The 72,089-nt window shown below is 42.5% G+C and overlaps 3 protein-coding genes and 3 long non-coding RNA genes across 10 annotated transcripts in view; 3 read left to right on the top strand and 3 right to left on the bottom strand.

Annotated features, from left to right (window-relative positions):
- The window catches only part of zic4 (zic family member 4), a 155,159-nt gene extending 153,764 nt beyond the window's left edge, over positions 1-1,395 (bottom strand). For all 5 annotated transcript variants that reach the window (XM_042067662.1, XM_042067664.1, XM_042067665.1 and 2 more), the window contains exon 1: positions 1,151-1,395. The gene's annotated coding sequence lies outside the window, so the exon portion shown is untranslated. The remainder of the gene's footprint in view (positions 1-1,150) is intronic.
- Positions 1,396-17,775: 16,380 nt separating this feature from the next.
- Positions 17,776-23,663, top strand: agtr1b (angiotensin II receptor, type 1b). Its single transcript, XM_042068397.1, has 2 exons — positions 17,776-17,964; positions 22,139-23,663. Exon 2 carries the CDS (start codon positions 22,289-22,291, stop codon positions 23,354-23,356), a length of 1,068 nt encoding a protein of 355 aa, XP_041924331.1. The 5' UTR covers positions 17,776-17,964; positions 22,139-22,288; the 3' UTR covers positions 23,357-23,663.
- Positions 23,664-24,945: 1,282 nt separating this feature from the next.
- On the top strand, positions 24,946-30,238 carry LOC121688663 (carboxypeptidase B-like). The gene is made up of 11 exons (XM_042068396.1): positions 24,946-25,081; positions 25,210-25,285; positions 26,872-26,996; positions 27,740-27,842; positions 28,001-28,102; positions 28,359-28,463; positions 28,557-28,667; positions 28,762-28,849; positions 29,026-29,228; positions 29,439-29,523; positions 29,916-30,238. Exons 1-11 carry the CDS (start codon positions 25,017-25,019, stop codon positions 30,101-30,103), a joined length of 1,251 nt encoding a protein of 416 aa, XP_041924330.1. The 5' UTR covers positions 24,946-25,016; the 3' UTR covers positions 30,104-30,238.
- An 8,039-nt stretch (positions 30,239-38,277) lies between these two features.
- On the bottom strand, positions 38,278-39,789 carry LOC121688666. Its single transcript, XR_006024651.1, has 2 exons — positions 39,573-39,789; positions 38,278-38,389 (listed from the first exon to the last, which is right to left on the bottom strand). It is a non-coding gene; the product is annotated as an uncharacterized LOC121688666 (long non-coding RNA).
- A 2,929-nt stretch (positions 39,790-42,718) lies between these two features.
- Positions 42,719-43,439, top strand: LOC121688665. The gene is made up of 3 exons (XR_006024650.1): positions 42,719-42,793; positions 42,905-43,058; positions 43,334-43,439. It is a non-coding gene; the product is annotated as an uncharacterized LOC121688665 (long non-coding RNA).
- Positions 43,440-50,936: 7,497 nt separating this feature from the next.
- LOC121688545 lies at positions 50,937-51,806 on the bottom strand. The gene is made up of 2 exons (XR_006024623.1): positions 51,746-51,806; positions 50,937-51,063 (listed from the first exon to the last, which is right to left on the bottom strand). It is a non-coding gene; the product is annotated as an uncharacterized LOC121688545 (long non-coding RNA).
- Between the last annotated feature and the right edge of the window lie 20,283 nt (positions 51,807-72,089).

Genomic DNA, 72,089 nt, shown 5'->3' with positions numbered 1-72,089 from the left:
TATGATACAGGCCACATTGTTCGAAAATACAGTTAAATCTTACTTGTGAAAAGTAAATCCCCCGAGTATGGTCCGCCGATTTGAGCAGGAACATGCTGCACAGTGCTGTCATCTTGTGTTTTCTGTTGCAACGCAATGAGGAGTATGACCGGTCCAAGATGGCGGCCGCATTTCTTGTTTCCAGCAGCCAATGCGGCGTCTATGTATATTATGTCTATGCTCAGGCTGCGCAGTCGGCACCCGCTTCCCTATTTGGGTTTTGGGTTGCCAGGTTTTAGCCTGACAAAACGGTTGAAACTGAAACTAAGTGATCGTGTATGTGTAGGGTATATTTCATACACAATCTGGCAACCTGAATGGATCAATGATTTTAAAATGAAATTTGATGGCCATGCAAATTACGGGAGTTTTCCGGAGAAATAACAAAACGGGAGGGTGCTGGGAGATGACCTTGAAATAGCCTACGGGAGAAACCCGGGAAAAACGGGAGTGTTGACAGGTATGCTCTGAAACCATCAATAGCTCACCAATTTGTGCGTTATTTACGTTTGATTGCATTTCAGATGGTGGGACTTGATGGTTTCCTGTAGTAGCCTATAGCGTTTTTTTTCTTTATTTATTTTTCTATGTCCGAATATTGGGGGGGACATTTTGGTCACATCTGAATATTGGGTTGGTGACTACGGCCCTGGGTGTCACCAAAGTTTTTGAGGGATCATTAAGTAGGCTAACCGAGGTTGGCATATAAGTTGTAGTTTACACGAAGTTGCAGGTGTTTGGGGATGGAGAGAAGGTAAGAGGAATTATTTATTTTCTTCGAATAGCCATGCAGTAGGCCTAATGTACGGCGGTAATAGACCTGTGTAGCCTACTGCTATAGTTAATAGCCCGTAGGCCTACAGTAGCCTAGGCCTACCTACAGTAAGCTCGTCGGATAGGCTACGTCTTAGCAATGCTAAATTGAATGCCACTGCCCAGTGTATCCACTGACTGCTGTGGATCCATGGGGAGACATGCTGTTGCGAAATTCGCGAATATCTGCATATTTGGCCGATTAACAATGCTTTGTTGACATTGCAGGTGTGAATTATAAAGGCAGCACTTTGATTGTAGCCTACTTTACTGCAAGCCATAACGTTAAACTTCTTACCTCATAGGCCTGTAGCGCATACGTGCTGTGAGATATCTTCCTCTTTTCCGAGTTCTACTTCTCCACTTTCTGTACTGAGCTTATCCTTAGCCATAAATCAGGCTGGACTGACTGACGCGAGGACTATCTTGTTGACCGCTCCCCAAACCGAAGGTTATAGAGAGCAAAAGCAATGCTGAGAAAGCCCCCTCCTGAGGCGCAGTAAAAGTTGTGTATTTGAACCTGTTGCAGTTCCAGCCCAGCCCTAACTGCACTCAGCGGAGCATCCCGCCGAGAAGCGCCATATTTATTTTGGCATAGTATGCGAGAGAATTAAGATCATAAAACTACTCGGCCACACAAAGCTGCCATTAACTTCCAGGGGACTATGTTCAGTACGCGCAGGTTTATTTACGCTCTGCGGATTTGTGGTGTAGCCCTCCTTAGTTCCATACTCTTGTCAATATTTTCTCTGTGTCTTGTTGCTTTGATAGGCGAAATATCACTCAATTGATAGGCGAAATTTATCGCATTAATCCATATACCATGTATATTTTCATTGTGACGGAGTAATACCTTCTCAATTCGTAAGAAGAAAAATATTTGATTATTACTTTCCTCAGACACCAGTGAGAAGATATAGTCTTGTCAGTTGTCTGGAAGATCTTTGACATCAGAACCTCTTTTTTTTGATGACTCATGTAGTAGTCCATGCCCAGATGGGAACCTGCTCTGTTTTCCTTCCATTAATTTCAACTCTTAATGTTTTCTGCTGTTGTTGTTGGGTTCACAATGTCACGACCTCATTCCTCAGAATGCTTTAGAAGAGTGATGGCTAATTGAGTTCATGTTTCAGAGGCATTTTAATGTCCCTTCTTTGACATAAATGACCATTATGGGATGAGAAAGTGAGGGAAGGATTCATATGAGGCAGCATCACATGTAGGCCCTACAGATGATTGGGGGGTATGATCGCTGTGGCAACAATAACCCACGACCTCTGAGACTGAGCTGCCATTAGTTTAAGATGAAGAGTTTGAAAAGGCAAAGGTCAACTCTAACAATGCCATTCATCATTTTTACTCTTATTTCACTGCAACAGAATTATGGTTTTCACTGTGTAAACATGTCTTTTCCCCGTGCGTGTTTGTGAGAGAGTTTCTGCCCAATATTGGATTTGTGTCCATTTGTGTCCGAGTATACTGTAGATGTCGGTGTGTGTAAAGTTTACTTATTCAGAATAACTTATTTGATTTTGGCATTAACTGGTGATGCCTTTCATCCAATATTTAATGGAAATTGAGTGCGATTTTGTCTGCACTTACTGTCGCTGGTGGTATTTTGGGTTTTGGCAGGTTTTAGAAGTGAAGAACTGTGTTGGAACGTAACATGTTTGCAATTACTCTCTTTCCCTTGGAAGCTCTCTCATTAATGGGGATGATTATGAATAAACTTGTCCAAATGCCATGAAACCACAGCAAGCCTACAGTTAAAATAAGACCTCATCCCAAATATTCTGTTGTTCTGCTCTGGAACGAAAGCAGCTGGGTTTCTCCATTTGTTTTGCATTTGTCTTGCTCAGAGTAGGTGCATTGTGTTCTCATCTCAGGGGAGAGGTATGCTGAAACTGTTCACGTCTGTTTTGAGAATGAGTATTAATAATGCACCAATGAAAAAATCCCATGCAAAGATGTGTTATCTAGATTAAGCCTAGTTGGTTTGAATGGTGCCAGCAATTTTACATGCAATCTCTATTATTTCATATTGATCTGATTGTGTCCATATGTCTCTGCATTCTTTGTCTAAAGCCTCTCTGTCAAGAAAAAGGGCAGACCAAATACAAAAGGGAACACTGAGAACTAGACATGACCACCAACTTCACTTGTCGCCAGGCTCCACCCCACTGAGCATGTGACTCTGACATATGAGCCTAAGGGCTGCCCTGTCCCGCCCCCTCACCGTCTGTGCCTGAAGGGTCACATGATCAAGACCAATAGCTCACAAAAAAATCGGCACTCAGAAGCATAGCCCCTGTTAAGAAGACATGGTAGATTCAGTATACACACACACACATGCACACAGGCCAACATAATTAATATACACCACAAAATCTTAGTTCATGAGTTGCAAAAAGCAAACTTATGACATGTTTGGCTTTCCTGATGTGCACATGGACTGCATACACAGATATTAGAAGACAGCTCCTCACTTCAGCAGGCGGTCTGAACATTCCTTGTAAAGCAAATAGAGAAACCTTCATGACTACTTTACCTGTCTGCTTCTCGAGATGAACACAGAGAGTTTTCAAGTGCACAGAGGGTTTGGGAAAGCAATTCTCCCCATTTCCCCGGCTCCTCTAAGACATGACATAAAACAGTTTATTTTATTGCAGAATGAGACAAAATCAAATCTTAAATATAAACAATGTACACACTCCAGACGCCCAGTTTAGCGGCCCATTTCTGGAGCCCATGTTGTCATCTGCCTCTGAACAGATCACCATATGACCCCGCAGCCTTGCCTCCACGTTTTGACATTTTAACCCTTGCTGCAGTCACTATGGGGGAGAGCAGTTGTTCGCCAGCACACATTCTGTCAAGAAGCTGATTACACCCCCTCCCTTCCTCTCTCTCTCTCTCTCCAAACACGCCAATATTAAAAGAGAAATGTATTTTAATTAGCCCGATCTCTTCTTTATTTAATCGACAAAAGGGATGGGTTCCAGCTGTGACATTCTTGACAGGCGAAAATGTTTGTAGTTTCAGCAATTTGCTCCCCCCCTTTCACACAACACTCCGCCCCCACCCCCTTAAAAATGCAATACATTTTCAATTTCGTATTGAAAACACAGTTTACTGAAATAGATGGGTTTCAAATTAGACCCAAACAGACTGTCGATTTCCAGCACCGCATGACAGCAAGCAGATTGCTCCCAGTGATTTCTGATGTGTTCTCATCAGGGCAGGCTGTTTAATATTTCCAGAGCTGTTAACCATCGGAATGACGCTCAAATGCCTTGCTGACATAAATGCAAATCGGCCGTGAAACAAAATATGAGTGACTGACGTGTATATAGAATAGACTGTGCTGATGGTTACATCTGCTCACAGCGTTCAGCCATCGCAATATATCCGTGTTCCCTCGGGCAAATGATTGCTGTAAAATATAAAGTAAGGTAGGGGAAGGTTGTTTAAAAGTAATAGCTTTTTGTCTTGGTAACAAAGCGGTGGTTTTGTTGCGACTGCGGGTATCTGGGGCTGCTGAAGAAAAAACATTGAACGTCACAGCTTCTGAGGGTAAGACGAGTCTCCAGGTTGTCCAGGGAGAGAGAAGCACATGTCTGATGCATGTGACTCAGCAGTCAGGGGGAATCTCTGAGTTTTATTTTCCTCTATATACTGTATGTTATAGCTGCTGTCTCTCTGATGAGAAAGAAGAAACTTTCCTTAAGTTTTTACAGTTTGGAAGACTAAAGAAGAGCCCACGCTCTGTTTACACTTTAGGCCTGAAAATGTGGATGCCCTATTGACAGCCAAGCACACTGACAAACATTCCATAGCATCATTTGTGTCATTGCTGCCTAACCATGGGGACCATGAGGGTCCCCAGTGGGCCCTCCGAGGTGCGATCCACAGGGAGCAGAGCTGTCACTCAAGTTCGGCGCCGACTCTTCTGGGCATGCGTCTCTCTGCTCCGAGGGCCCCAGAGCAGGCTCTGAGAGGCACCCTCGCCGCAGTCTCTGCAGACAGGTCTAATTAGGCTAATTACTCGCGGAAGCAGGGGCAAACTCGTGGGGGCGGGGCCGAAGCACTTAAGAGGGCCTCACGGGGCACTTAGTGCCACCAGAGAGAGGTGTCAGTCGAGGTCTGCCGGGACACTCAGAGGAGCCTCCGCTGTCATTAAGAGGGCAATGTCTATGTCATAAACATCTCTGACATTCGACTGGATGTCTTGGTATCTCTCCATTCAGTGCCATGTGTTTTATTGTTTTTAATGTCATCCAAAAGTTCAAAGGAGCAGTAGGAAACCGTAACTAAGGATGGATTCTCTGAGCGGAGCTAGATATCATACAGTGCCCAGTTAGGACATCTGCCTCACACTGTTCCCAGATACTTCAGTGCGGCAGTAATCAATGGACCACTGTAGAGGGCCTTCAATCTCAAATGAGCCAAACTAGGATTGGTCGTAGTGTGCGTTCCGAAAGCCCATATCTGAGTTTCACACCGGGAGAAAGAATTAATTCATTGCTACAATTATACTCTGCTAATAAATTAACACTGCAGATTTTATTATGTCTCACACAGAGGGAGTGGTATCACTTGCACTTTGGCATGGCTGTTTGTTAAAATGCTTTATTTTTATTACAGGCTTCCTAATTTGCTGGCTTCAAGCCTTCCAGCCACCCAGCTTCGCTTCTCTTTTCTCCTCTCTGTGTGTGTGTTTGTGTGTGTGTGTGTTTGTGTTCCATATCTATGTGTGTGTGTGTGTGTGTGTGTGTGTGTGTGTGTGTGTGTGTTCCATATCTATGTGTGTGCGTGTGCAGGAGAGTGTGCATGTGTGAGGGCCCAAACTAGCACCGGGTGTCGCTGGAACTTTTCCATGCATCATAATCGTTTGCTAATTCACTATGCTAATTAAGTAATTAATTTGGGAACAGGAGATTAGATGGAAGGGGGGGGGGGGGGGGGGCAAAGAAACGAAGAAGGGGAAAATAAATAAATAACTGGGTAAAGCATTGAGCGTCACCGCCGGGCGACTGTTGGGCGCTCTGACATTAGAAATGCAAACTGAATCGCACACATCGCCGCTTGCTTCCTGTGCCCAAGGCGAGCTGTGCTGATGAGCCGAGCGCGCTCACTCAGTGTGTGCGGAGCAGCGTTCACACTCACCATTAAAAGCCTCCCCTCACGACATCCAAGCCTCCCCCATGTTATTTTAGATTCCACAGAGATATAGGTTCTGGGATTGTACACAGCCAAAAGGAAACTGTGTGTTCAATTTTCCCCCTTTTCGGACCTCTGGGTAATTTCCGTGTGGGATAGCAGCCTCTGTCAAATCAGTGACTATGCTGCATTTGGAAATAAAATGTGTACTTCCCATGAAAACCTATGATCCAGTGAGGATACAAAACAGTGCATCACAGTGCCCTGTACTCTGAGTCTTCAATGTAATCGCAAAGTTTTCCCAGAAGAGGGCAGCAGTCATCCCACTTTAACATTTTGGTCTATTCTTAATTTTACAGGAAGAACTTCATCTAAGGAGGTTTGTCCTTTGAGATGTGATGTCAAGGAGGTGATCATAAATCATTTTAAGTGATCTGTGTTTGCTCCAGGGCGCATGTTTGTTTATTTCTATCTGTATTTTTGGTGGAGGAATGGCTAGAGGGCAGACCCACTGGCTACCATAGGCCTCTCGTGTAAACATCCTGTGCCTGATAACTACATAAGAATTTCATTGCAAGATGGGTATCTTCATACTAGTATCAAATGAGAGCATACTAAGATGCGGGCTAGCCGTATCAGTGTCTAAAGAACCAAAGAGTATAGACCCTTCTGGGTCTATACATCTGTTCCTAGAGGGTTTCCAGTTGAAATACTAAAAACCAATGCAGAAACTTTGAAATGAAAATAAAGTAAAGTTATAGGCATGCAACCTGGACCTGGCATATAGTCGTCCAGCTTTCTCTGTGTACAGCCTCTGTACATATCCTTTCCTTCCCCTTGGCTCCCACTTCAGGAATCGAGCCATTCTGTAAAGCAACCACAGAGGGGCAGCGCTGAGTCACCTCACAACCCAGCTCCACTCACTCCACATGGATCTGCAGGAAAGCCTCTCTGAAGTGCCCACTGTTGACATGAGGTTTAGAATAGCACCAGCCCTGGTCTCTCTTCTCACCAGGGTGAGATTTTTTTCAACAATGACCGTAAGCCGATATATACGCCCGATTACTCTGGATGCTTTGTTTAGAAAGGTCAGGGTGGTTATACCTTTATTTCCCGGACTGGCTCTTGTGCCTAAGCCCAGCCCTTCAAGCTGTGGAGGAGACAGAGGAGTGTGGCTACATAGGGCTAGTGCAAGATAACACAGGATATGGCTTACGAAATATGTCCGTGTGCACTCATGGCCAGCCCAAATGGAATGGTCTCTATCTCTCTCTCTGTCTCTTGTTCTCTCTCTTTCTCTCACTCTCTCTCTCATTCTCTCTCTCTCTTTGTTCTGGGCAGAAACACTATGTTGTGGGCCAAAACAACACCACTGGTTAGTAGGAGGGAAAACATGTTTAGAGTTTATCTTGCCTGTGTAGGGAAGAACATGATGTTCCCCTGTGGTCTGTATCGTATCTCATTTGGAAAGCAGGGCAAGTCGACATTAGAGACATACTTCGCTCATAGATGTGTAAAGCGTTTCAGTTTTATAAAATAGAACCGAATAATGGTTTTCATTTAAGCTGAGCAAGATTGTTTGAGTGTGTGTGTGCGTGTGGAGGGGGTGCGTACATACAGTACATGCATTATGAGTGTGTGTTGTTGTACAATTACTTCAAGAGTTACTGTCGCTGTCCATAATCAGACTGAACAAAACTAGAACAAATACAAGATGTCCTCCGGTCATGAGACACCGGCAGTAGCGAAACTCATGGCTGTGATTTCCCGTTATTTACAAGGAAGTGTTTCTCCCCTTGATCGTCAGCTGTAGGGAAAAAAATGTCTGTCTGTGACAGTCACACCTGTCTGTATGTTCCCTTGATGTTCCTTCCCAGAAAGAAGTGAAGCATGCTCTGCGTTTTTCCCGTTTGGCCGCCTGGTCACATGAAAACGGGGACAAGATGAGTGCTCTACCTGTTGCTGGCGTCATCCCGTTTTTGTTTGGTATCTGCTAAAAGGGCAGCGAGGGCTCTAAGGCCAGTAAGGTGTGAACAGAGAAATGGGACGCACACTTTTATGTGTGAAAGCCATAAGGGCCCTTTTAGCGCAAGCACAGTGGTTTATTGTTGCGTTCTTAAGGAGCCAAATGACCCAGTGATGATGGTGCAGATGGGCACAGAAAGGCTTAATGAGGGATAATATACCTCCACGATATAATGTGCGGCTTTAAAATGGAGGGGTGAAAAGGGAACAAGGTGAGCGCCTCTTCGGCTGCATTACTGTGATGTGCGAGGAGGGGAGCCTCTGGCATCAGCGTAACTGGCATGGAACGAAACTACGCAAACTGCTACTCCGGGGTTACTCGCCAAGGCCAAACACTGCGCTCCAGGTCGCATAAACAAACAGCCGTGGGATTCAGGAATGAATGCAACTGTTTGTGGAGGATGTAGGGGGAAAGAAGAGGGGCTGTTTAATATACCGTTAATCTGCCGAGCCATCTGCTCCTCTGGACGGTGCTGGGTGCGTTAGATTGAGAAGCAGCTATTTTCCAGTGCTGCACTCCAATCCTGAGCACAAGCTGCCTCAGTGGGGTGCTAGCTAAATCACTTTAACTCCGCTGTCTAGACACACCTGATTAAAATAAACTCCAGCAAGATGATGCTTGGATGGACTTCTGTCCGTTCCAGGTGAAAAATGTTGACAGTGTCTTCCGAAACTACTTGACTGGAATGCGACCCGAGCGCCAAAGAATATCTACAGACTCTTAATAGTGCTATCAGGGGGAAATATCTGGCATAGACAAGCACACACTTTGTTGTAAATTATGAAGTCCAAGGACGTGGCCTTTGAAAGACATTTATTCTTTGTCATGCGAGGTTCTCATAACAACTTGGGTTTTGCTCCTCATGGAGCGAAGATGCCAAATCCTGAGACGTGTGCACTTTCCTGTTCACCTAGCAATGGCTGCTGAAAGGCTGTACAACATAGAAGTGCATAGGTTGTGTAGATTTTGTTTATGTGTTTTCAGGGACATACTGTATACTTACGCTCAGCCCACAGGGGAGGGTGGCTTAGTCCATCAGAAAGCCAAGCGACCCTCTTTGATCCGTCATGCTACATTGGCCATTAAAATGGAGAAGTACAGACTACAGGAGCCCCTTGAGCCTCAAATGGAGAATCTGACAAATGGAGATTTCACTTTAACCCAATAAGGCTTGTGTGCAACGCTAGGTGTACGATTACCAGGGTGGTCCAGGCCGACGATGTGTGCAGCAGTAATGTGATTTTCTCCCTCCCAGGGCCTGCCCACAGTCCTGTCTCGCAGCAGTATCACTTAATCACCCTGAGCAGGTGTGTGGCTCTTTATTCAATAGAGAGAGGGTACATTACCGTCTGCCTATAGGGGGCGATCTATGTGTGTGTGTACATGTATGTGTCTCCACTTGGTAAGCAGTGTGAGATATCATCTATGCACAGGGATAGGCTAACATTTTGCCTGTGTTCATTTTTGTTAAGACTGAATTGACCACAGACCTTGTCACTAAATGGAGGAACTAATTTTGATGATGGTAACTTGGTACATTCAAAGTCATGTTCGATTAACCCTCATTTAGCTTTCATCTTATTTAATTATTTTCCTTCTAAGTCAGTGTAGCATTTATAGGGCAATAGGCCAGATGCTGTCATACATATTGTTATCAGTGGTTAGTCTTCATTTGGAATTAAAGTTTCTTGGTGCTTATGAAGTTTTGTGACAAAAGTGTGGCTGACGTTAGCAAAAATCCACATGTGGTGCACATCTGTAGTAGGTCCATATAATTTTGGACCCCGATAGCTGGAGGATAGCACGCACTCCTCAGTCCACCTCTCCTTGACCGTGGCCGCCTGCACCTCCCACTGCTGATGATTAAAATAACTGACAGAGGGAGAGAGAGAGAGAGAGCAAGAGAGAGGGAATTCCTTAACTGTCTGGAGCCTGTGCATATTTCTGCTAGCATGGTGGAGGCTGGTGTGGGGAGGCTGGGTGTATTTACAGAGAACTTGGGACAGCATTTCATTAAGAGTGAGCAAGGCCCTCCCCAGCAGCACCAGACTCCCAGTCACCAGGACGGCCCTGTGTGGAGAGGCCTCCGATGTCAGGCCTCCACAGAAACGATGGGGTGTCTCATTTTTGCGGAAACTCACACTAAACAGCATATACAATCACATACACACATACATACACACACACACACTCAAAGCCAACAGAACCTGTAAAAATACTCCTGGTGTTAAATGTCATCTTGGAGGACAAATCATGGCAATAATGTAGTATATATTACCTGTAAAATCAAACGTGTAACTTGATAATAGATTCACTTTAGAAATGGCATTATCTGCCTTAAGACGAAGGAGAAGACCACTTGGGTAGTGATACTTCCTCTCTGATGGTCTGTGTTTGGCATCCCATGGTGTCTGTTATTTCCTGTAACTCTTTTTCTATCATTTTCCCTCAGCAGGGGTTAACCAAGGCGACTCCAGCTTCATAAACACTCGATTTGGACATCCCCAGGATTACGACCACAAGAGCTGGACATGTCTGCCAAGGAGATCAACAGAGAATTCTCTGATGTCAAGTCTGCTATTTCTTTTTAGATAAATGTTTAATGAAGGAATTCAAAACATTATCAGTGAAAATAGATACCATATACATTGTTTTGCTTATCATTTACATATGGTTTATATAATAATTTGAGGTACAATTAGGTGAGTTTTGTGTGTGTTTGTGTATGTTTGTATGTGTGTGTGTATCAGTGGCGGCCGGTGGTTAAAAAAATAACAAAGGAAGAAATGTCCGCTTGATTGGTGTTAGTGGCAAATGTAAGTTTGTGATGGTGTTGGTGGCATATGTGAACGAGTATGTAAGCCACCTACCCAGACACATTTATAGCAGCAGAATGTATGTAGCATTTTAACTGGCAATGTTGTGCAATAAATGCTGTTCTGACATTCTTAGGGGGGGTCTGACCTAAGGAGCTAGGCTAGCATGCAGCAGCCAGAAAAGTTGTGGGTTCAATTCTTGGCTTCCACCATTGTGCATTTGAGCAAGGCACTTAACCCTAAACTCCTCCAGGGACAATAGACTTTGTAATATAATTTAAATATACAAGTCACTTTGGATAATAGTGCTAAATTAATAAATGTAAATTTAGGTCTGGGAAGTCAGGGAAGATATATAGGTCTAGTTATGAAACACTGTTTTCCTGATGTGCAAAATTATGAAAAGTCTGGAGGTTGGAGCAACAACTGGAATCCATGCATTTTCACGGAATTATTTTTGGAATCTGATCCCTTATCATACTTGTTCGTTCGTACTCATCGCTCGACTTATCGTGACTAAATTCAAGATGGCGTCAAACGGTAAAATTCCTTAAGGTACTGTCTGTATAAATCGTCTTGTAAATAAACTACTAGTGCTTTTTCAAAGTTCTCTAGGTCTCGTTTTAAATGTCAAGGCCCTCGGAAGTCTACCAATGAAGTATGGAGCTACTTTGAGCCTCGTAAATGGTGTAAAACAGTGATTTATTTGCATGGCTAGGCCGATGCCCGAGGCACCACAACGAAACACTGTGTTGGTAGCATTGGCTAACTAGCGCCAGATTTCTGAGTGCAGGTGACAACCCCAGGTGAGCTATGAGACATACATTCACACTCGGTATCATGTTTCAACACACTTTAGGTCAAAATCACACCGGAATTATCCTTTAACAAAAAGAACATCATTTAACAATTGTTTAGTTGAGGCATAACTTGGATGATTAAAACAACGCATAACTATCCGAAAATGTTTTTATCACCAAATCCCTGAACTGTCCACGTTTGTGACAGACCAGTGCTAACGTTAGCCACAAGTAGGCTATTTGTCATACTAGCCTACGTAGCATTCAGTAGCCTACACTAGCCTTACCATCCTTCATTTTTGGATCTGGTCTTCCTGCTTTGATCCTAACTTTTGCACTGTATTTGAATGTATAAAAGATGGACTTTGTCCTCTGATTTCATTGTACTGTTTATTTCAGGAGCAAAAAAACAAGCTTTCCGTTCAACACAAGATTCTTAGTTGTATGACTGCAGATAACGTTCTTGCTTACAGAGCAGCTAGCTGCTCATTAGTTCACCGTTGCCGCTAAAAACAGCACCCCCTATCGCAATTGAAAATTACTGTACGGAGGAGCTACCTCCCTTGGCCATTGAAAACGACGTGATTCACGAGCCGCTGGGGTCCGAGGCGTTTATAATGGACTTCAATGAGGGGCTTGAGGAGGAAGCTCCTCCATACAGTAATTTTCAATTGCGATAGGGGGTGTTGTTGGCATTTTGACCTAGGGGAACGATTTTGTTCATTTAAAGTGTTCAAATAGTAATATATTAACAGTAATTTATCAGAATAGTAATTCACTTTATATATTTTTTATTTTTCTCTGAAATTTTAGGGAGGGTGTTCCTCCCTTTCCTCAATGAAGGAGCCTCCTCTGGTATGTGTCTGTGTGTGTGTGTGTGAGAGAGAGACCTACATGCTGCATTTTCTTTGCCCCCTCACTGGTACATATACTGTAGCCATTTTTCCTTGGCCCCTCACTGCCCTGGCTAACAGCAACACTTGTTAGTTATTTTACTCCACAAGGTCAGTGGTGAGAAGAGGTACGATTGACCCTGCAGGACATTCTGGGACTGATTAGTCAAGGCTCAGTCAACAGGATTCAGAAGTCTTTTCAGGAAAAGGGCCAGCAAGAAGCCATTGTCTTCATTTCCTACCCAAGTTACACTATTTCCTTAAGGCCCAGTTATTGATGAATTGAAGTCCTTTATAACATTGTAACTTCTTATCACACTATTGTCTTATAATAACATCTGTGATCACCATAACCCTGAGCCACACACCACATTATTATCTCCTCTCTTAGGGGGTAGGCTACATAGAAGTTGCGTCCTTTGAAGCTGCCTTTGTAAAACCTTGCTCATTTTTCCCTCCAACTTCCTCTGAAATGGCATATATCACAAAACACATGTTAAAAGAACATATGGTCTTTGAAACATTTCCACAAAGAATAACTTCAGATGTCTTCAAATGTAAATTACATCGAGCCATTATTACGACTGCTTTTATGTGTCAAACAGCAAGCACTGGAGTTATGAAAATGTCAAAGCAGCTGTGCCAAAGGGGAGATTAAAGTATTCATATCAATGATATCGCTGACAATATGGCATCCCCATGTTTGTTCTGTGGGCTTTTAAAGATGTCTTATCGCTCGCCGCGGTTGCATAAGGGCTCTCTGTTTATTTCTCTATCAGTTGGAGGCCAGGAGAAAACGAAACACTAATCCGTCTCTTGAGCAGAAGTCGCTATCTCAAGCGCATCTGCTGAGGAGGACACAAAGATTTGTTTATTACTAGAACGAAGAAAGATGACAAGTGAGGCAAGGCCCAAGAGCTCAGACACCAGGCAAGTCACACTAGCTCTCTGTGGGCTTGACGTGGACTTTGCTTTTGGGGCTTCCTCTCACCCTGAACGGGTTTGGGGTCCCTGTTGATACAGCTGGTCTCCAGAGCAGCGTCCAAGCCCCCTACAGTGGGAGAGTGGGCAGCTGCAAGGACAGCAATAATGGGGGTGACCAGCTGGGTAACCCTAAAGGCGTCAGTTTCAGCTTCCCTCAATTCAGAAAGAGTCCAAAAAAGACTTCAAATTGAGAGAAAAACACTTTCAGACCGAATAGAGTGAGAAATTGAATGCTGGAAAAATGAGATCCAACCATCGGGCCCTGACATTTTTGGGCATGGAGCCGCCATGGGGAAGTGCCAGGCCAGGCCGTGCTGGGTTCTTGGCTTTGACAGGGTCATGGGTGAAGGGGTAGACTCAGTGTCCTCGGTGGCATGTTTACTAAGGGCTAGTACACTCCGATGCTTTCCCTTAACAGCAAAGCCTCCCTCTCTCTTCTCTCTCTCTTCTCTCTCTCTTCTCTCTCTCTCTTTCTCCTCTAAAGACACTCACATACTTGCCTAAACAGTACCAAAGGAATCCGTATGTATCTGTTCAAGCACACATATTTACTGATCCATTTATTCACTTGGAAGACAGCGCCTACCAGAGGAGCATGCATTTGCATGAGACAAAACTCCACAAACAAGCTAAGCAGAGGAGTTGGAGGATATTTTTACCTGAGGAATCTTACCCCTCAGCTTGATAATCTAAAATGATCTCAGTGTGGGAAGAAATGATGCAAAATTATCTCCCATAGGAATATTAGACTGCAACTCGCTACTGAGATTTTGCATTTGTGCAGTCTGCTCATATCAGTGAGCGAGAGCAATGAGGAAAAAAAGCCCATTTCCACCCTCAGATGCTAAACATGGTTGACAAATAAGGTTAATAACCCAAATCAAAAGTAGCAGTGAAGCAGTGATACTGGGTTTGCTCTCTTATGGGAAACGTTAACTTTTTGCTATTATTTGATTTAATCTATTCCTGATGTTTACAACTGATAGCCCCTATAACCATAAATGTTTTTTTTTGTAAAAGGTTTTTTGTTTCACACAGTTTCTATTATCAAGACAATCCACCGGTTGAAAAATTGGTAGGTCTTAAAATACTGAAATTACCCAGGACATCTTTTTTAGCGACTAAACATTCTGCAGGAACATTTCGGTTTGTTCAGTAATTTCCCATCCTGGCCAGGAAGGACGCAAAGACCCCCACAACCCCTTTTGAATGAAAAGCAAACTATTTTCTGAGGATCCTCCATCCCCCCTCTTCTCTTTGTCCAGCTTCCTGTTTGTGTAACATATTTTGTTGTCTTTGACGTTTATGTCTATTTTTCCTGCTGAGTGGGAGTGTGGTGCTAACACTAGCCTAAGCCTCAGAAATTTCCATGACTGGAGAATGAACTGGACAAATGGTCCCTGCACAAGGGACTCCAGTCGCCAGCAAGCGTGCGTCTGCTCACATGTGCGTGTGTACAAGTTTCAGGGGCCGAGTTCTTTCAACTCTGACACAGAAAAAAATATCCTAAGGGGAAAGAAAAGGATCACAACCACACATATGCCTTTTGTCGCATCGAATGCCTTTTGTCGCATCGAATGCCTTTTGTCGCATTGTTTTTTAATGTGATGTCTTCTCTGTTTCTAGTTGTTGTTGATTGTTTGTCTTCTCAGCTCTTCTGTCCTTGTCCTTGTCTTCACTCCTTTCCCATCCGCCGGCCTCTCTAATGGCCTTTTTATGTCGCTTCATGGACCATAACACTCATGGTTATATGAAACAGCTGAGGCAAATGCATTTCTATTATTTTAGCATGATACAATAAACCTACCTACTCATCGGAGTCCACAGATAACACCCAGGTGGTGGTGGCTAAGCCAACAAATCCGCTAGTGCACTTCCCTTCAAGAGACATTGTAAATATTTTCAGGACCTTGGCTGCACTGAAGTGAGGGAAAATTGCAGACTTATGACCTTGTTTCTCAGCCGCTCAAATGAGAGTGGACAGCGAACAGAAAGTTACTGGTATTATTACTGTGACGTACACCGCTGAGAGTTGACTAAAATGTAACTTATTGCCTAGGTTTTTTCTGGTTATTCCACACCTGTCTCAGCCAAAATATATTTTGAGGTTGGTCACTCTTATGACTAATGATATGATTAAAGGCTAAAATGTTTGGCATTTTCTAAATCCATATAGTGCAATTAAGAGTTCCAGCAACCTAGTTCCTGTAACTGACAGGGTATTGTCTTACTCTAACTAGCAGGTGGCTCTCTCAGAGGCCTTCTGCTGTGGGCGTTGTCATACCCCTGCCAATGGACTCCGAATACCAGCCGCTCCTAGCAGTGCTGGAAGGCCAGACATAATCACCTACAATTACGGTCCATTTCATTGCACCATTTCTGCCAGTGATAACCTCTCTTTGATGTGAGCATGGCAGGTCCTCATTACGTTATAGTCCCTTTGATTTACCATGGCCTCACTTTCTGTTAGTGACCAGAGTGTGAAGGCTTCCACAGGGAATTCAATGATGTTGTAATCACCAACATACATGCTCAAGCTTTTCATCCATTTCTATAAATCTGTGGAGAGTACAAGGAGAACGGACGTGTAATGCAGAAGGTCTTGTTTAATAAGGTCAATGAGGTAAATAAAGCTCATTGACCTTATTGGTCAGCATGGTCATTTGTCATCCATGAGGTATAGTTATAGTTAGGGTAAAAAAAAAGCATGTTTGACTTTTGTTGATTTTATGTAGTCATGTTTGACTTCAATATCCTGGGAAAATATCCCAGTGCTTTAGTAGTCTGTCCCTCCATGCTACATCTCCCTGTCTGTGTAAGCATATGTTTATCATTAATCAAGGGCTTTCTCCAAAACATATCCGCACCGTATAAAACAAAATTTAATGGACCTTTATGTGGACATTTTATTTGAGCTCTGGAATACGTTTGGCAAGGCTTTCCATTTGCCCACACAGATACGTCTCTGTTGTCCTGCATTCAAATCAAAGTAAATCGATTCCAAAGGAGTGTTTTTATTGCATTTTTCACAGCCAGTTTCACAGATGTAATTTAGTACTTCAACCACAGATCTCCATCTGTGTCTCTCCCATTCAAAATGATCCTGATTCATTGAAAATAAACACTTGCTTTTTTGCAAGCAGGGACCAAACACCCCACTGTTTCTAACCCCATGGCTGGTGAAAAACACTGTCACAAAAGTGACGACATCCACTAAACCTGCTTCAACCCACCCAACTGGACCTCCAGTCACACGGCCTGTTTGCTCCCCCCCCACCCTCTCTCTCTTTTGTCCTCGGCCGTCAAGTCACACAAGACAGCTGCTTCAGTGTGGACACTGAAACTAAGAAGCCATTTTGCCAAAAGCACCTGCCCAGGTGATCCATCACCATCCATCTCAGCCGAGGATCTGTGGGCCTCTTTCCCTCTCTGCAAGTGACAAAGGAGGAACTAAAGGAACTGACATTGAAACAGAAGGGACCTCATGTCATATAGCTTCATTGTAGATTGTTAGAGTACGCTATAGTGACTGAATCTGAATATTGACCTGTTCATTTTCAGGTTATCGATATATTCTTGAATTTCCCCTGGGGATCAATAAAGTATCTATCTATCTATATCTATCTATATTTTGAATTAGTGATTTTTTTGAGAATTGATTGATATGAAACCTTGCCCTTTATTTTCTGATCAACAGTCTCAGCACATTATCATAGAGTTTCTTGCCACCATAGTCAAGGTACTCATATCCTCTGTGCCAAAGCACAGTTACACATCTCATCTGTACGTTGAGTGACAGCTGGGGGACAATGGGGGAAAAAGTTGAGTGTGATAACCTCCAAGGGGTTGGTAACAACAGAGGCTGACACCAACACCCAAAACACACACGCACACACACAAACCCCACCACCCCAGACAATTTCCTGTCCATCTCCCCCTTCACCCGGGGGCACAGCTATTAATAAACCCAACGGGGAAGCAGACAAATCAAAGCTGTGCCACTTTCCTCAATTTACAGGATCAGGGGAGAGAGGAAGAGGAAGCCTCTGGAGGTGGACACACAAGAGAGAGGGAGGGAGAGAGAGAGAGAGGGAGAGAGAGATGGGAGGGCTGTAAACGGAGAAGGGGGGTATCTGAACATGAAGATGATGTTTAAACATGGGTTAGGGGCGGGTGTGGTGGGTGAAGGGTGCTCTCTGGTTTGTGTTTGTGAGTTCCTGTGTGTATGTTATGTGTAGTGACAACACTGTGTGTGTGTGTGTGTGTGTGTGTGCGCGCAAGAGTGTGTGTGTAAGCACCACCACTCATCTCACAGCTCCAGTGGACTCCCAGTATCAGCAGCAGCATTCATCACTGACGTACTGAGGTCTTGAGCGTCCTCTCATTCCCTCCTTCAAACTAGCCAGACCTCATCGCCTCACAACCACACACAGGTAAGAGCTCTCCTTTACTCTGCCCATGGGCAGCCGCACAACACCCAACACACCATTACATTATAAGTCACTCATGGATATATAAGCTTTTTGTCTAACCCAGTGATTTCTTATTCTTAATTGCACTCATGTTAATATTTATCCACATATATCACCCACTCTGATAAACATGCTAAGTAAATAGTAACAAGTGAAAGTTTGTTCAGACGTTTGTAATGTAGAGGCGGCCTGCTAATTACATTTGCTGAGCAACTGTTGCGCTTGATAAATGTCTGCAGGGACAAATGCATGACGTGTTTGCTTTGTGCGCTCATGGAATAGTTAGGCATGGTCAGTGAGAGTGGCTCTTGTCAAAACAGGCGCTGTGTTTGTGTAAAGCGAGCTTGTGCCACCAGAGACGCGGGCGAAGGCGCGAGGCAGGCATGCAGAACCAGCAAGCCCCCGCTGGGGGAAAAGGGGGCTCACTTCCTGATCAACATCCAGTCCACGCCGGAAAAAAAAGATGCAGTTCACATGCAGAAGGACCCCACGGGGGGTGAGAGCAAGGAGGGGTGGTGTGCTGAGAGAGAGAGGGAGAGAGGGAGAGAGAGAGAGAGAGAGAGGGGTTGACAGAGAGAGTATGTGTGTGCGTGAGGGGGAGATAGAGAGAATGTGAGAGAAAGAAAGAGAGAGAGAGAGAGAGTGTGTGTGTGTGTGATAATGGAGTGACAAGAGGAGATTGCTGACATAGAGTGGGCACAGGCTGCCTCCTCCTTGATGAACTTGTTTAGAGTACCGACTGTTTTGCATTCCACACACTCAGAGTGCAGTTTCCTTAATAAACCCGCTGCTGCCTATATATGCTGATCACTTATTCTGTTCAATTACCTGCCAGTTTCTGTGTAAGAAAGGCATCTGGATTGGTGTCAGCCTTTAGAACATGTGGAAGCCATAACTTTCTGAGCAGTTGTTCAAGGGTCAAGGCAATTAATGAGCGGTGTAACATTTGTCTTGAGAAATTCCAATGGTTGTTCAATAAGGAACACCAGTTGTGGAAAATATTCTCCTTGTGTAGCTGTGGAAGTATCCTGAAAAAAGAGTGTCATCAGCAAAAGTGAAAGGCTATCCTCGATAAATCAGCTTGGAGTGTCAAAAGCAAGGATTCCACGGATTTACTAGGTAGTAGTTATGTGAAATTAGGCTTATCATGTCCTCACAACAAATCCAGCATGATACATAGTTATGTAGATTGGAGCATTTGTCTTTTCATCGACTTGGTAATTTTTCCACGACTTTCCACGTCTCACTGGGGTTGTCTTCTCATCTGTCTTAAGACCACAGTGTTGGCTCATCCAACAGTTAGTCCTGCTCTGTGCAGGCTCCATCGGGAAGCAGAGGGCAAAGACAGCGACTGGAAAAAAACGCAGGGAATTATGGGCGTTATGGTGCGCACAGAGATGCTGATGATGTACATTTCCAGGCTGGCCACGGCGCGACCCCAGGAGAGCGGGATGAAATGAATCATTAACTCGGGGTGCCGGGTTTTAGGGCTTTAGTGGCCTGCTTCCACGCTCGCCAGATGGTGGAGCTCTTGTGAACGCCACAGCTTTATGGGTCACACACAGATAATTCTGTTGATGGGGAGAGATGGCTCCCATCCTCGATGATACGGCTGCAACACCCTGAGATACCAAGTGCTGCATTGGTAGCAACTTTGGTCGAAAACGCTTAAGTCAGCACTCAAGATCTTTTTAGAGGATGTAGATGATTGTGCTTTTTCAAAAATGTTACCTGAAATCTTATAATCGTGTAAGTTACACAGTGATCTGTCCAGCAGAGAGATGGAACGCTGCCCAAGTGATGTCCGAGCCATATCTCCGTTTCATAATGCGGATGGATAATTTCACTGGGCTCTGGGTACTTTTCCCCCCCTGTTTAAGTGTGGGTGGCGGGCCCTTCATAGGCACCGTGGGTTGTTTGACTTCCTGTCTGTGGTCATTGGGGCTTTATGAGCACTGTTCCGTGATGTGGCATCCAGTTGCAGACGTCATTCAGATCTCAGGGTCACTCGGGGCAATAAATCATTCGGATGTCTCCTCTCCCAGCAGCACACAGAGGTCTGCCATTACTGGGACCTGAAACATTGCATCTCTTTCTTTTCCATCTCTCACTTTCTCCCGCTCCTTCTCTCTCTCACACACACTCTTCCTCTATATATATATATATACATATATACAATATATCTGTCTATCTATCTTTCACTGACCATTCAATAAAAAGTAGGCAAGAGTCAGCACATATGTTAAAAATACCCAGTGAAAACAGAACATTTCATACGTCTTCCAATAGAATTTATTGTATAGACTTTTCAAGCCAATCTAAAATGTAGAAAAAAGAGACACAGGGAGTCAAAATGTGCAGATGTAATTAAACCGTGTACAAACATCATTATTATTATTTATACTGCACTTATGTGTGTTCTGGCAAATCACACGAAACAGTGGGGTTGAATTAGCTGCCTGAATCATAAGGAAAAGATACATTCAGCTTCCCAATGAAGAGAGAGAGAGAGAAAGTTGTGGTCATTTCTGAGCTTGTGTCTAATTTACAGCCACCCACTGTTAGAGTCATTAACAAAAGAAAACACATCTAAATCTAAAGCCGTGACATCCGTATGCTGCCACTGCTGCAGGGGGAAACACACAGTGATATCATTGTTCTGTTGCCCTTGGCACCGCAAAACGGCCTCTTGCTTCTCAACAATTTTTACAGCTGCAACTGATGCATTAACAGAGGAAGTCGCTTTTTAACCTCCGCCACATCAAACACAGAACCCAGAGAAAATGGGTGATGCTTGGCAGAAGAATGGCTTTGTTAAACGAGGGCAGAGCAGCACGCGCATGATCATAACGTCTCTAATAAATGCCAAGTGGACCATGGGCTGACAGCAGGTAATGAGATCTTTTGGGCTGAGATGAATGTGTCCATCCTAAAGATGCAGGGTCAACATCAACAACACATTTCTTTTGTGCACAAATTCATTTATCTCACAAGAGGAATAATCAAACGTGTGACAGAGGATATGACATAAATAGGTCGCCATCTTGTGGCCAAAAAAGTAACCTGCAAAATGTGGAGCGGAGGTCATACAATAGTTTGGTGATGAGATGCCCGCAATACCATAAAAGGCTTTTATGTGCCCAATAAACAACAACTTTCTGTCTTTGAACAAGATGCCCCTTCGGTTCAGATTCATGTCTGTGTTAGTTCACGTGGCAGGGTACAACTAATGGCATGTATCTAATTCTAGGCCTACTTAAAAATAAGAGGGGGACATAAGGAAGCGGAGGCATTAAAAATGCATCTCCCCTTCACTTTATGTCCTTAGTAATGCTATTTAGAAAAAGAGCTGCAGGCTAATTTTCCAGAGAACACAGGTTTTGATTTTCTCACAGGGAAACTTTCCACCATCCTGGCCCCCTACGGTCTTGTGTGTTTAGGTGCGCACTGATTAGGAACTCTCACGCTGTGTCCAATGGAGCGCAGTCAGTGCAGCATAGAACGTGACTCCTGCAAGGGTCTCCCTCTCTCATACACAGACACAGACACACACACAAACACACACACACACACACATATACATTCACTCATGAACACACACACATTCACTCATAAACATACACACGCTCATAAACACACACACACACTCTCCCTCTATAGTTAATGGCTTAGTTACACAGGCACGCATGTTGGCATGCAGTCTTCATTAGCATGGGTCATAACACTAGAAGTGAATGCTCCCCTTCCGGCCACTGACAGTTTGTCCAGATGGATGGCCCATTTGATAAACACCATACATTTTTACTGTTGCCATTTTTCAGCAAAGCCGCTTGTAAAGTATGGCAATATTGGGTTAAGGTGGAATAGAGATAGCATGCACACTGTCCCTTGTAACAACTTTTCATAGGGCATTTCCACTGTTGAATAACACTGAACATCTGTTTTTGATGGCCTCTTGTTTTACAGAAATAACATAAACATTTGCCGTGGCTTTAACGTGCAGCTTTTAATGAGACGGTGCTGCACAGACACTTTAAGGCCCGTTCATTCGGGTTAGCATTTATGGTCCGTGCCTTTGGTAATGATCACTCCTCTCCTAGACTGTCTGTGACATTTTTGTCATTCTCTTTTATAGGAGAAGCTGAGGCCTGAGGCCCGAGGCCGGTATTGGTTGCCACAAACGAACCCCCCGTGTTGAGCTTGGCGCCCGGTTTAAGGTTACAGGATACAGCATTAAAACAGAATACGAGAGGAAGTAAGAGAGAAGTGGGGTGGAAAGAAAAAAATGGAAAATCTGACATCGGAAACCAGCGTCCGTTTGAACTGCAACACCTCTGGCCGGCACACCATCATCTTTACGCTGATCCCTGTGGTGTACGGCTGCAACTTTGTCATCGGCATCGTGGGCAACAGCATGGTGGTGGCGGTCATCTACTGCTACATGAAGCTGAAGACGGTCGCCAACGTCTTTGTGCTCAACCTGGCCGTGTCTGACCTCACGTTCGTCCTCACACTGCCCATGTGGGCCACCTTCACGGCCACAGGCTACCACTGGCCGTTTGGCGGCTTCCTGTGCAAGGCCAGCGCCGGCTTGGTCATTTTCAACCTCTACACCAGCATCTTCTTCCTGACGGCGCTCAGCATCGACCGCTACCTGGCCATCGTGCACCCGGTGCGCTCGCGGCGCCGCCGCACGCTCGTCTACGCCCGCCTCACGTGCGTGCTCGTCTGGGTGTTCGCCTTCGTGCTGAGCGTGCCCACGGCGTACACGCGCGACGTCTTCCAGATCGAGAACAGCACGGTGTGCGGCGTGTGGCACCGCTCGGAGCACATGGGCCTGCTGGTGGCGCTCAGCGTGCTCAAGAGCGTGCTGGGCTTCCTCGTGCCCTTCCTGGTCATCATCACGTGCTACTGCCTGATCGGCCGGACGCTCCTGGGCGCGCGCGGTCGCATCCAGCGCTCCACGCGTTCCCGTGACGACGAGGTGCTGCGCATGTTGGCGGCGGCCGTGATGGCCTTCTTCCTGTGCTGGATGCCGCACCAGGTCTTCCACTTCATGGAGATGCTGGCTATGCTGGACGTGGTGGAGAACTGCCATGTGGTGGACATCATAGACACGGCCATGCCCTTCACCATCTGCATCTCCTTCTTCAACAGCTGCATCAACCCGCTGCTCTACGGCTTCGTCGGCAACAACTTCCGGAAGAATCTGTTCCGGCTGCTGCGCTGCGATCCCAACACCAGGGCTGGCCACGTCAGCCTGAGGTCCAAGATGAGCACGCTCTCGTACCGGGCGTCCGAGGCCTTGCGCCTCACTTCCAGCAAGAAAGCCTCTGCGCCCGACGTCAAATGAGAAAGGCGCCCTCACACAAATATTACACTGACAGTGACACTCCCTTAGATAAACCCACTAATGACTGATGTGTCTGCTGCGCAAGGAATGTTTTATGAGGTTTAAAAACCCTTTAATGTCTAGCACTATGCCATGGAATCTCCATGGTTAAAAAATGACAAAACAAATATTTATAATATGCATACTGTTACTGAAATGCACACCCCTCAGTTATGAAAGCTCGTATTAGATGGTGCCTTTTTACACTGAAGTAATTTGATATAACTAAAGTCTCTGAGAAGGTCTTTGCATCTAATTAATCATCTTTCAAAACACATTCAAAAGTCTACAGCAAATGTATTGATGGAACTTTTATATCTCTCAAAAACTAATTGGAGCAGGATTTCTTGATAAGAATTGCACCTTAACGCAAACAAACGCAGACAAATGTATAGTGGACTGATCTGAAATTCTGCATTTTATAGCGCATTATAATTTATCACCACCTACAAGCCTTGGCCCTAACCCATGAGCCAGCACCCGGAGCACAATACACAGACAAATAGTGGGAGAGTTATACAGTATGGGAGAGTTATACAGTTCTGGGAGAGTTATACAGTACACCATAGTAATTGGCCACATATGAGATCAAATTCTCTGCACCGTAACAGCGTGAAAACAAGGCCTGGTTGCATGTTTCAATTTAAAACAGTTTTCTCATGCATTTCTTATATATATTTTATACATTGATAGGATCTCTACAAACATGTGTGCAAGTGTCTATTAGACTGGTATTATTGTCATCAGTCATCATACTACATATATATCATCAAGTATGTGTCAATTTCACATTACCTATGTCAGTCAAACCCAAACAGCTTAAATTGGGCTTGAGTCAGCCTTTGGTTAATTTATGTTGAATATTTTTGTTTGGGAATTTCTGGTTGTTTCACATAATCCTCCTTTGTAACTTTTGAAACACTTGAAGTGAAGTAAAGTGGAAATGTTTCGTATATAGGCAGGTTGTTGAAGACTTGCCATGTTGGTGTATTTCATATGCTTGAGGTCTGGTATGACTGACTGCGGTTATGTTCTGTGTCCACTGTTAGCTCAGTGTGACAAGTATGGGTGAAATATTTACAGAAAAGAAATGTGGGAGAAATATTAGTTGTGTCCATATCTGCTGTGCTGACAGAACTATTATCATGATCATGCTATTTACACTGATAAAAAAAGTTGGCAGTTCTGTCAGCAATATTTGTAAAAAAGTCTACAAAATATTTTATATATGTCTGTGTCTTTTTGTATGTGTACAGTTCATATGGAAATAAGTATAAAAAGCAGTATATGAATAAAAGACTAAAGAAATAACAAACATGCATCATTCATAATGCTCCTGCCTTGTGCATTAACTGTTGTAAACCAAATTGTCAAACCTTGTGGCCTTGAGTTAAGGCTTTACTTTTAGGAGAACATGCTGAAATATCAGAAGTTAATCATTGAAGCTTTATCATTTCATAGACTCACTCCCCACTCTAGAAGCACCTAAAAATAAGTCAAGTTTGGTTCACACATAGGCTACTATAACATGCACGTGCTTCAGTCTTTTGGATTGGACAGCCAGAACTGCACTCGGATTATAAAAGCTGGTGAAAAGTAACAAACTAGACACGCAGGAAACATGAAGGTCCTTCTGCTTTTTGGATTGGTGGCTGTCGCTCTGGCTGAGCTGACCAGATTTGAGGGGTAAAAAGATTACACTTCTCTCAGCCATCACCCAACTGCAGTGTCCAGTGCATGTTCTGATGACAAGTATGGAGCTCAGATGTAGTGAGAGTGTGTTCCCTCTCTCTCTTTCCCCCTCTCTGCATCAGGGAGCAGGTGTTCCGTCTGAAGCCCACCACTGACGAACATGTGACCCTCATCAAGGATCTGGCCCGCAACATGGAGGTAAAGTGCACGCCACACACCAGTAGGAGCTAGAAGTGTATTCATTAATCATGTTCACATTTCTTTTTTAGGGAACATTTATCTCCTACATGCAAAGAAGATATTTCAACATACACAGACATTGTCATACCTTCTCAGGAAAGGTTTTTCGATAATGATTTATCATGAAGTTTACAGGAAGCAGTCACCACATTTACAGTGATACACCATACAATATATACTTGCTGCTGTCTTTTGTGCCAACATCACATTAACATTTACTGTCACAATAAAGCTAATTTTACCAGTCACTGTCCACAGCAGTAATATTAATTCAAACAAATTTCTTCAAATCACTGATTAAAGGTACAGGTTTGTAGGTTTAGGTATTTTTGGCGGTAGAGCTCCCTCATGATGTATTTATATGTTACTCTGCTATTGTAAATAGCAAACTTCTTGCGACTTATACCGCCAACACAATGCAAATGCTTTTGTTGTGGAGGTGAAGGATTAACAACAAGCAAAAACTATCTCAAAAGAGCTATATCTACTGACTAGGTAATGTTTCATGATCCTCACGAGATTTGGCGGGGCGCCGCTCTTGGAAGTTGCATAGCTGTTTTTTTTGGTAGGGACTCGCTAAGTCTATGCTGTATAGCTACACTAGGTGAATGATTTGTCTATTACAAGTTCGTTTATCATCAAATTGGCTTCGTAAAGGTAAAAAAAAATAGTGTACCTTTAAAATCAATTGAGTAATAAAAAAATAAAACGATCAATAAATTATTCTCCAGTATACAGAGATCCCAGCCCATATTTTAATAAATAATTGAGTAGTGTGTCACCCATTAAAAAAAAAACCTAACCACAAAGTGATTCTCTTCAAGGCCCATGTACAAAGTGAACGACTGTTTCCAATAAAATGTACTTGTACATTAACAGATATGATAGGTTAGAACTGTTACCAATCAGAATATCATTTGTTGTTGCATTGGGAAGTTGGTCGATACACACAAATGAATCATTTCACAAAAGAATTATGAAGAAAGAAAACAATCTTATCCAGTAAGGCCTTTTAAACATTTAAAGTAGTCATCTACTAAAACACGACTTTATCTAATGTCTTCAGCTTGTTAATATCTTACAAAGCTGTTTTAGGATTTGAGAATGTATATTCAGTTTTTACCAGGAAATGAGTCATACAAGCTCTGTAGACATGGATATGGTTAAGCCTGAATGTCTCTTTTAAAAAGTGCTGAACTATTCTCTATAACTGTCTGTGTATGCATGTTTGTGTTTGTTTCTGGTTATGGATTTTGGTTGAATATGCTTGTTTATATGGCTTATGTGTAGATAATAATCTGAACACATCAGTCAGTGTTAGTGTTTGCTCATGCTTGCCCATGTCAGAGATCTGACTCAGGATCGTGTGTGATGTCTGTGCTATTCAGAGTGTGTATCAGTATAAGTCAGTATGTTTGTTTCTCTGTAAGTCAGCATGTGTGTGTAGCTGTGCCACTGTGTTAGAGAACCTTACTGTAAGTGCAGGTGAGGCTCACTCTGGAAAGTGTGTTTTTATAAGAGTTTGTGTCTGGCGCCCTCTGCAGGTGGACTTCTGGAGCCCTGAGGGTGCTGAGCTGGTGACCATCGACATTGATGTGGACATCCACATTCCCGCCTCCCACACCTCCATGGTCTACACCATCCTGAACCAGAGTGACATGGAACACGAGTAAGGCAGTCCTGTTTGTTCAATTATCCCTATCTGCACATGATGTTTATTTCAATACATTATATACAGGTGCATCTCAAAAAAGTTGAATATCGTGGAGAATTCTATTGCCCTGTCCATACTGTGAGATCAAATGCCTCGTTATTGGACAAAAGGTCATAGTTGTACTACTGCAGAAGTTCCGTACCATTCAGGGCATTATTAGTGGAGTAATTTACGAGATAAAAGTTGGTTCCAATACGACTGCAGAACGTCATTAGTTTCTGACAGCGCTACTTGACCAGGGTTCGACCAAGGGAAAAAAGGTTCTGGGAGGGTGTTTGGCTCGGGGTCATGGTGCAAAGGACCCTAGGGTGAAATTACTCCGAACCATCGCTTTAAGCTGTTCAGAGCTCTTCTCAGGTCAAAATTTTGGTATTCTAAATTCTTTATTGTAATATTTTGAGGTACTGTTTTGTTTTATTATTATTTCCATTAGCTGTAAACCATAATCTTCAAGATTATAATAAACAAGTCTTAATGTCATTTTCAATTTATGTGTAATGAATCTAGATTATATTAAAGTTTCACTTTTTGAAATAAATAATGGAAAAAAATATTTTCCATGATATTCTATTTTTTTTTTTAGATGCATCCTGGCAAACAGTTCAAATGACACATGCAAATAGTACACAGTAAACTGCACAGAAGTTGTATTTATAGAGAGTTCAGTCAGTACAGAGAGAGTTCATGGTTCCCTGCAGGATTCTGATTGAGGATCTCCAGGCTCAGATTGAGGCTCAGAGGGACGGGCCTCAGATCAGCCCCAGGTCCCACACCTACACCAAGTACAACAGCTGGGACACGGTGAGCTTCTCCTTATGCATTTGCATTCTGTGTCCATTTCATCCTTTATTTTGTAATGTCCTCTACATCTTCAGGCTGACTCTTCCACCATCTTGCCTCATCCTCCATCATCTTCTGCATCTGCTGGTTGACCTCTTCCCCTGTCCCTCTCTCCACAGATCCAGGCCTGGATCACCTCCATCACCTCTGCCAACTCTAATCTGATGAGCAGACAGGTGATCGGAAACACCTACGAGGGCCGTCCCATGAACCTGCTGAAGGTACAGACACTGTCCACTAGGAGTCTCTCTTCTCCTTATCACACCATTACAGATGGTACATACTCTTCACTCACTGTCAAAATGGTGCTCTAATGCAGTGTGTCAACATGCAGCTGTAAAAATGGGAATATATTTTAATCCCTAATAGGATTTAATTCACCAATTCAGTAGTTAGGCCTATTGGCACATTCAAAATCATATTTCCTTTTTAATCCTGAGCCCCAGTAAACAGCATACATTTGCTCTTTGCTCACAGATTGGCAAGCAGACTGGCTCCACCAAGCCTGCCATCTTCCTGGACTGTGGTATCCATGCCAGAGAGTGGATCTCTACTGCTTTCTGCCAGTGGTTTGTCAAGGAGGTATGACCCACCAGTTAGAAACAGCAACAGCATTCCATTGCATCTACTGATTTTCTGCTTTTTAAAAAAACAGACCTCTTGTGTATGTTGCAGGCCGTGTCCACCTATGGAACTGATTCTCAGATGACCAGCCTGCTGGACCAAATGGATGTCTACGTTCTGCCTGTCTTCAACATTGACGGCTATGATTACACCTGGAAGAGCGTAGGTCACCTACGTTTGAATGTTCCTCTAAATGCAAAGCCACAGGCATCTGTGATCTTCCTTGTGAAACATTCTTTGTCTTTTGGATTTACAGAACAGGATGTGGAGGAAGACTCGTAAGCCTAGCAGTTCCAGCTGCGTCGGCACTGACCCCAACAGAAACTTTGATGCTGGCTGGTGCAGTGAGTAGAGGATCTTTTTGATGTTTGCCTCTTTCAAACTGAAAAATAAAAACCATTCAGTTTGAAAGAAACAAACATCAATTTCAGATAACGTCTTATTAACACAAAATAAAACAAAGATGGTTTCATGTTTCCCAGTCTTGTCTAACTCTCTTGTGTCTCGTTTGTGGTCACAGTCACTGGAGCCTCCTCCAACCCCTGTAGCGACACCTACTGCGGCTCCAAGCCCGAGTCTGAGATTGAGGTCAAGAATGTGGCCAACTTCATCCGCAGCAACAAGGCCACCATCAAGGCCTACCTCACCATCCACTCCTACTCCCAGCTGCTCCTTTTCCCCTACTCCTACACCTACAACCTGGCTGCTGATCACGCTGAGCTGGTATGATCACAGTACAGTAATCCTACACCTGATATGAGTAGCGCCACTAATGTCATACACAACACTCGCTACCCACTCAAAATGCTGAACTGTAGCAGTTTACTGAAGTATTATAATGTACAGGGAAGTTGTATGTCCCAGTAATCCCAGCTCTTTTAATAACATTAATTCAGATTTCTGTGTTAAATCTTGTCCGTCTCTCCTCTTTAGATGAGTGTTGCTAAGGGAGCCAGCAATGCCCTGACCAGCCTGTATGGCACCAAGTACACCGCAGGCCCTGGCGCTACCACCATCTGTGAGTTCCTTTATTGACAAGGAGGATGAATATCAGTTTAGCATCAGTCAAAGGTGCAGTCTGCAATTCTCTTTTTGGGAAATAGCACAAATTAACGAGCAGAGTGGCTCAGTCCGAGCCAAGAATAATTCCAGCCATTCAGCATGTTGCATTAGGAGCAAAAGGGAAGGGTATAATTTGTTTGGCTGTTAAACTTTTATATCAACAACCTTTTGCCAGAATTGCAGACTGCATCTTTAATCTATTGTTATGTCTGAAAAACACAATTGCATTGTGAGCCTGAATGGGCCAATTGCAAGAAACTGGAAAGATTTGACAGATTATTGTTAATTGCAGTCTTTTGTGTCGTGTTGATGATTGAAAGCCACTCTGATTGATGTGTGCTGTCTCAGACCCTGCTGCTGGAGGCTCTGATGACTGGGCCTATGACCTGGGTGTGAAGTACTCCTACACCTTTGAGCTGCGTGACGAAGGTCGCTATGGCTTCCTGCTCCCCGAATCCCAGATCAAGCCCACTTGTGAGGAGACCATGTTGGCTGTTAAGTACATTGCTGCCTACGTGCAGAAGAACCTCTACTAATCAGACCGGATCTTCGGAGGACATTGAAGAGCGTCTCCAGTTAATGAGGCACAGCACCATCAGTCCTGTTTCATCCATTTGTCATCATTCCTGTACATGTGAATAGTAATATGGATATGCAGAAAAAATAAACACTTCCTCAATTGCAAACTTAGTTGATCTGTTTGCCCTCTGTTACCTCCCTTCCGGTTTATAGATATATATATTTTTTCTTTCTGAAAATGTAGTACCTTCATATCATTTATTTACATTATGCTTTACAGATATCTACTACGTCATTCTTTCTAGTACAAATGACATCACGTTTGCCATTAATATGAATGGGGCTTTCAAGATCAGATATCCATGTCCTTTTTCCTATCCAAAATTGTCATTTCATATATCTGCAAATCTATTACTTTTCTCATGATATTCTCATAATTCCAGATATCCATAATGTTTTGCCACTTTTACTTGGCACTTAGGCATATATAATATAAATATAATATAATTTCAGATATCTGTAATAGATATTCTGGCTCGTATTAATATAATTTTAACTTGAAGGAATGTCATTATGGATAAATAAAATGAAATTACAGATAGAAACCTTGTTGGATTTAAATTATAAAATGGCTTGCCATAGGTGCCGCCATATTTTATATCTACTATGAGGGAACATTTAGGATTTCGGTACAGACTTAAAACAAGTTTAAACAAATGAAGCAGGCCTACAACCAACAAGCATTACTTTGCTTATGCAACCAACTAGCAGACACTTTCCATACAGAAATTTCAGGTTGCAGGCCAACAGTTTTCGAATAGGTTTCTGTCACGGTACAGGGTGGGACTCAAGTGCAGAAGAGCAGAGGTTGATTCAAGAGCAAGTTTATTTAGCGACCAATCCAATCCAAAAGGCAAAACAATGTCCAGGTCACGAGCAGAGTCAGTTACCAGTAGAGCAGGCAGGTTAAGGCAAACAGTCCAATCCAGAAGGCAAGAAACAATCCTAGCCACAAGCAGGGTCGATAACAGAAGAGCGGGGGGATATTCCATCAACCTCGCTAATGAAGGCTGCGCTTAACAGAAATAGCCTGGCTTGAACTAGCGTAGACTTTCACTTGGGGCTGAAGCCGTTCCATTAACTGAAGTTAGCGGCATCTTGGCCTCGTTTATTCAAGCGAGGTTTAGTTCAGCTTCATCTCTGCTCGTGCACGAGGTAGAAAAGTAGACAAAACAGTAGATTGACGAAAAGACGATATATGTCGTAAAATTAAGACAATACTAGACGATTTCTGTTCAATAGGCAAGCGCCATCTACAGGATTTTCATCGAAAATCATCAAATTTAACATCGAGAGAAAAAAATAGATTGCCTACAGAAATTGGAGAATAATGAAAGCATAGGCCTACATTTAAAATAACAATGCTAATGGTTTGAAATCAATTGCGAGTTTGATTGGCTTCACTCTTGAACACATCTAGACTATACAGTCTATGCTTGAACAAAACGAGTGAATGAATAAATAGTATAAACTCAAAAACAACTTTGGCATATACTCAAAACTATCTATAGCCTACGTTCTTATATTAAAAGAGTTCACTCCAAATTATTGTCTAGGTGTAGGTGGTCATAAAATAAATTAGTATCAACATAATAGCCTATTGTCTCCCATAAGTCCCAAAGTGTTTGAAATAAAATGATCTGAAATGCAATGGCTTTCAATTCAATTTATGCCTAGTATTTAATCTGTGTAGCACAGTTGATTTGACATTCATGAACAATCGTCGACTCATGAAGCAGTTTTAATTATTAGCTGCCTAGGCTACAGAATAATTATCCTTTGGCTTGCATCAGATATAATATAGCCCACTGGCAATTTGTCACTGAATAGCCAAATGTGCATGACCCTTTATCAGCAGTAGACAAATGTCTTTCATCAAAGATTATAACTAAAAATGCCATTATCAAGGTGATAAACAATGTAGCCTTAATACTTCGTATGGGAAGCGAACCTGCGAACACGCAAGAATGTAATTCCTTTCCTATACCGTCTCGCTGCACGTTACACCACCACCGAACGTAAGTGACGCAGAGTAGCGCGATTCCTAGAACCACACGTATGTGAAGTTAAAACATGTTTAATCGTATAATCTTCATACATTCTTTGGAGGTAGTGAATGTGTAAATCCATGCTTGGTGCACTGTCGGAAAAAAAAACATTTCTATAGGCCTACTTCTATTTTAGAAGTTGTAGGCTAGGTGATGAAACCACAGGTTAACGGAACCATCTGTTTGGACTCGTTTTCCGACTGATTGTTTTTTTTTGCAACACAGCTTAATTTAGCTTGAAAGTTCTGTGGCATAGATTCCCATGGTTACCAAGCTGGGATTCACGTTAACCTCATTAATGGAAGGGAATTCTCACTAAAATTAGCGAGACTTATCGAAATAAGCCAGGTTTGGCCCCTCAGGTGGGTTCAGGCAAACAATCCAGTTTAGAAGACAAGACACAATCCAAGTCGGTTAACAGTAAAGCAGGCAGGTACAGGCAAAATAATCGCGCTCGCTCACAGACTGGGGTCAAACAAGACTCAGTATTGACTGGGACAATCGGACAAATGAAACTAGAACTGCAGGGTTTAAGTACACCACGTAATTAAATTCAACAATGAACAGGTGAACAGAGAAAGTGGCGGGACAATGACAGGAAGTTGACCAAAAAAGGAGATGGGCGGAGCTTTGAGCACATGGAAAACAAAACACAAACTGTCAAAACAATGGCAGATAGGGGGAGACAAAACCAAGAGTTCCAGCAGAGGTACTGACAGGTTTCTAGCAAACAGTTGCGGTTAACTTTTGCCAATGTTGCAGCAAAGTCATATGTAAATAGACATTTGTCACCAGAAGTTCACTGGAAATTTGCCATTATTGGCTAAGTGTGGTGTTAAATCACTGGCGAACACATTCGCCACTAGTGGCAAACTTCTCATTGTCCCAATACTTTGCTGGAAGTTTGCCTCTAGCGGCCAACATTGGCAAACTTCTGGCAATATTTTCTAGTTAACTCATTTGTTTCCCAAAAATCACCCACACGTTTGTTGCAAATCTGCCACAAACATTTCATTTTGTAAGGGTTCTAACATAAAGTTGATATTGCCTAGCCATAGATAGATACATAGACATTTATTGATCCTTCGGAAATTGTTCTTGCACCATACAACTCAGATAGATCACTAGTAACCCACCAGTAACTCACCCTCTCTTTAGTTACTTCCGCTCGTGCCTGTGCACCTGTCATTAAATTACCCGACAAACACGGGACGTCCCCCGGACCTTATGCCGACATTCACAACGTCCCCGATTGGTCCCGAACGTCATGTTCTCTAGCGGACGTTCCGGTGACCTTATTGACGCCTGCAGCAAGTTATCGTTTGGTTATTGCGTGACGTCCGGTGCAGGACTTTCTGGAGACGTCACTGTCAGGTCCCTCGGATGACTCCTAAGGACCCAACAATAACGTTATACCGGGGACATGGGGGGACGTTTGTTTATTCACACATGGCAGCGGAGTTGAGAGCACTCTGGCTACTGCCTGCAGGACGAAGACATCACATCCATGCACGACTTCACGTTACACGTCTGGGGATGACAAGTATCTATCTATCTAGTCTCTAGCAGTAGCTGCATTGCCGTAGTAGGCAACATATCATACAGTTTATGAAGTTGTGCGTCTAGACGCACAACTTCATAAATTGGGAAAAGGGTTGTTAACGTTAAACTCAAAATGTATGTGCTACATAATTCAGCATGTCTGCGAATTATGTAGCACATACATTTTGAGTTTAACGTTAATGTATAACGTTACAAACTAGGGAAGGGATTTTATCAAATTCATGTTCGCTGATGTGATGCTTGGTGTAACGTTGTTCTTAGCTTCTAGCTTAGCCTACAATGCGCATTTCTTCAGATAACTGTCATTACGTAATGCATGTAACATGCTCTAAATAGGCAGTGGTTTATTTAACGTAGTCACATACTTATTATCCATTTTATTTTCAGAAACACACACAAATTGGGACTGAACCGACTTTTGGAGCTGAATACGATGCAATAAAACTAGAGAAATGTTAAAAACAGACCACGTAGCATTTGTTTAGGGTTGTCTAGCAACAGAAGTGACTACTTAATTTGTAAAGCAAAACGATCTAGCTCTACATTGCAGAAGAATTAAGGATACTGCTTCTTCATGACTTGTTTAAATGTCATTGTAATTTATTTGACGCATGCTCACGTTTAAAAGTGTCACGCATAGCTGTCCCCGATGTTACAGCACCTCCTTGTGGAAACAGCAAAGAGTGCACATATCCGATGAGATTTCTGACGAGGAGCAAGCTCTCTGCCTCACCAGAGCCTTACTGTTTATTAATAAAACAATGATATAGAATAGAAACATCTGGAATCTATTTATTTCATCTTAAAGTTGGCTACAAGGAGCATTCAGAGAAAACGATAATTTTTTCTTTATCTGCAATGTTCCAGGAAGATAGGCTTACATTTATAGGCTGTCCCTGTTTGATCACAGGTCCAAGAAAACGAGTGGATATAACATCATTGCATTCTAGTTATGTTTCATGTACTTTATTTCATGTTGAGTTTTGCTTCCCAGCATACATTGCGATTCATTTAGTATTTTTGGCTATTATTAGTTTTTAATATTTTGAAATAATATGGTTTGAACAATTTATCTTAGGCTAGCCTAGGCCTACTCTGATGATTTTGAACAATATGCTACGGGATATGCCCATTGAAACGTCGTATTAGTTTATTAAGAAAATGACACCATAGATGTGAAAGCAGCACATCCTAGCCCGGTATAAATGTCCATGTCTACTCATCATTAGTGTAATGCATTCGGAGGACGTGATTTCATACATGCGTGAAAATATGAGGTGAGTGAAGTTGATTGTGTAGTTGTAGAACAAGTCATTAATGCGTGTTCATGTTCCTTCTCTCCTAGCAACGCTGAGACTTACAGGATGTAATAGCCTACCATACTAAATCGCGCTTCATGTTTTTTTTTTTTTTTTTACCATCGCGGAAATATAAACGTCGCGCGCATAACGTCGTGGTGACCATTACAGGACGTCCTCTCAAAGTCTCGTGGACGTCTTTTAGACCTCCCGAACAGAGGTCCGCGGGACGTAAAGGGAACCTACACAATGTCGAGGAGGTGACGTTCGCCAGGGGACCTTTAGGGGACGTCGCCAGGACTTTATTTTGTTTACTGGGTAGCTAGATCTTACCGCCCCCAATTACGGTCATATGAAAATAAACAAGAAAAAAGTAACTAAATATAAAAACCCAAGTAACCCAAATATAAACCATTAAATTATCTGCTGTGGGAGAGTAAAATAAATTGTTACTGAGTAGATGTGATTCCTTTATTCTGGTGCATTTTAAGGTGGCCTATTGCTACTGGAGAAGGGCATATTTTCTTTCACATTCATAGGCCTACATCCTGACTGCACAAACGAACCTGGCAGAGCATTCTTAAAGGAACCGTATGTAAGATTGTGGCCAAAACTGGTACTGCAATCACTTTCAAATTACTGTAGAGCGGTATATCACCCCCCCTGGCCGGACTACTGTTGTCAGTGATATAAGTATTTGAAATGAACATGATTTAATGTCTAGTGACATATCAGGGCCATTTTATGATTAATTGAAATACATTTCTTACATACAGTTCCTTTAATTCATAGCATAACATTACCGTGGCATTGTGTGTTATCCCATTCACTTTTTCCTTGGTTATGTTTAATTGGCTATGTGCTTATAGCTTAACTTACCATACCATGACTTAGAGTTTGCTATTTCTGTTATTTGGATTCAATGAGTGAGACCAAAGTAAGTGTTCAAAATAAAACTTCAGGCTATGGTATTCTCCTGATAACGTGAGTGGAATAGATTTAATATGGACGCGGGCATGAAAAGACTCAGAGTGGGTACATCAGGGGTGGGCAAACATTTTGGCTCAAGGGCCACATTGGGTTTTGAAAATTGGCCGGCGGGCCGCACCTCCGCGCTCACTACACAGCTAGTGTAGTGGATTAATGTGATTGAAATAAAGTAAAAACATTTACATATCATATTTAGAGAAGAGAAACAGACACCCCTATAAATAAAACAATATTATTATTTATTCTTAGTTATGTATTGCTAATAGTCTATAGATTAAGGCCCAACCACACCTGTAGATGGTGCTACGCCAGTAGTGATAGGGACACGGTTCTGACAGAGAAATAAAGAAATGGTCAGAACATCTACACATAAACTTGTGTTCGGTTGTGTCCTCACTCTTATCAGGTTGGTACACATGAAAATATTCCATGAACTATGAAGTTAAAGTATCTTGGGCAACTCGTAACATTTCAATGATGTGCAGAGACTGTTGTAGTGAAGTGAAACGTTTGTACAGTGTTCATACTTGGTACTTTTCTGAATGCTAGTTACCGTGAATAACAGCTAATGCACTTATAAGGAAAAGAGAGCTAAACCATTGATCCAAATGAATAGAAGAGAGTAATTCTGAAGTCACTACAGTAATATGCAAGAGCATAATAGAAGTGAGTTATTTGATGTGTGTTTAAGGTAAATGTAATTAGGATTTCAAGTGTATCAGGACAATTACTGGTTGTATCTGAACAAGGTTGATGGCGTGTCACAGTTCTAAGATGGCGGCTCCAGTATTCTACGAAGCGGCGGTCATATAGGTTTAGTCAGATTTTTTGTCTTTTTTTCCCCCCGCATGAGTGGAAATGGAAATGCATGGATTCCAGTTTCTTCCAGTAGCAGCGACTTGGAATCTGATCCCTTATCATACCTGTTCATTCTTACTCGTTGCTCGACTTATCGTGACTAAATTCAAGATGGCTGCAAACGCTAAACTTCGTGAAGATACTGTCTGTATAAATCGTCTTGTAAGTAAACTACCAGTGCTTTTTCAAAGTTCTCAATGTCTCGTTTTAAATGTCAGAGCCCTCGGAAGTCTACCAATGAAGTGTGGAGATACATTGAGCCTCGTAAATGGGTGTAAAACAGTGATTTATTTGCATGGCTAGCCCGATGCCGAAGCACCACTATTGAAAAAGCTGTTGGTAGCATCTGCTAACTAGCGCCAGATTTTGGAGTGCAGGGGACAAGCCGAGATGGGCTATGAAACATACGTTCACACTCGGTATCATGTTTCAACACACTTTAGGTCAATATCACACCGGAATTCTCCTTTAAAAGTATTGACACTAATAAAATTAGGTATTGTGACAACTGCTAATAGCTATTGCGACACTTTTGTAGTATCGGTGCACCGTGCAACACTAAATTAGACGATCTCTGATGTTACGCAACCCCCTGTTGAATTTTCACATTGTTGTTGTTTTTCCCCCCCATTTCTCCTTGCATGCAGGCTAGTATAATTAAAATTTAAGACCTTCGTTTAAAAAATTAAGACTTCGGCAACGGAATTTAAGACTTTTTCAGACCTTAATTAAGGAACATGACATTTAAGACCGTTTAAAGACTGTTAAGACCCCGCGGCTTCCCTGCATTAGGTCAGGAATACCAAAAGTACTTCTATATGGCTCTGGGCTATACTTCCCTGTCCATAACTCAGAATTGGCTGTGCCACATTTTCTTTTTCCTATGAACAGCACACAGTGATTTCCAACAAGAGCTATGGATCAATTCATACCGGATTTGTCCTTTAAGTGATTTGTAAACAAGTAGGAGTGCTTTAGGATCAATCCGGTATATCAAAGACAATGACTCAATATTACATCTAAATTAGCCCAAAACATTTAGCTCTGATCACTCAAGAGACACTGACAATTGTCAAGAACAAAAACAAAAATACAGTATACACCATACAACAAATATTGTTGGTGAGTTAATCATTTTGGCCATGTCATTTTTTTTTACTTTTGATGTATGTTCAGCCCATCTGTAAAATATCTTAAAATTTCGCCTCTATCATTTCTATGACAATGTAATTTTGTAACTTTCGTAGCTACACAGTTTGACGTTAACTGTATAAAAGTTGAATACTTTTAGTGCAATAGAGGCCTACCCTTTATAAAAAGCCCACCAATAATGCTCACCACAATTGGAAATAATTTAAAATAAGAGAAAATTACCCCAGCTTCATGTATGTTTTGGAACCTCCAGCCCTCGTAACAAAAGCCTCTTTGACCTTTGTGGATTCCACAGCTGTCCATCCGCAGAGCGTTCCACAGTGCATAACGTAGGCTGCAAATAAAAAGCAAAATCAATCTATCAGTGTGGTAATAATAGCTCTGAAACTGACAGTTCCAGTCATTGATTTTGATTAGCTGAAACGTGTAGCCTGGGTGTTCCCATGCTGCCTTGCGCGCGATTTGATTCACGCTGCTAAGGCAGCCTGGAGACCATGGAGCAAATTTTCGCCTGAGATAGGGAAGCAATCACAGAACAGGGGGGAAAGCAAGACGATTATGAGCTATGCACAGACGCATTTGATAGACATCCGTGGCACCCAATAAACGGATCTGAGCATTTTTTTCAAATACGAGAAAATGAACGTTTGGTTCCCAGACCACGTCTCATTGAGAAGTGGCGCTAGCCAGGCTATGAAACGTGTTCCTTTCTGTTGTAATTCCCAAGTTAACCTTACACAAGGTTACACATCCTTGTGTACACATCCATACGAAAAGAATGGTAAAAAATGAAGTTGTTACAAGCTGTGGCCAATGTTCCACTTACCATTGTGTGACAGTCTACATGAACTATTTATTGGTGTAGGGGTGTATTTATAAAACCATCAACTGTGCATAAGGTAAGACAACCAGGCTGAAATGACTAAAAGAGGAATACAATAATCTGTTGGAAATTTATCTTAATGCCTCAATTAAAAAATGAGGAAAAAATCCAACCTTTAAACACACCAATATTCTTTGTGAATGAACCAGGTATCGTAAATTAATAAATGTTATTCCTTAAAATACAGGAGGCATAAGTAAGGAACCCCCTATGTTAAAATCCCATAGAGGCAGGCAGATTTTTATTTTTAAAGGCCAGTTATTGAATGGACTCAGGATACTATGCATCCTGATAAAGTTCCCTTGGCCTTTGTAATTAAAAGATAGATAGATAGATAGCCCCACATCACATACCCTTCACCATACCTAGATATATCATGGTTTTATTTCAGTTAGGCTAATAGCTGGTTTGATTTGCATGCTACAGATTCTATTAATTACAAAAGAAATGTTGACTGGTAAGTTATTCATGACTGCAGATGCTGACTTGCCGATCTCCCGATCCCTCGACCGCAGCAACGCTACTTTCCTAGTTTACCTGGGTTACAAGAATGCTCTTTCACTCCTGTTACAATATTTAATTTATAGCAGGTTAAACAAAAGTGAGAACATATTGTGGGGAAAAATATACTTACCATTTTGGTACGCTGTTTGTTCAGCAATTTGATCTGATGGTCTAGCGTAGTCTTCCATTTTTTTAAGAAGCTGCCGGCCTCTTTTCAGTGGCATTGAGCTGGAACCAGTTTAAACCAGTGGCAATAACGTTAGCTTCGTCAACTTGACTGACATCCAAAAGACATTTTAAAATTCCGTGCATTTTGGCTACAGCATGGCTTAACACCATTCAAAACATACAGACTAAAGCAAGCTAGCAACGTTAAATTGTCTAACGTTAGCTTTAGCAGCTATATACAAGCGGCACAGCCAGTGATGTAACTTACAAGTAGCTAACATTAACTAACTAGCTAACTTTATGTGCTGCTTCGTCAGGTTGTTCAATGATATATTGAGTCTAAAAATATGCAAGAACGTTAGCAAATTACCAAAATGTTAGTGTACCTTCTCTGAGTTTTCGTGGTGGCAAGTTCTGCACAATCCTTCATACCCACACACCGTTTCACTTGGTTTCACTGGGCGCCAAATCTAGACGGCATTTTCTGGAGTCTTCTGCGCGCGAGTTTATCACGTCCGACCATCATAGACCTCTGGAGTCTAACTTGATTTCTCTAACTTGCTAACAAGTCGCAAGTTAGCTCTGGGGTAGCAAAAATCAAATTGTGCCGCCTTCACGTACCATTGATTATAATATCTACTCGAAGGTTGAAGACAAAAGTGCGTTCAGGAAAACGTCTGCGTCTCCGATTTCGTCATCTCACTGCGGGAGAATTTAACAGGTGATCTCCTTATATGGGCATAGATGGTAGCTTTTTTGTAGGCGAACTTCAGAGGTCTGTCAGAGCATCGTCATGTGTGGTGGTCACATCACATGGTTAGGCCTACTGTTTGCAAATGTGAACTTGAAAATATGTGCAATTAAAACAAATAAGCCAATGAAAATCATTTGAGAATTGTTGTACAGCTAGAGCTCTTACAGATCAGACTAATTTATAAAACAAATAGGTCTGGATGAGCATTAAATGAGTTCACTTAGAGAGCTCTCTGATGGATAAGCCTGAGTAAAATATGAGATATATAAATTGAGCAAGTCTGAGTATTGTATAAGCCTTTGCTGAGATCTCTTTTGTAAATCAAAAAAGGACTAAACTGAGATAACTAGAATGAGAACGGTTCAAGCTTGTGAAGAGATCTCTTTTACAGAACTGATGGAGCCTAATCTGAGATTTACCAAAAAAATCTGAAATGAGAATTGCATGAGTTTACAGAGAGAGCTCTCTGGTGGATCAGCCTGAGTAAAATATGAGATGTATAAATTAAACAACACTGAGCATTATTTAAAATATTGATGAGATCTCATTTGTAGATTAAAGGGAGTCTACACTGAGATAACTTAACTCTTTTGCTCCAGAGACAAACCTGAGAAGCAGGAGACAAAAGCAATAATCTCATTTTTATATCACTGTGATCTCATTATTGTCTAGGAGAAACAATTGAGAAAGAGAGGAGCTCTCATTTTAACATTTTCTTTCCTCTGGGACGTTGAACATACAATTACCCCGAAAATGTTGACAATAATTTATATATCTGGGGCAGGGGTGGAAATCCACCAGCCACTCAATGGTAAACTAATGGTATTTGAAATCTATCAGTCACTGTTATATTTGACCAGAATTTGGCTGGTGGCTAGTGCTAATTTCAATCCCTCCCTGATCTGGGTACATTTCTCACTTTTTTAAGGTTTCCCACAAACAGAGAAAGAAAAAGGAAGTGGGAAGTTGCCCTACAGAGGGATAGTTTTGTTGCTACTGACTGATGACTTTGACAGGACGGGGCAGACTGTCCGACTTAAAAATGGTGTTGTGCCAACTATTTTTAACTTCCCTGCTCATCTTCAAAGGGTATGTGTATCATTGACCAACAATAATTTAAGGTGTATAAGATTGATATATCAATATAAATATGTGATAAAATGTTACACTTTAGTTTTTTGTTTCTGCAAGTTGTAATGTGTTGTTTATTTCAGCACATTTTAGAGACTCCAAAACGAGAGAGCATCATTAAGGCTTGTTATATTACATCCTTTATCTTGTTGAAACCCAGAAAGGTCTATGACGGTGTTATAGTCTAAAAGCCAAATATTACTTGAGAAGTGAAGATTGAATTGTTGAAAAAGTAAGTTATTAATTTCTGTGGTACTATTATTTATGTATTTGTATATTTTGCGAAAACAGGAAGCCTCTGAAGAGAGGACATTGAGGTTCAAGGGGCAGCGCAAGCGGCAAGCCACTGACCACACGTATGCATTGCCTACTTCCCCAAAGGCTATAAAGGCCAAACTCGCAGAAGCCTCAGCAAGAGTGAGGGTACTGCAGCGGGAGAAAAGCAATGCCTTGAGGAGAGAAAAGAGGGCCAAGGACAACATGCAGGCTAGAGGTGGGTACCTTTTCATCAATATAATCTTTCTGCCAAGCCTTTAAACATGTTTGTCGGCATAGCCTACTGGGTCTTTGTTCCTTTATGAATGAACACATTTTTAAAAAAGAAATTAGCTTATCTAGCCGTAGTCTACTCTATTTACCTTCAATATGTCAATGTAATGTCAAGGTGAATGAACACATTAGCTACTGCTGTTTTGTCTAAAAGTAGCCTACACATAATCATTTTGTTGCAGCTATATTTGCCGCTACAATTACAGTGTTGTGTTGACTGTTTTCACAAACGAGGAGCTGAGAACCTGCGTTCCATGATTCACCGCTGAACTACGTTGTAGGCTACCGGAAATGCGACTGAACGAAAGAACGAACGATTCAGAACGAATCATCTTGGCGAACTGAACGACGCGAACTGTGTCATGAGAACGAACAACAAAATCCACCTCTAATGCAGGCTCTCCTTAGCCTGGATGTTCCCATGCTGCCTTGCGCGCGATTTGATTCACGCTGCTAAGGCAGCCTGGAGATCATGGAGCAAATTTTCGCCTGAGATAGGGAACCAATCACAGAACAGGGGGGAAAGCAAGACGATGATGAGCTATGCACAGACGCATTTGATAGACATCCGTGGCACCCAATAAACGGATCTGGGCATTTTTTTCTAATACGAGAAAATGAACGTTTGGTTCCCAGACCACGTCTCATTGAGAAGTGGTGGCGCTGGCCAGGCTAGGCTCTCCTGGAGGAACTGAAGGAGAAAAATCTCATTAACGAAGAGCTGAAGGACAAGCTTGAATTCTACTCAGGTAAAATATAAATATCACATTGAATATTTTGTGTATTTTATGTTCTTTGTTGCTTTCCTAGTTACTATAAAAAGGAGACCTACTGAATCACTTTTGCTAATTGAATTTCAGATCTTCCGGTTCATCTCCTGTCGAGGCAGGGCATAGAGTACACCAAGGCCCAGAGAGATTTTGCCCTTACGCTCCATCTGCATGGTCCAAAGGCTTATCACTACCTGAGAGATACTCTGCATATTCATTTGCCACATCCCAGTTCATTGCAAAGGTACTCTTTATGACGTCTGATTTAACACTGAATTACATTGAGCACTACAGACAATATTATCATGAATGGTCAGGCTGCCAATGACTATTAAAGGTGTCAAATATTTATTTTTTTTACGGGACGAGCTGGGGATCGGGGAAACTTGTCCAAAGTCAAATCAGTGTTTATAGTCATATTACAGATCTTTTTGGAATGTCCAGTGTCCACCATAGGCATGCTTGGGTTAGTGGTTTAAATGGCTACGTGGTTAAATGTGTACTTTTTAATTATACAAGGTGGCTGAGTTCTCTTGATGCCAGAGCTGGTCTCAACAAGATGATGTTGGACATGCTAGAAAGACGGCGTCAGGGAGATGAGGACAAATACGGCTGTGTCACTCTGATTCTGTAGTTGTTCATTGTGCTTTGCCCTTTACAAAGAAAGCTATTGTGAATTAGTATCTTAAGCGTAAGTATGTGTTCTTAATTATTAATGTTTAGTTATTTATTAATATTAATTAATTTAGTTATTAATGTTTTTGTGTGCATCTAAGTTCACTAACCAATCACAGAGTCAGGAGGTAGCGCACCCCACCCGACGTGGGTTGAAGAGGATCGACTGTCAGAAGAACGAGGGTGTTATCAGAGCCTGTTTACATTCTCTGATGTTATGCTCACAATGGTGCACACGGGAGACACGCTGGCAAAAGGATATAGCTTACATGGGATTATTTCAACACCAATACATGGAATTTGCTTTAAGTCTAAGGCTCCGCCTTAACAATATTTGGTGTATGTGTTGAAAACTAGCATAGTTAGCTAATTATAAGGTAAGTATAGTCTATGCCGCGAGTGGCCAGCTGTTGCGAGAGAAAATTACCGTAAAACTTCAAATAATTGCCGAGTCCCTAAGAGACGCCTGTCTCTTTTAAACGCCTGACGTGGCTACAGGTTTGGGTTAAAGGCCGGTCTCCAGTAGAGGCCTGATCTGTTTTTTAGTTTCGGGTTGTATTTAATCTTCTAAAACCCCTCAGATCGTCTGTTTAAAGATTCGCAATGACACGAAACCGTTGCAGAAAGGAGGTTACAGCAGTGTGAATTAGATGTTGCACGTCGTTGCAAGCCATCGCAAAGCATTCACCATGTCTGGTCACAGTTGCAAGGTTTTAGAATGTTGCATCAAGTTGCTGCTCATCTCGTCGCGATTCTTGGGTGTGATTTGGGCTTAGGTATGGCGCAGACTGCGCACGTTATGATTAGATGGCATTAAAAGACTGCAGTGGGGAAAAGCTAGAGTTCCAAATTGTATAACTTTTTCAATATGACCTATGCCTATATATCCGACTTCGTCATCGTTCAATTCATCCCTTGTGTTTAAAATTTGCGGATAGGCCGATGGTAAGCTTGTTTTTATGCTGACAACAAAACCAGAACGGTTCGCGAACGTTATTCTTTATTCTAAATGCCATGGCAATAAAGAGAAAGAAGTCAGAAAAGGAATTTACCAGACTAGGCTATATCAGAGCCCGTCTACGGACAATCTCTGGCTATATACTGAAATAGGTTAATGATGTAAAGTCAAGTGCGCTTCTATGGGACTGGTGTGTGCGTGCACAGTTTTTATTGATGAGTCGGAGTGGCAAGTGCTGCGCATAGTTGCAGTGGAATGTGGCTGCCCAGGGCATTATAAAACTTCTAGCTCTTAGACCTACTCATACACGGCGCTGAAATGGCGCATTTAGCTGTCTAAATTCGAATCATATGCTGGGGGAGAAATCGTCGGACATTCATGATTATTATTGTTATTCAGCACCCCTGGTCAAAATTATGCTCCCGCGCGCCTGGAAGTAGGCTATGATTTGAATGTAGACTGTTGTCAAATTTGGCAAATACAAAACGGGAGAAACAATATGGTTCATGCTCTCTCATGCTGTTCCATTCGTGCCGAAAAGGAGGGAGAATGAAACATTAAGCACGTTCCACTTTTGCATAAATAATTCCTGAACGGTTTTGGCCAGGCTGATAATGCAACTGTATTTGACAAAGGACCAATATAGGCTATTTGCTAGTGACAAAATATGATGAGTGTCACAGTGTGATACGATCTCTTTGTAAATTACGTTTAATTAAAACGTGTTTCATCTGTTCTGGCTATCCCCGCTATTTGGATCTTACTGGATCTCAATCAATGAACAACATCTCAACACTAAATGAATGATAATCCGTAATTGTCATCAGATAGCCTAGTCATATAGGTAGACATTCAGTGTGTTTGAAATAATTAATTCGATAATATTTTCCATCTTTGCAGAGGAAAAGTTTTGTGTAAAGGGAATTAAAGGCCTGTCTCATATAGACGCCTGTCTCTAATACTAGCCGGTGCAGTTTGGCGATTTGGGAAAATAAAAGCCCGGGCTATTATTTGGAGCTTTACGGTAAGACCATATGCCTATTTGTTCCGGCAAATTTAAATTGTGCTGTGGATTGTCATGACAGAGAAGTCTATCTATCTATCTATCTAACAGGTTGCACCACACAAATAGTTTCTGTCAACAATATCGCAAAAAACCACGGGCACAATTTCTGGAAAACTTGGAGTCTCCCTGTGTCCATTTAGTGAATGATGAATTTGTGCATAGCCTAGGCTATTGCCGATGTCCTTCATTTCTTCACGTCTTCCAACATAAACAAATGCAATAATAGTCTAGTGAAGTCAGAAATGAACCTCTTTAAAGGCCTCTTGGAAATCGTGGCATGTTACATTAAATGCGCACTCAATTGCGATTCGAAGCAAAAAGTATCACTGATAGCCTAACGAAGGTAAATTGCATATTTGTAAATGTGGCGACGGCAAAACGTTAAAGTGAATCTTGGACTATATAATAACCAAAGTAAAGGAGATGATTTGTACCTCCGTTCACCAAATAAAGGCCGTGGTTGTGTTTCTACAATATGTTGGCACAAAATGTAATTTTTGTCAGAAACCAAGTAGGCTAAACGTTTTCATTGTCATCGTGAACTATGACGATGCCCATGTTCAGTAGGCTATGTTTTCATTTATTCAAGCAGTGCTTGATGTTCAGTGCACTATGTTCCCCGGTCCCATACAAATAGCGGGGAACATAGGACCCGGGGTACACTCCCCTCAGAGACATACCTTTCGTGATATGAATGGATATTCCGCCTGCCAATTTTGTTCAGCCTCAAGCATGTTAACAATTGTGACTAACATTAGCTAACATTAACTTACAATTACTGCTAATGTTGATGTTAAATATACATAAAGACAGACTCATAAAAACATAGTTCTGTGTTCACTGGGTATGAACTGCTGAACAGAAACAAAACAAACTTTTACAACGAACTATAATTAGCATAGCTAGCTTCTATCTACCAACAGCTGGTTAGCAAGCAGACCATGTTAATTAATGCTTCGTGGTTGTGCATCTTATGGGTGCAGCTAACGTTTGTCGACTGGTGCTAACGTTAATATTAGCTAACACAGTCAAAGTAATGCTAGTGTCTTCACAAGCCACACGTTCGGTAATAATCATGCCAATCAGCATTGTATTAATTTATTCAGGGTAGCTTCATAGGTATAGCCATTAGGGCTGCAGCTATCGATTCTTTTTGTAATCGATAAATCTAGCACTTTATCGATCGATTAATCGGATACAATTTTTTTTTGCATTTTTAAACAACCTAAATAAATAATGCATAACGAAAATGACATGGCTGTAAAATGATCAAGCAATTGGCACAGAGGTATTTGTTCTAACTCCAACATTTGGCTCCAAAACTAAGCCCATTTATTGCAATTTACCTATTTAGTGTTTATAAGTGCCAGTGCCAACAATTAAATAATGTTCAAAATGCGCTCTGTAAAATTGCAGCCTCTTGTGCATGACTTAGCTGGGCGAACAAAGCTGTCCATACTATGTTGTGAAGTGCTGGGAGGGAGAAGAGGGAAAGCAATGTAATGTATTAATATGCACAACAAGTTTCATGCTGTAATCTAGACCTGACATCAAAGTAAATATCTGTTTTATGTAGATTTCTACACCTGCAGCATTTGCCATTAGGCTACTAAAAAATAATCTGGGGTGAGCCTATTTGCTATGGTAACCTAGCAACCTGTGTGTGTGTGTGCACGCGTGCGGTGCGTGAGGGAAGATGAGGGTGCATGCGTGTAAAAGAAGGGGTTCTTAAGCTTACTACTTAAAAACATCAAAGCTAAACATTACCGGTATATCACGACGTCGCTACAAATACAGTATGTAATTAAAATCACCCAACATCATTGTAGGCTATAGGCTACGCAGATAGACTAGATAGCCTACTTTATTGATGCTTGGTGAAACAGCATGGAGTGGATGTTTTCGGTTCAGATGCTTGTGTTCTTTTCCTTTTTGAGTATGTAAAGATCCCAAAACTTTACTTGAAAACTTTAGACATTCTCTGCCATTTATGGATATCTTGACTCCGCCATCGCGCCAGCTAAATTCAGAATGTATCACGATTCACGCGCTAGTGGTGTGCTTCCTGAACAACGGTCCGTGTGGTACAATCAAATCCCTGCGTGTATAGTGCGTGTCATAGGAATTTAACGAGACTTCGAGGCAGGGTTTTTGCCTCGAGTAATTTTTGTAATTGAGTTATTCGAGTAACTCGATGAATCGTTTCAGCCATGCAACATAACGTTACTGGGTGTTTTTTGTTTCTTGGTGGTAACATTATCAGACAGTCATTTAGCTAACGTTACCGGTACCTTCTAACTTACAAGTTATGTTTAAAGGAATACGCCACCCCTAGGTGAAATTGGGTCACTCCCCGCAGTCCCTAGAGTTGGATGAGTGAGCCAAAGCGTTTTATAGCCGACCCAGCCATTGTCCTAATCTAGAAACGGCCCGGTTAGCTTTATTTTAGCGTAGTCGCTGTAATCCGGCGATATCAGCTAGCATGTCGTTGCAGAAGTGAATCAAATAACTCAAGATTTTTAATAATTATTTCTCGTAACCTGTACATTCACATCGAGTACAAATATCAATGCAAATTAACACGAAGGGATTTACTAGACCAATTTAGATTTGGAACTATTTTCGGACATAGCACCGGCAAAGCACCGCTGCCAGGCGCAAAGATCACGCAGCATCTGTAAACCCTCAACTTCTGGCAATACACCAGCATGACTACCAAGTTCTCTGCTACTAGGCTGACACTGACAGGTGGGCTTTCTCTAAGAGTTCTAATGGCGATGAATATGGAAGATTACACGATAGACGAAGATGATGACTTCGACTACCAAAATCCAAGACCCTACCTTGAACCTGAGTTCACTGAAGAGGAGTTGCGAGCTTTGGATATGGGAAGAGAAGACGTTGCGACTAGTCAAGGCGAGTCGGATGAGAGAACGAGAGCAAACACGAACAGATCTGAAAAGGTATAGGACAGACAGAACAGAGGCAGCATATGAAATAATTAGGGCTGTCAGCGTTAACACGTTAATCACAATGCGATTAAGGACCAAGCATAACACGTTCATTTTTTTAATGGCATGCCAGCAAATATTTTTTAATTTTACACTGTCACTTGTTCTGTTATCAACAATCCTCTTTGGCAAGTGACAGTGCACTCATGTCATGGGATCTTAAATCCCATCTTGTATGACTCAGTGGACAACAGGAAGATGTTCTTCTTAGACCTGTATTGGGTTGTCGGGCCATCACTAACCATATGGAGAACACTGGTAGCAGGGTACTTCTCTAGCAGATGGTGCAGAACTGGGCGAAGATATGGCTGATGGATCATGGCCGTAAGAGGCAGAGTGCAGCATGCAAAGTGCTCTTCTTTTGTGTAGGCCACAGTTGTATGCTGGGAAATTCAAAAGCTTGAATTTCCCCATGGGGATCAATAAAGTATCTATCTATCTATCTATGCAAGGTCACTTGCTGGTGGGAATCACCATAGTATGTTGCCTGTATTTCTTTACCATATTTGCAGGTGTAGTTCTCAGCTAAATCTACAAATGCAGCAGCACTTCATTGGCAGCTAAATTAGTCTCTTCAGGCATATTGATGCTTATTGTTGAAAATATGCTGCCCCATCTATGTGTCCAGTGATCTTGAGAAGTCATCAAGAAGTTGTTTTAGGGTTCCATAAATCTTCTCTTTAGTCGTTAAATTAACCATGAATTTCTTTGTGGTACCATCCCTTATTGTCTTCTCTCTGTCCTCCACTTAGCTTTTCCACTGATGCCACCACACCAGGCTTTCTTCTATTGTGGAAAATGTCCACTTCCGAATCCAATTTTCCAATTAACAATTACCACTTGACTATTTAGTAATTTAGCACTCTGGAACAAGGTGTCCGAAGGAGACAATGTAGACAGAAGATTTTCTGAAGACTGTTGATCTTTATTCTCCATATTGCAATGATAGTACAACCTAACCAAAGTCCAGACCAACCATTAAAGCAATAGGGAGGAGATGTCATCAGCTGGGGCCCCCGACGAGATCTGCCTACGGAGGGCTATACACTATATTTTATACTCCTCGGCCCTTCAGACGTGCCACCCTCTCACGTCATCTCCAACAACACCCTTCGCCAATCAGTACCACGCAGGGTCGCTTACATTGGTGGAAACCATCTTCCCATCATGCATAAAACTATATGCAAACCTGTCTAATGCATAGGAAAGATATGTAAAATAGTGGTTTTCTGGTTCTTTCCAGTTTGGGGAAATAGGGCCTTCTTATCTGATTCTCTTCCTAGCTGGACAGGCCCTAAATCATAAGACACAGCGGCCTCCTACTCCCTGTCTGGTGCTCACCAGCTGGATAACACCCCCCTTCCCTTGACCATGTAAGGAGGAGATGCTCTCCTCCTGGTACCCCCAGTACTTTTCCACTCACCCCACTCCTCTGATAGTTGGTCTGGCTATCTGGCTATCAGAAGATACAATGACCTCACCCTGCTCACTGCAAATGCAGTGACATGAAAACTTATGACACTCATGACTACATTCTTCTAAAACATGAAAACCCATGCAATAATATAAACCCTTATGAAACCCATGATTACATCCCTTTAAATCATGAAAATCCACCATACTTTCCTAAGGTCATGAACGCTCCACATACACACTGAGTCACACTGAATAAGAGATGGAGCCAGAGTAGAGAGTGAGGTGATTATGCTGTTGTCAAGGAGAAGATTTTTGAGGAGGATCTCTGCTGACTTTATGTAGCCTTCTCTCAGAGAGTGGTACAAATTCTCAACCCATATTTTCCTCTCCACACGGGCCTTGGTCATGGCAGACTAGCCAAACCTTCCAACACCAAGACTTTTGTTTGAGAGCTGTAAATCTGTACTCCGTACATTGATCTTTAGGATCTCTTTAATGCTCAGGGGGATAGCTCCTGGCTTCATAAATTTGCTCAGCAGCTCTCTCACAAGGGCAAGCATTTCAACATGTAACAAGTGCACCATGGGTTTCTCATGTTGCAGTTTTTTTAGAAACACTTCACTGTAAAAAGTTTAACGTAAAATTTACAGCAACTTGCTGGCAGCAAATAACCAGCAAGTTGCTGTATTTCACTCTATAGTACACCTACTGTATATGAAATCACAGTACCTATGCCTGATACTGTAAATGCAAACTACAGTAGTACTACCAGTGCTGTAATGTATACAGTATTGAATTGTCTACCGTATTTTTAACCACAGTACTTATGGATCATACTGTAACTTAGTACAGTAGTAATACCAGTGCTGTAATATTATATACAGTAATTTTGGGAAATTCATATCCTGCTTTATCTACAGCCAGGATAAATTTGACTAGGCCTAGGTATGGTTTAGGCTACACAAACTTGCATAAATAACCATTGACAACTTGTTATCAGTTTGAAAAGCAAGTACATTTATTCACTTTTTTCCGTTTAGAAATGTTCGTGTGCTGCATCCTAACGTTAGACCAACGGTTGCAGTCAGCCTGATCCACCACCAGTAGCAGAGTGAAGCAGCACCTAGCAGAAATAGAAGAAAAAAAGATGAACAGTGTTAGATAACAATTTCAACTGAAACTGAAGGCTACTTACAAGTGAAACTTTAGAATAATCATTTATATATATACTGTATGTTTTTTGAGTTTACTGTCAAAATGCCAGGCTGAAGATGGTGTTAGCATAACTCAGTTTCGCAAGGTATATTTAGCTGCTAACGTTAGCCAGCTGGGTGAGCTCATTGATGATGTTTGCTTGCAGCAACACATAGATATATGTACTGATTACGATGAGTTAACGTTGCATAAGTTAGCTGGTAGCAGCTAAACCTCCACGTTAACGTTAACCAGCAGCACATCATCTTCAGCCTAACATTGTGACAGTAACATACTAGGCCTAGCACTACTAGCGAATGTTTTATATAAATTATATGAATATAATAAACTGTAACTTACTGAGAACTAAGGTAGGCCTAATATAAATGAGACTGCCAAAACGTTAACGTAACATAAAACATTAACGTTAATGCCACCTTCACAGCAACAGCAACTATGATAGCTAGCCTAACGTTACTTAGTTGATCCAACAAGCATGGATGAGTTTGTAAGTTAGACAGTACAACGTACATAGACTGTACATGCCCGAATTTAATGTAGTACAATTTCACAATGAAACATTAACGTTACATAAATAAATGCTTGCTTACCATTAAGGTGGAGCTGCGAACTTGACAGAGTGCTGAACACCGTTGGTCTGACTGACTGAACTGTTGCTCAAAAATGATCTCCCGCCGCCGGACAGTTCAAACGTCGTCGCGCGGTGCACGTTTCAATCACCACGTCAAAATTTCCCAGTAAACCATAAATCCATGACTTTTCAATATCTTTTCAAAATGATGATTTGGATGGAAAATCAACATAATATCAATGTCACCTTGCTATCTGGGAGCTTAACTTTGTATTTATGTGCAAAAAGAAAACAGAAAACCCCAACTGATTTTCCGCCATGTTTTTTCAAAATTTTCAAAAAGCTGACAAGTGAGGGAGGAGTCAGATTTATTACTGTTATGATTCGCAGCACATTTTTATTACTGTAGTTTGACCATTTTTGACCATAATTCATAGCGAAACTACAGCAACATACTGTATTCACAAATACAGTACACATTTTTCTCAAAAACAGCAGTGATGCTGTGAAAATCACAGAATCTTGTTACAGTGTTGAAATGTTGGAAGGACACCTGCAAACATAAAACAAATTTTAAAAAATTAGACAATTAGTAACAGAAATCTGCTACTGATAGGCCTGATCAAGCTCTTGGGTCGAAGATGAAGTAATCTCTGACATTCTGAAAATATCTCCTTTTGTTTTGGTGACTTCTCAATGTCATAATAAACATCAGAGCAGAACTCTTCAACCTCTGAGTTGAAAGGGCTCATGAGGGCTTTGGCAGCATTAGACACCATATGGACAGTGTCTCCAGATATGTCCAGGAGGTACGGGTTCTCCTTCCTCGCTTGTGTTTCAAGACCTGTCTTCTTCCCCCTCATGACTGCACAATTGTCTAGTAGAATACTAGTGACCTGCTGCAGCCGCAAACCATAGGACTGCAGGACATCTTGTAACTCTGGCATAAGTGCTGAGGTATTGGCTATATTCATTTTCCTGCTCGCCAGGTGTTGCGTTTTTACTGCATTCTCCTCTTCATCAAAAAAACGAACGAGGACATTGAGGACTTTGTCCATGTTCGTGTTGGTGGCTTCATCGACATTTAAGGAAACATGCAGTTTTTTAGCTTTTCCGAAATACGTCTTTTAAACTCTGGTGTAATGCCGTGTGTGTTCAAATAGCTGGCATGCTGATTAGATATTGACAGTTTAGTCAAAGCAATTTTGTCTTCACAGCTATTTTTTTGCATAAATTCACCAGGGGTTGGGCGAGCTTAAAAGACAGTTCATGCTCTGTGATGAACGCGCACATGCGTATTTTCAAGTCACATACACGGTCAGTTATTAATGCCGGTACATCAGCTGTGGTTGTTGCTCCCAGTAAACGCGTTGTGTGTGGGAGAGCGCAAACAGCTGCTAGCTACCATATACTAGCTTTCTCGAACACAGAGTGCAGAAACAAGCACCCGTTTCTCTTAACTTTTTACACCAGCTACTAAAAGGCTTACTGTCCTTCCCTATCTCTTCTATCCATGCCCAGCGCCATTTATTTTTTAATCCTTTATCAACAATGAGGGTATCTTCCCCAGGATTCATGTATCTACTCAGCTTACTTACTCATCTATTCTCCTTCAATGTACTCGGGTATCTACGCAGAGCGATAGCGAAAACAGGACTCGATTGAAGCATGTTTTCCCCAGACCCGCCCCATTCTACTTCTGATTGGCTAATATGTTAGTTTGAGAGCGGGAAAGTTGTGCTCCTTTCATATCATTGGCAGACGAACGCATTCACTCGAAAGCGATGGGGATGATTTCGAAAGTCTTTTTAAGATTTATTTTTTTTTGCAGCCAAACGCTGAACGCCAGAAATCCCTGTGAGGGCCCAACACTCCCTCCGGTTGTATAGATTGTTTACGTACCTCAGATATTTTCCATACCTGATTTAAAAAAAAAAAAACACAGAACATCACTGCATTTACAGGAACTTTACAGGCATAGTGGGAAAATATTAACACTGAAAGTATGCAATCACATTAGCACTCTGATCATACAAGTTTCTGTCATAACTGGTTTAAAGGCTACGCCCTATTTGTCAAAATCTTAGCACTAACCTGACTGCCACCGGATTCTCTCGTGCATTCATGTAAATGCTGTCCTCCTCTTTCACATCTTTGGAATACAGCATGTTCTTGACTATTGAGAACAGTGTCTGCCTGTCCCCTTTGTCCACACCACTCTCCTTACTCCACAACCACCTCCAAACCGCTTGGAGCAGATGGAACGAGCACAGGAGAAGGGTGGCATCAGGGTAGACCCGTCTCAAAGCTCCCCTTTCTGCCCTACAATTGTCAGTCACAAAGACCTGGGGCCCTGCCTGTCCCCTGCCAGCAAAGGCCTTTTCTCCTGCAATTTTTTTGAGGAGCTCCAGCCCCTCAAAAATTGTCTCCTCGTCCTCTGTTTGGCAGAGGAGAATGCCAAGTGGCAGACCCCCAGCACAGCTGTGGGTCAAGAGGAGGAACACCTTACAGCTCTCCCTGTCCATGTTTTCTGACGAGTCCATAAAACACAGCTCCCCACTATGTTTTAGGTGGTGCACCCTTTTCATCAAGGGAGAGCATATAACAACAAGAGGAGTGCCTTTGGAAGACGTTTCCTACATTACATTACATTTGGCTGACACATTTTTAACCAAAGCGACTAACACCATGGTAACAGTTAAGTTTTAAAGCAATTCTCTCAACAATTTTAGGACAATTTAAAAACGGTAGAGTACAGTAAGAATAAGTGCATCAGTGAGTGCTGTTTTGCATCAGTGAGTGAGTGCAATATGGCACAGGACTCTTCACACTTGCTGTTATAGCTCTCCACTTGATTTTTAAGTGCCTCCAACATGGTAGGCCCAACTTGTGCCCCGTATTCTGCCCTACACACTTTGGAAAAGTCCAGAAAAGACATTCATCAAACATTAGAATAGTATGGCTTAACCGTTAATATGATGCAAATAGTGTAGCTTGAGCAATAATTGTTGAAGGTGGAAGAAATTATAGCAAAGACACCTGCCAGCCATTCAAAAGGACATGGGTAGAGTCTTCTAAGATGCAGTTGGCTTTCCTTTATGTTGCCTTGTCATGCAGTGAGACAGAGTTTATTCTGTAATTTGGTGGCCATTAAAAGGGCCTTTGGGTTCACAACAGTGACTTGATGTGGTGAACAATGTTCATCATGAAAACGGTGTTCCCATATCGGTTGAGGTGGACACCGTTCCCTTCGAAACACCGGCATATCGGACATTCCCCATGCCAATGTCCCTGAGGAACGACGCCGCCACTTTATTCATGTTCCTCTTGGACCTATGGTTGAGACGGCCAGGGGCGTCACAGGTTCCTCTCATCCAGACTCTGCGCTCGCAGATGTCGGAGAAAATGACATGGGTCCCTGGGAATAGAGACATCACCAACACAAGATCATCTCTGATCTTTTTCATAAGCTCTGTACCCTTGGTGTACCCCAAGTCATTTCCTCCAGCATGGATAAGGAGAATCTGTGGTGCATCCATCGCCCATTTTCTGCCTCCAGCAACGACCAAGCCACTCCACCTTACAGGGGAGAGAGAGGTTAGGGACCCCTTCAGCCCTGGCATGACGCTCAAGCCAGTAGATCCAAGAAGTACCAAGTATCCAAATTGTGGGCAACTCCTCAGACATGGTGAAAATAGTAAGAAGATAAAGGATAATAACAGTAATTGGGTTATGCTATGGAACATGTCATATAAGTAACTGCAGCAAAAGTTTATTCTTCCCACCGCTCTTATTGCCAAAAGCAGTTCTCCTCAGCCAAAAGCTATACTTTCTGAAAGACGACTCTTGGATATCGCCTTGAATATTTGACGTGGGAAACAGCAGATCACCAGCCTCCAGCTAACAACTCTCCACCGATAAAGGTAAGTGTCATTGAATTACTTGAATTTACCATAACAATCGCTTGATAACATTTTGAAGTTACACAACTGTCACTTCCCCCCGTGAAAACAATGTTGATCAGTACTTTGGTCTTTAACATAAAGTAATATTTATGTTACCCTAGCATAACTTTAGGTATTCCGGGAGAAGAAATGTAAGTAGTGGCTAACAGTCCGTGCGTAACGTTCATTTATGAGTGGGGTTTCCATTACTCGATCGAGAGTCAATCTTACAGTTGTAGACATAAGAAATCGTGTTTTTTACGTGTGTCGGGAGAGGAAATACATGTGTGGTTTTTTTTTTTACTTTTTCCTCAGTTTATAGCTAAGCGCCAAGGTTCATTAGTAGCAGCCCCTTGTTTGTGGTCAACCGTTTGCGCGCAAAGCGACAAGCTATTTAGGACTTATGAATGGGTTTTCCTGTGGCCATCACTCGATCGAGAGTCAATCTTACAGTTGTAGACATAACAACAGTCCTTCCACATTCAGGTAGGCGATGAAGTCCTTAAGGCAGACATGCGAAAGATAAGCCGAAAAGGTTTGCATTCGTCTTGGTCCGGTCCATATAAAGTTATTTTAGTGTCAGAGAAAGGGGTGGCAAAACTTGTCGACAGCAGGACAGATATTGAATTCCAGAAGGGGGTTAATGTGGCTCAGCTAAAGCCGTATGTCAGGAGAGAGACCCCTTAGTGGGCTGTCGAATGAGGTAGGCGCTAGTGTGTTGTGTAGTGTTGAAGACACAAGTGAACAGCCAAGCGTAAGTGGGCTGTCGAATGAGGTAGGTGCTGAACAGCCAATATGACAAGTCCCAGGTTTTGTAAGGGACTATGCAGTGGATTAGCAACCATAGGAATAAACTGAGGGGACATGTAGCTGAACCCAGCTTTTGGCAGATGGACGAAGAAGACCGCCACAATGTCATCATGGCGTGTGACACAAAGGATGAGAAAAGTACATGTGAATATGACCCCTTCACCTTCAGATTTCAGTTCATGGAGGATTTTGCTAAATTTATAGACCATGTAAATGAACATGAACATGAGCCCTCATGTTCATGCCCAATGATATCTCAGATAAAGGCCATGCAGAAGATAAAATTTAAAAGTGTAAGACAAACTGTAAAACTCCTACAAACATATCATATGACTGAGCAAATGGGTAATCCATGAATAGATAGAACATACAGAATTCTTAATAACTAGTACCATATGACTGATGTTTTAACATCAAAGATCACACACTCTTTACATGTTTCTCTTCCTCTTCCTCAGGTTTGGGGTTTTCTTTCTGTCTGCTTCCACCACCTGTAGAACATTTCTGGTAATGTTCTTCATGTCTTGCAGAGCCTATGTAGTCTGTGCTGAGCTTCACATTATGCTCTGCGCTGTCATTGACCACATTCATGGACTCCAAGTGAAGGACACGGGCAAGGCAAGCCATAGAAACATCGACTGTTGAGAGTGAGGAAGAGACTGGGAGAAAGATGAAGCTTCCAATGAGATACAGGCCGGACAGTAAGCCTAGACTATTTGTGATAACAATGCAAACATGTAGCCTGTGTACATTACAATGACTAACCTGCCAGTCTTTCTCAAATCAACAGCTGGCAAAGTCCCACCCAAAAAAATAAACAAGGGCATCCCTGCACCATGTGGTAAGTCACTGATCTAGGTGTCGCTTTGGCTAAAATGTGTCAGCCAAATGTAATGTAATGATCTGCCCTCTTACATTCATGTCATTGAGCTGCTCTGTTTTGAGTGATGCCAAGCCTTGGTTTAACCAATGGCAGTAGCTTATATTTAATGACAGTAGCCTATAGCCTATATTTGCGATGATAACAATTCATGCATGCAAACATGTAGCACAAGGGCCTCCCTGTAGCACCACTTTGTAAGTCGCTATGCTGTCCTCTTCTTGTCATTAAAGACCTAAAGATTGTGTCTTCCTGACCTCTGGCTCAGAGTTGTGCTCTCTTACACAGAAAGGTAGGTATGTGGACTTTGCAGGGAACACAGTCTTCTACAAGGAAACCCTTGTCAACCATTATGGCCATAGATGGGTTTAAGAGGGCCACAATGCCAGACTGCTTCAGAATCTCTTTATCGCTGATGGCACCTTCATAGAGAGACGACACAAAGGTTACTGCGCCGTGAGGGGCCATCCCAATTAATCCTTTAAATGTACAGTGTGATTTATAGGTGGAGAATACTCACTCTGAAGGAGAAGAGAACTTGGTGTTTGGCAATGTATTTCGGTACAATCCAAAATAATTTGTGTGTCAGCGTAACCCTGAAAAACCTCTGGCATGTGAGATTTTACAGTCTCCTCATCCAGCCAAATACCCACAGCCCCTAGTACAGTATACAGGAAGTTAGCCCATGTATTTATGATGCGGCTTACAGTTGACTGGTGGATTTTGAATCTATGGGCCAGATCCTTCTGCATCAGACCCAATGACAAGTAATTCATAAAGAGAAAAAATTCGTCAGTGGGTTAAAGAACCTGAAAATGTAAGGATCTATAATTAGGATTATGCAATATATCTTGCCTTGTAAGAACAACTTTAAAATATATTCACCGTTGCATTGCCAGTGTGAGGGACCTCATCATTCTTCGCTACACTTCGTGCTCTGGTCACCCGTACCATCTTGCGGGTGGTTCTATCTGCTTCCAGAAGGCCATCAGGTGGGCGTGACTTGCAAACCTGTAGGACATATCATATTACATTGAGTGCCCATACGCAACATTAAATTGCAAGCATGTTAGCATCCGTATTGACAGTTACTGTAAACATCCTGGAACTTTTAGGCATTAAGGTCAGAAACTGGACCACAGGCGTCAGTCCTTTTACTTATTGCTCTTCTGAGTATTTTAAAGTAGATAGATCTACATAGTTTTAGATGGATACTTCTCTCCTTCCGAGGGAAATTCAATGTTTCCAGTAACTTACATCACACATGCAACATTTAAACAGATAGGCTTAATAATACTAATCAATGTTGAAAGCACGTTTATATTAAACACAGTGGACATTTGAATTTACCTTGTGAAAAACCTTATGTCATCATCAGATCCAGCAAACCGCTCCAAGCAGAACTTGTTGCTGATAGTTATCTCCTCTATTTGCTGTCGGAGTCTTGCTATCTCTTCATGAAGTTCTTCATTTTGGTCAAGAGACATATCCAGTGCAGCAGGTTCAGAGCTGTCACAGTAGTCATGGTCCGGAAGATAGTCTGATTCCACAGATGGATCGTGCGTGGTTTCTGTAACGGGACGCTTTCCCAAACTCCTGACCGTGGGGCTGGCAGACTGAAGTTGTTCCACTGAAAAAAAACTGGAACAGCTCCCTTCTTTAGACGTCTGCGCCCAGCTGGAGTCGGAGGCTCTATCACGTCTTGACTTAGAAAGTGGCGGCTGCAGACTTGTGTGTTTGTTGTAAGAAAATTGTCTCATCGGATGTTAATCATCCATCGTTTATGTTCAATGTCTTTGGGGAAAGTAAAAAAAACGAACAGAAGAATTACATCTTGCAGACACTGTGCACTGCGGCACACAGCAGTGGTGGCTAGAAGAGCGATCTTCCCGCCTTAGAAAGGACAATTTCGTACGTTTACATGTCATCGCGTTATTAGTTAAGACAAAGTACAAGTAAAAACATTAACATAAACAACACAACGACGAAAACAAACCGTTTTTGGATCTTTTGACAAGCATTCGATGGTAGCATACAGTAGCACGTCACATCACTCTACGATAACTGGATGTTTACAAACATCCTGAGATTAAACCGGATATACGTCATGCTCGCCAGTGCATAGCGGCTATTGTCTTGATGTATGTCTTATTAGGCAGTTACACTTTAGTACTTGGATGTGTATGGTACCTTGACAGCTACCACATGCTATGTCTTGTGGGTGAAAGTAATTTTTTGTTTATGTATGTGGACTATATATGTGCTTGCTGTATGTTCTTAAGGCTGCTAAAACAACTGAATTTCCCTGTGGGATAATTAAAGTATATCTATATATCTATCTATTGTGATATCATGAGAGGCTACACGGCTCTCAGCGGGACAGTTCAGCAGTGCAAGGACACAAGGTTATAACACAACGAAGGTTTTTAATAAAGTTCATGGGAATTAACAAAAAGGTATGCCAAGTTCAAAAGGGTAACTAAGGATAAGGTTGATCTTTCAACAGTCAAAACTTAATGTCTTTTCAAACGTGAAATCATAGTCCCATTCCCTCAGGAAAATATCTTCTTGGAAAGCGGTCTTCAGCCTTACTTTAGGCAGCGCCGCAGCCCGTGGCCAATCCAGCGGTAAGTATTCCAGTCTTCAAGTATTTCACGTGGAAAGTGCTACTTCGACGGTCTGTAGCTTCTCTGAGAGCACAACTTGGAGCTTGTCTCCCAAACCCCAGTCTGACACCAACTGTGTCTCTGTGCCTTAAAAAGCCCTTCGGCTCATCAGGCCCTGATCGGTCTCAGGTGTGTTGGGATCTCGTGTGTTGAGGAGTGGAGTTTCCAGATGGAGCCAAAGCTGTCCGTGACTGCAGCCATCTCAGGGGAATGTAGCGCCCCTCCAGGCCTCTCGTGACATCACACTATCTAAAACGATCTATCTATATACAACATAGATTGCAATGTGATTAATATAGTTAACAATATAAATAAACAAATATATACAAAATCTATTCTACCTAAAGTTAATATTAATATAAAAACAAATCAATCTAAATATCACTGAATGCTAAATATCGCTATGTATTGGGCATAAAATTGTAAAGTTTGAGAGTATTAACCATGCTCACAAACAAATGGGTACAGCGCTCAGAAAATGTAGTGCCGAGCGCAAATTGGGAGGCAAGGGTTTGGGGAAACTGACGGCAAATAAATGCAAAACGCTACAAAATTATTAAAAGGGCAATTTTGAATAATCAGGGGTCAGTAGATACCATGAAAGCAGAGATATGGGCAGGCCTTCTCCAGTAGGTCAACAGACGAAACACCATTACATACTAGGTGTAATCCGACTTGGTGTTGGTATCAGAGGGCAGAAGACAAAGGTGAGACCCCCGAAAGCCACACACACGACATGCTACAAATTACCTTTCCCACATGTCTAGCGATAGTTGATGCTCTAATCCCTTATAATAATTAGCACTTATACTTGTTATGAAGTTACTAATGAGGAGAAATATGTATGGTCACAGGCATGACTCCACAAGGCCGTGAGAGAAAAAAGAGGGTCAGAAGCTGTGGCATGAGGACACGACAACAGTCCAACGGCTCAGCATCTACATCGCTGCGCTGGCATTCTCAAGGAGTGTCATGGTTTTCCAGGTGGGTGTTTGAATTTGTTTGTTTGTTGTGTGTTACATACACAGGGTAGACAGACATTGGTTCACAAACTTCATGATCGGCAGCTTGAGCTGTTCCTGGCCCTCCTGGCTTGCTTCGTGAAGGCCGACCACATTAATCAGGTAATTAACTCCTCCTTACACCCACTTTGCCTACATTAGTATATTGATTTTATTCCTATTTTTACTTTTCTGTTGTCTGTGCTATTAGTTGAGTGTTTCCTTTTTTGTTAAGCAACCTGGGGTCTTTTGAAAGGCACTTAAGTTATTACTTCCATTAATTACTTCCCTTACACAGCTGTCTCCCAGGGCTCTGAGGGTTACATGCAGCTATTCCGACATGCCGCTACTTAGACATTGGCGTCTAATTGTCGAAGTGGCGGCATTAACATTGATTTTCAAGCGTCCCACTATTGCGACATTTTTTTCCATTGTCGGAGTAGCGGCACTTGACCTTTTCTTTCAAACGTCCTACCATTCCGACACGAGGTCATTAACAGTGGCGTAGCAAGGATTTTTCAATGGAGTGGACTTTTGCGAAGTATAGGCCTAGGGTGGGCCTTTATTTTTTTATTCCAATATGGGCAGCATAGGCCTACAGTAATCGTCCCAACTTTAAACACAAAATTCAATCAATTTGCAATGACCACGGCTGAATAGTATTCATTAGGCCTACATAATTAGCCCATATGAAACTTGTGCAGCCCGTATTGGTGCGGATTATGCATGATGCAGCGTATGCGGGAAATTACTGTAATAATATAAATGCCAGTACAATTGTCCTAGTTACGTGCACTTTAGTGTCGTACACTGACATTCGTCAATGGGGATAGTCGCCGACCCTCATTAGATGTGGATATTTGGAGGCAAGGATAGCCTTCAAGAAACAAGGATATCGCAGTTGCTGAGACATTCGGCCCTTCTCCAGTCTCTCTCAAAATCAAAACACACCCAATTCACGCTTGGACTTTTTGATTATGTTTGTAAATGTTGGGACTGATGGACACTGAATCTGGGGGTTATTTGAACGTTCGTTGTGAAGTGGTTTACTGTAAAAGGAGCGTCGAATATCCCGTCTGTCTTTGCACAATTATAGGGCCATAATAATGCATATTCCTTATCCTGGCAGTCCAGGATAAGGAATAGCAGAGCCATATATATATATATATATATGGCTCTGCGGTATCTTATCCTGGACTGCCACCTACTGGATAGAAAAGGCGGCAACCTAGTGGTAATTATGTGAATACAAGAATAATCGCGATACAAAAAAAAACATAAATCCAACCACATAATAACCAATGAAAATAAGGCTTTTGCAGGGCCACATTCCAACAACATAATCACCACCAATTAAACAATAGTTTTGAAGTTTTGAATTTCCCCTGGGGGATCAATAAAGAATCTATCTGTCTGTCTAGTTTTAATAAATTGTATGTATTTTTATTTTTTCAGGAAAATGCCAAAAAAATACACTAGGGAGGATGTGGGGAGGACTGGAGGAAGGGCAAGTATGGGCACTTGCCCCACACCAACCGGGCCCTCATGCCGGAGGAGGAAGAGGTGTTGGAGGGCTACATTTTCTGGATGGCGGCCCACGGGTTCCCCATCACCCACTCAGTGGCCTTGTTATTGGCCACTGAGATCTGCAAGGCGTCGGGGTGGACTTCACCACTGGTGAACATGGAGAAGGGCCTGAGCAAGATGTGGTGGACTCGCTTCCGAGCTCGCCACCCCACTGTGGCCTCGCGGAGGCCTGATCCCCTGGATAGGGAGAGGGTCCATGGGGCCACGGTGGCGCAGGTGGACGAGCTGTTCCACATCTGCCAGGCCCTTTACCAGCAGCATGGGTTCGACGGGACCCCAGCGTAGATCTACAACTGCGACGAGACGGGCTTTGGAGACAAGGGCCACTCCAGGCAGCGTGTCCTGTGCCGTAAAGGGCAGAGGCACGTCTACACGCAGCAGGTGACTACCAGAGACCATGTCACCGTCCACTGCTGCGCGAACGCTGCTGGGGATAGCGTGCCCCCGTTTATCATCTTTCAGGGGTGCCTCCGCAGCACGGCCTACAGCCTGGAGGGGCCCACCAACGCACTCTACGGCGTGTCAGAGAGAGGCTACATGGACACTGACTTGTTCCTGAAGTGGCTGGGGCACTTTGTAAAGTACGCCCGGCAGGAGCGGCCCCTCCTCCTCTTCATGGACCAGCACGAGGCCCATGTTGGGAAGGGGGTGGTCAACTTCTGTCGGGCCAACCAGGTAGAGGTGGTGTGCCTGCCAGCGCACACCACCCATGTGCTCCAGCCACTGGACGTGGCGGTGTACGGTTCGTTGAAGGTGGCGTTCTCCCGTTTGGCACAGGAGATGGGGTTGGTGCGAGGAGACCTGGTGCTGGGCAAGCGGCACTTTTCAGCGGTGCTCAAGTATGCGGTGGAGCTGGCCTGTACGCCCGATACCATCAAGAGCGGGTTCCGCTCTACAGGCCTGTTCCCGCTTGACAGGACAGCGGTGGACGACTCAAAGGTGAGTTAGCAGAAAAAACAGTTTGACATTATGTAAATTACAATTCATTGGATCTTTTTCTAAATCACATCTTTTTCTAAACACCTACTAACAGCTCGTCAAAGGCCTCCGGGAGCCAAACCATCTCCCGTCTGATACAGATGAGTACACATGTATTTTACTCTGTTATATGCTTTTTTTCAGATTGAGAAAATAACTTCACCCTATGAATGTGCCCAGGGTCTCCGCGGATCCTTAAAAAGTATTAAATTTAGCTAATTTTGTAAGAGCGGCATTCAATTTCATCTGGGTGGCATTACATTTCATCTGAGTGGAATGAAAGAAGGATATGTCTGGAGAGACTATTTTTCATGCCAACGTTATTTCACCAGCGCACGTCCCTGTCTAACAAGACAGCAAAAAGTAGCGTGTGCCTATAGCACAGGCATCACACACCATTTAGAGGGCAGTGTTTTCCCCGTAGCCCTGTCATAGAAACAGACGAAGAGTGGCAGCGCAGAAAAATACAAAAAATGACTGAATACGAAGCGTGGTGCAGACTTTGCAACAAAAAAAAAACCCATACACACAATGGGCTGCAAAGCCCTTGACACACATATGAAAGGGGTGAAGCACAAGCACTATGCCAACAGACAGGCAACAACTGTCCCCATTCAGATGTTTGCAGCATCGGTATCTGCTGCAAATTCAAACGCTAACGTTAGACTCGCATTGGTGTCTTTGGGGCCCAGTACAAGTAATGCCATCGGTGCATTCTCCCCAATCACTACACTGAAGGCTGAAATGCTGTGGGTTTTGCAGACGGTTAGCCGACATCACTTCTATACGTCCAGCACCGTCTTCGGGGTAATGTTCCTTGACTTGGAATGTGCAAAAACATCAAGGCAGCTTCATTGTCATGTTTGACGAAAGCATGGATAGGACCACCAAAAGCAAACAATTGGATTTGCATGTCAAGTATTGTTTGTACGTTATTTACAGCAGTATTGTTGTAGTATTGAGAAGGCAGTTGCCTGACATGCACTTTATGTTGGTAAATATGCACTGACTATTTGCACTGTTGCTTAAATACAAATGTGCTTTGTTAAACTGAACAGCCTAGAGTGTCGTTTGTATATATTTTTGTAGTGGTAATGGTCTTAATTTTTATTCTTAGAGGTCTTAAAAGTCATTAAATTTGTTGATCAAAAATGTGCAGATACCCTGGTGCCATGGTCCATTGCAAATGCGTGGCAGCGAAGGAAAAAATGTGTGCGGTTTCAATCACGTTTGCCGAAACGATCACTGCAGACTGGAAAGGGACAAAGCAGCGAGTTCTCTGTGATGGTCAATATATATTTTTGCTCAATGTCCCAGAAGACAAAAAAAAAAATACAGTGGAATTGAATGTAACATATGTTTTTCATAATTTGGCTCTGCGGGAGAAAAAGCCATTTTGGAACCTGAATACAAGAATATACGAGTCATACAATTTAGGCCTGAGCTCCTCAGTGCAGCAGAAGAGCTCCTCAATCCACCAAGAGAGAAAACTACTGTTGATCAGGCAAGACATGCAAAAGGCCTTATTACCGTGGAGGGACAGGTGGCATTGGTGAGTGCATTTAAATTGCTGTTTTGTAATCACTGGGTACCAGATCTGTGCCGCCTTTTTTACACCTGAAACTGTCAAGTTCAAGTTGTTTATTGTCATGTACTAATAAAAGTAATTATAAGAAATGAAATTATTTTGCTCAAGAGCCAGCTCAACTTTAAAGAATAAATTAGAAGTAGTAATTAAAAAGGTAATGGGTAAAGGTAGGTGTGGGAGGAGGAAAGTCACATCTGTTATCCCTTACCTGTGTTACTACCCAGTTTAATTTGTCTGTCATCTCTTTACCAGGTTGGCATGCCAAGGCAGGTGAAGGTGGGAGGCACAGGTGTGCCGATAAAAGACATGGCGATTACCCTGCCAGTGGTGCTCTGGAGAGATCTCTCCAGTCAGCGCTGGGGATTGGGTGGCCATTAGCCATTTACGCGCCACCAACAATCCAGAATATGGCATAAAGCTAAATTCCTCTCAATACACAGTAATTACTGTAAGTAAGATAATAGGGCATAACTGGAATATTCTGTTTAATGTTTTTTTTTTTCTTTCTGTAATAGTAATGTTGTTCTGCTCTCTCTATAGCCTGTATCAGCCTCGCCGGCCATGATAGTAGATTGCACAATCCTGGCAGCGTGGGAGGAGGAAGAAATGTTCCTGCTTTACCTAGAAACAGGGACTGAACTGAAAGTTAGAATGGAGAGGCATCCTTGATCAGTTTGTGTGCCGCCTGCCATTTACAATCCCACTACAGTTAAAGGGAGACTTGGTGGCTAACCCATGGGAGCTCTTCCCTGTAAGTATGCCATCAGTTTCCATGAATTATAATATTTGGGCTGTCAAAATAACACATTAATTTTAATTGATTAATCACATTTCATGGTGACCTTTGACCCAGTGCAGTCTGGCTATCGTGACAGAAGGAGGTAGACGAGAAAGCGCTGCTGTGCCTACTTTTTAAAAAGAACTTCCAGACCAATACTGTTGACAGGAGCATCAATCTACTATTTCTACAGTAAGGAATTTCCGTTGCCTACCATAGGAGTTTGTCAAGTTTGAAGTAGCATCTCAATGCAAAACAATCCGGAGGTAAGCCTACGAGTTAGCACACCACTTAAAGGTGCCATGTGTAATGTCCGCCAAAAAATCAGTTCATACTCCACATTCCATAAAAGATACAAGGAAGTTTATTGTCACATGCATATAGTTACTATACTATATAGTACTATATAGGGGGGGGGGGCAAGGGCTGCATGGAGATTGGATAGTGTGCTGTGTATGTGGGGAGAGGGCAGTGTGCAATATGTGTGTTGGAGAAGCTTCCTCATGAGTCCTTCAGAATCTTTTGGGCTATTAGGAGTACTCTTCTGGAATAGATATCTTGTAGAGCAGGGAGTTGAGTTCTTATAGTACGTTCAGCTGAGCGCACTACTCTCTGCAGAGTACTACAATCTTTAACTGTGGAGTTCCCATACCAGGTGATGATGCTACCAGTTAGAACACTCTCAACCGCTGAAGTGTAGAAGGCCTTCATGATGGATGTAGAAACTTTGAATTTCCTTAGCTGACGAAGGAATTAGAGTCGTTGTCTGGACTTCTTCAGAACATATTGAGTGTTAACAGTCCATGTTAAGTCTTCAGTAATGTGGACACCAAGGTATTTAAAACTTGTGACTCTCTACAGGTTGCCCGCTGATCATTAGTGGGGTGTAACTGTAGTTCTGCTGCTGCTGCCTTCTGTAATCCACTACCATTTCCTTGGTTTTATTGATATTCAGTGTCAAGCTGTTAGATTGACACCACTGTGCCACCTCAACCTGATCATTGTTGTTACTAATCAGGCCTAAGATCACTGTGTCATCTGCAAACTTGATGATGGAGGTATGACTAATGTTGGCTTTGCAGTCATGTGTGTAAATGTTGTACCGCAGTGGACTCAAAACACAGCCTTGGGGAGCACCAGTGCTGATGGTTAATGAGTCAGATGTCAGACCCCCCACTCTAACCACTTGTGAACGGTTGGTGAGGAAGTCAAATATCTAGTGACACAGGGTGGTGTTCAGTCCTAAGGCCTTCATCTTTGTGACCAAGGTGAGAGGTACTATCGTGTTGAATGCTGAACTAAAGTCAATGAACAGCATCCTCACATAATTTCCATTCCCCTCCTCCAGGTGAGTTAAGGTGGTGTGCATGAGGTTTGAGATGGCATCCTCTGTAAACCTGTTGGCTCTGTAAGCAAATTGGAGGGGGTCGAAGGAGGCAGGGAGGGATGAGCAGATAATGTTTTTCACAAGCTTCTCAAAACACTTCATCACTGTAGACGTCAGGGCTACTGGGCGGTAGTCATTCAGACATGATGGACTTGAGGGACTCCGCCCCTACCTTCACAACATATTATGACACCTGGCGGGCTGTGGCTAGTCATTTAGCATGCTAATTCAGGTTGATATCTCTGCAGCACTATACCTTGTCATTTTTTTAATGACATCATCGCCCTTATTTCTTCTCATTCTTTTGATGCGTGTAGCTCATTTTTTGGATATTTTTACCTCAGTTCTTACACATGGCACCTTTAATGCTAGCCGTTAGACTTGTCAAAGTCAATTTGCTAACGTTTTGCTGAGCCTACCCTATGACCGACTAATTTACTAACCGACAAACTCTAAATTGACTACATTTGTTGCACACTTGAAACAAAATGTCTTCAAAAGTATGTTGAAGGTGGTTACATTTATTTCCTTTACAATAACTTCACGCACTACATTTACGTTCACACTTGTCTTGGCTATTGACCGATCCCAAGCCCCGCCCCCTTTTACTATGTCACAATGAGTACGTCGGAGGACCTCGGTCAACCTCGGTCAATTTTGAATTTTATAGTGTCCATTCTGTAGCCTACAATACGCCGGTTATGTGAATGATAATGCTTCTTTTGCGAGTAGCCTAAGTAACTAAATAACTAAAGAGCTCAAAAAGGTTCAAATATATGCCTGGGATACTTGTAGAAGTGACATCCGATATCCTGACCGTGTGAAACGTTGACAGACATAGGCCTAACTTTGCATAACTTTGGATAGGCTGCTACTTTTCAGTAAAGAAATCTGAGTGTGTACGAAAATGTTCCCTTTTTTGTGTTCATAACTACATACAAAAACATAACTAAACCTGGTTTCCACTGTTGAAACGACAACATAAGCCTACGCAAAAAATTATACCTACCTTGCAGGAACTGAACTCACACTCATACAATTGGAAGTACGCTCAAATAGGCTACACTTCAATCACGTATCGCCTTACACACAATAAGAATACTTTCAGCTTTTAGACATAGGCTACCTTGCCATGTTTAACTTGGGATAGAAGACTGTTCACAGAAATAAGCTAATGACCATTTTTTCAACAAACGGAATAGACTACTGCGATGCATCATTGATGGCTGAACGAGAGATAGCCAATGTCTTCTAAAGATCAAATCATGTGCCGATTGAAACCCTTGCTGTATAGGCTATGCAGTCTCGAAATCGACAATATTAGGCCTACTACATTGCCCACATTTAAATTAAGTATAGCATAAGCGGGCACTGATGAGGTCTTGTGCAAGACAAATCACGTCTGCAAACTGCAGATATGTCGTGCGTTGTATGGGTAAACTCGGGTAGGCCTAGATCTAGTGATTTCTTTTCAATAGCCTACATTTGTATCATGTTTATTTGAACTCTTCCTTCTAAAGCAACCATTCAAAATAATAAGTAGGCTATCGGCCTACCGAAGCGAAGCTATCTCTCCACCTCCCCAACATGAGCTGCTTAACAGGCTAGCCACTCTCCCAAAGTTGCGTGGCAACTTGGATCTGCAGCACTTGGACCCGTCTTTAATTAATCCTCGAAATATGGTTAGATTTTGTTATGGACACGTCAACACCATATGTTTGCACAGACCTGTTTATTGAATCAGGTCACATCTGCAGCAAATAAGGTAACTACCTGCTTGTGATAACGTGCTAATTGTTTATCCCCAGTTAACATGCATCCCATTAAGATCCGTAACACCAGATTGGTTTGTCCTCAATTTGTGGTGTTCCACCTCGTTGATAACAGCAGACTATGTGAATGTGTCCTTCCGAATACTGAAGGCCTTTCTGGCCTCTGTTTTTTGAATATATCAATATTACTTGACGCCCAGAAATCTAGCATACACTGTACACTCTGCTAAATAGTGCTGCGTACCCATGTTGAACACGCGTTCTCGCACACTTTCCTGCAAACTTGTCCGACTTAGCAACAGTAACTATGGGACTGACAATGGGAGGAGGGGCTTGGGATCGGTCAATTGTGAGTGACCAGGCGGTCAACCTCTTTGTCTCGTTTTCCTACTGTTTTGTTTAATTTCTTGAACCGCTCCATTTCTTATCCTGGATGTACCGTTGCTACTGAAGTGGGAGAACTTTATGGCAAGTGAGGAAAACAAGGCAGACCTTGCTAGATTTCTCTCTCACCAATTGTTGCCTCAGGCTCCACAAAAAAAAATTGTTGTTGTTGCTGGTCGATTCACTGATGAAGACCAGGTGGAAGCTAGCCTAGAAATCTAAACGCACCCTAGCGGCAGCCAGGGCTAGTCTAGCAACTCTCCGTTGGCTTGTGAGCTGGAAAAATTAAATTTCTATCAGGCCAATCAAATCGTGTATAGAGACGTTAGGCGGGCTTAACATAATGATTGATGGCAGAGTTGCAACGGTTTGGCTTGAATTCCCTGCTACTTGAAAAAAGAAATAGCTCCGCTGGTGGGAAAACGCATGGGACTCATAGCTGTGTGCAGAGGGAATTTGAAAGACAACTGATTATCCCGCCCCTCGGACTGAGCACTGCCAACGGTGAGTGCCCAGACCCTACATTTTAATGTGGGTCTGGCTCGTCAGGCTAGGTGAAAGCTTCAACATCTGAGGTTAATTTAGAAGAGCTTGAGGCTAGACATGAAGAGGCAGGCACCAGGATGGTGCTCAATTGCACCAAGAGCCAGGCCTCTGGCATTGTGCCTTCAAGAGACAGATATCTTGGTTCTCCTTTTGGTCCATTTTGCCAGCATCAACTGTGATAAAGTATGGATGAAGGCAGGCACCTCGAAAAAGCAGAAATTCATCCCAATTCACGCAGTTGCCACAAATCTTGGAAATGCTCTGGGGGTCGTTTCTAGAAAGCATCGTTTGCTAACTTGCGTCGCAACCTTGGTAGTTCGCTCCATTGTTCTTAGATTTGGTGTTTCTAGAAAGGGTAGTTCGAACTCTCAATCGCAAACAAGGACGCAAAGTTTGGTCGTTTGAACTACTGCCCCTAGGCAGTCGCACTTGTGTCGTTCTTTGGTAGTTCCTGTTGGTGTCCGGAGCGCCTAACCAAAAATTGCGAAGTGGATGTTTATCTCGTGACTCAATGATTGATCTATCCTGTAGCTTAATTTTGATTAAGACACTGACTCCCCTACTTGGCTCATTCTTGCTATTTATGTTAAATCAAGTATTGCCTTGCAATAATCTTCCCAGACCCTTATAAAAGTAGTGATAAATGGTGTAGTGGCTAAAGCAGATGGCTTATTATCCCAACGTTGTAGGTTCGATTTTCTTCTGATGTGAGATTGTCCTCTTGCTTCTCGCTACCTGCAGGTGAACTAGTGTGACACGTAGATTAAATTGTTTTTGACTGATGTCTTGTACCTATGGTCTCTCGATGTAGAGTAACTATATACATAAATATGTATGGTCAAAACCTATTGTTGTGTCTCGTAGGCCTACTCTTACTCAGAGATGAAAAGAAGAGACAGGATGCGAACTCTGGCCGAGCGCGTAGTGCACTGACGCGCTGCCGTTAAGCCACGAGCCAGTTGATAACATTTGCGATACCCAGATATTCGTCCAGGCTATATATTTTTTCAACATAGATATTTAACACAAATAATGGCACATATTGGTCGGCTTCAGTAAAATGTTTTATATACTTGCAATTAATAGGTTTAGATTTTTGCAGATGATAATGACAATGCCAGCATTAATCACTCGGTTTAAATGAGAAAAATGTCAACATAGGCTGTGGCAGAGAATTTCTAGGGGGTGGGGTATTACACGTTGCCACTGTTTCAACCAATGATATCTATCGCTGCATCATCAACAACGTTTTTGGAACTACAGTGTTCGAACGTCGGAGGTAGCGAATTGCAACACAGGTACGATGCTTTCTGGAAACAGGTGTAACATTGTCGTTGTTTGGTTGCAAGTTGCGTCATACCATGGTGGTTGAGCAACGTTGTTGCTAACTTTTCTAGAAACGACCCCCTGCTCGGTACCCTGCCTGCCTTTCATGCTATCACAGGATGCGATACTACTTCTTTCTTGGCAGGACACTCAACAAAATCCTGTTCCAAAGTTTTCATTGAGCATCATTCCATATCAAGAGAGCACACTACCAAGCAGCTGTATGGCTCCAAACAAATCAACAAAGACCTGCACTGCCTCCACTGGAAACTATGGGTTGGCGAATTGAGAAAGATGCTCTTTTGCCAGTTCTTACTTCCCTTCCTTCAGTGCCTCAGGCTGTTATCAATCTTGTTACATGCCGTTGTACCACACAGTGTAAAAGGAAGAACTGCAAATGCAAAAAATACAAGCTGCAGTGCACTGCTGCATGTCGTTGCCACACTTCTGCCTAGCCTTCTGGCCATTTTGTGAAAAAATGTGAAATGCACATGGACTGTCAGTTAATGTTTTTGTTTTGTCTTGTTTGGCCCTGTCTATTTGTTTTTTGTCTGTTCATATTCTCTTGGGACAATATTTTTTTTTTTTTCTTCCAAAAATTAAGTTAAATGCATGGGCCTATAGGCCTAAGTTTAATGACCTTGAGGTTATCAGAGGTCATATGTGGTTTTGCAAATGAAAAAATGTATTCAGCACCCCAATATTTCCCAAACAAG

The sequence above is a fragment of the Alosa sapidissima genome, chromosome 17 (assembly GCF_018492685.1).
Source record: "Alosa sapidissima isolate fAloSap1 chromosome 17, fAloSap1.pri, whole genome shotgun sequence".
NCBI lineage: Eukaryota > Metazoa > Chordata > Actinopteri > Clupeiformes > Clupeidae > Alosa > Alosa sapidissima.
The sequence above is the reverse complement of the archived record's forward strand: the minus strand, read 5'-3'. Positions and strand labels throughout refer to the sequence as shown.

What these genes read in the sequence shown, in the direction of transcription:
- agtr1b (XM_042068397.1), top strand. Translation starts at nt 22,289, where the DNA reads ATGGAAAATCTGACATCGGAAACCAGCGTCCGTTTGAACTGCAACACC.
- LOC121688663 (XM_042068396.1), top strand. Translation starts at nt 25,017, where the DNA reads ATGAAGGTCCTTCTGCTTTTTGGATTGGTGGCTGTCGCTCTGGCTGAG. An exon ending in CAGAGTGACATGGAACACGA is followed by an intron (nt 26,997 to 27,739) that starts GTAAGGCAGTCC and finishes GGTTCCCTGCAG; the next exon opens with GATTCTGATTGAGGATCTCC. An exon ending in AGTACAACAGCTGGGACACG is followed by an intron (nt 27,843 to 28,000) that starts GTGAGCTTCTCC and finishes CTCTCTCCACAG; the next exon opens with ATCCAGGCCTGGATCACCTC.